Genomic DNA, 60,948 nt, shown 5'->3' on the forward strand with positions numbered 1-60,948 from the left:
TGGGATTAAGTGTTGCACACCTATGCCTTTTGAACCACCCTCTTGTAACAGATATTTCCGGACTAGGGTCTTCAATGCAGCTGGCAATAGAGCCAAATCAGAGAGGTCTGGCAAGTGTGCAAGGTACACCTTGTTGTCTCTTGTTATGATGACCATGTTGAGTGGAGTACTACCACTTGCAATCCAACGAGCCACTTCCTTAGCATCGACCACCTTCAGATCCAGTGTTCCATCTGCATGTAATAGCGGGCTTCTAATTTTAGCTATGAGACCTTTACCCAGCTTGGTACAACCGATAACCGGATGCTCTGTAGATGTCATAGGCCGTAATTCTTCGGTGTTGACAAGAATGATTCGATTTGGTTTCACTCTTTTATTGTGTATAAGAGAGCTGTTATCGTGAAATGTAGGGTGTTTGTTACGTTTTAAGGGTGAAATTGTGGATGCATGAATTTGAATTGGATATTCTTCCATAGCTTATTGTTATGAGAAATGATAGTGACACTAGAATACTGAGAATGTTAGTGTTTGTCATTTGTTTTTATATGCTGAAATGAGGCGGGAATTCTTTCAATGTTTTGGCGCCAAATTAATTTTCCATTTGTTTCTCTGAACTCAGAAATTGAATAATGCTTGGGGCCCGCCTTTACTACTTTACCATGACCAAGTAATATTTCTTATATTTTTAAAACTATGAAACAAGTACGAGATTAACTAATACATGGAAGACATCTAAGCATGAAATTTAATTACATCCTGCTAACAAGAAGACTAATTAAAAGCATCCATTCAGTTGCTGTAATACTAAGTATAATCTCCTCAAACATATGGTTAGTAACACACTTGAGGGTGTTAATACAACTCCAGCTGCACTCATTGCCACTAATCACCTCGTCTGCGTGGTTGCGGATGTAACCTTTAACTAGGCTGCCAACAATGTGTCAATTAATATTAATCGAGGCACACTAGATATATAAAGTAACAGATTTGTTGATTACCAAGACCGTTAATGAGAGGATATTTCCGTAAAGAGTTGCTTGTCGGTGGGTGAAAAACGGTTCAACCCTGTTATCCCAAGCTAATAACACTCCGCCCAAGTTACAATCAGCTCCGAAGGACTCGACTCTGTACAGGCCACCCATTGTGTCCTTGACCCGCTCGATCCAGTTTTCGGCAGTCCTTGCATCAGTCATCATAATGATCATGGGCTCGAAACTTCTACGGAGTCGGTTGAAATTTTCTTCAAAAGAAGGCCTATGCACACATCTAGCATTCCATACAACTACAATAGCCCCCCTTGGAAATTTCTTCATGTTACATTATGTATCTGCAATCTCAGAACTGATATTAACTTTGTAATATCGTGATTTACTTGCCACTGAAATCTGAGATTCAACAAGCAAGGTCGCAACAGACAAGTTTGCTTTGATCTCCAAGACATGAACACCATGTTTATTAGCCCCAAAGAATATATCACGCGGTTGAACGGGCATGGAAAACACAGGTAATTCTTCCGGGTTTATTATTATTTTCATATCGAACACCAGGACCAGTTCTTTAGGGATATACTCAGGACTTGTGTGGCATTGAAGATTACAGAACCACCTCATGAAAACCACTACACCCTTATGCAAGTACGCTTCGCAGTCGGATATGTTTGGCATATAAGCTGGCCTGACATCGTTCGGCCCGGTTTTCATAGCTTTAAATGGAAAAACATACCTAGGCCCGCGATTAGGCCTGCATAGCGAAACGTGCAGTGTGTTTAGATCCATCTTATTTGCAATATCATCCACGTCTGTTTCATGGTAGTAGTATTCAATGTTGTTGAATTTCATTTCAGGCTCCGAAGTTGCTAGGACCGTTTTCAAGTAGGTTGTTGGTTGATTAGGGTGGAATGAAACACGGTTAGGGTTGGAACTTGACAACTGTAGGCTCATCAGCTGTGTGTATATTGAAGAAGGGATTGTATCCATTGTTGCGGTTGTGGGTTAAAATTTTGTCTAACAAGAGGACTGGGTTTAAGTCAAGCTTCCCTCTAATGTCAAAATTGCTTTATAAACAAAATGTATAGGTAGAGTATGTGTAGTTACATCAGCTTCCCACTGTTGGAGCAATTGATTCCCGAACACACAGAGAATCATATATTTTGTACAGTCTGCAAGCAATATCCCACCCCTTTTCTATTATTCAATGGTCATATCCTATTTTCATGCTTGGAATAGTATTTACGGACACGTCATAAGAGTAAGACAAACTATTAATATACCAATTCAAATCAATATGAAATTATATTTTATGCAGACTAATAATTCATCAATCTTCGTACATTTGCTAATTACTCATAATTAACTAGTCAACAATTTTAAAATAATGAGGAAATGTCACGTATTAGTCAAAGTCAACAACTTCATAAACCAACATACTTAACACATGTTCAGCCGCAATGGGAAGTATCCTCCCCAATTAATTACACAACACATACTAATTTAAGGAGTTTGAAATTAACAAAAGCACACAGTACATTAATTGTTCTAGGAAAGGATAGAAAGGTCTAAGTTGATTTAACAACCACTTAACACATTAATCTAAAATATTACATTAGCGCAAATCCTCTAATACACAGCAGCAACTTCGAGTTACCCACTGTTGTTACTCTACCACCACCAACTCCTCAGATACTAAGCGCCCTCCCCCTTATTTTCCTGCCCAGCCTGCATATGCAATAGTTCAATTAATAGTCAATTTTCACTCTGTAAATTTAATTAGAGGAAATTCAAAATATAATAAATAAAACAACTTGCCTTAATTGATGCCATAACACGGAGCGGACAAGTAGGGGTAGCTGATAACATAATTTCCTTGTTGAACGATCGGGTGTTATCCCACATCACAATGGAACCACCCATAAGACCAACACTATCGTCCATGGACCATTCCAGGGGATCTCCTAGCTCAGTCATGTACTTCTTGGAATTTTTTTCAGTCACTCGAACCTCAGTCACAATTACTACCACTGGCTTATGAATTGATATAAGTTTTGCAAAGTTTTTTTCAAAGGATGGTCTAGTCACCCCCCGAGCATTCCAAACTACAAATGTGCTACCTAAATCGAAATTAACCTCCCCCTCAGTGACTTCAGGCATGAGTTGAATCTGAGCATAACGGTCATATGTACTGTCAGTCCTTGCTTGTGCGACAGACAGGTCTAGTGTAGTGAATGGGGTGAACAAGTAAAAAATGGCAAGACCATCGGTGTAACAACCTAGCTCAACTTTTAATTTTTTGTCACGAAGATAGTAAACAGGACCATTAAAATCAAGGACTGGCTCTGGGTCGACTATGTCCTTTAAAAAGTTTGGAATGATTTGTGATACACCTTTGTACTCGAAATTAAAGATGTGCAACTTCATAAAAACTTCATCCAAATTGACCCTCCCAATTATATCAAATAAATTAGGCAAGTAGATTGGTTTTTTAATACCTGCCGGCGAGATCATCACCATTGTTGCAAGCTTCTCCTCCCACGGACTCTCAGGGGACCTGAATATGTCACGGAGCACTTCATCCTTCAACCGCAACAACAGCCCATTTTCCTTTTCCACATAGTACTTGTAAGAGTTGAAATCAAGCTCAGTAATTGTGTTCCAGTTTGGTTCCCAAAAAGTCATTTCATCAGGGGTTGTCGCAAGGTAACAACCACTGGGGAAAATGGGGTTGTTTGGGTCGAAGGAAGCCATTAACAAGAGCTAGATAAAATATTTGGGAAGGAGAGGTTTTTGTTGTGAGAAAGGAGAATGTTTTATGTTGTGAGATTAATGGAATTGCTTTGGTTGGTATTTATAGATAGGAATTTCTTAGATTAATAAATTCATTTCCAACATGTGCGATGGTTTAATTGCAAAAGATTTGTTGAAATAAATTGTTTCCCTAACATAGTCGGGCTACTATTGATTTCGAAGGTCCTAGTGTATTTGGATCCCGGGTAGAGGTGTCAAACTCAAACCGAACTGATTTGAACCGATCTGAGCTCAACCAATCCGAAATTCACCCGAAAAATAACCGGAAATTTGACCAGGCAGTCCTGACCGACCCGACCCGCTTGACACGACCCGACCATAACCCAACCCGAAACGGACTTGACCCGAACAAGACATGATGACCCGTAGTGACCCGACTCGAATGACATGACCCGAACTTGACCCGAAACTTGAATTGACCCGACCCAATTTTAACACGCATTGTTTGACCCGAATCAACCCGACCTGAATTGACCCAAATAATAAGAGAATAGGATGAATTGGTGAACTACTTGTTTTAAGGCTTCTTTATTTTCAAAGTAATAGGTACTCACGATTTTTGTGTTTTTTTTTAAACGATTTTGCTTTATTTTTCCAACCTTTATTTTTTTTAAAAAAGAATTTAGTTTTAACTTGGCCCGAATTGACCTACCCGACCCGAGTTGACTCGACTCGACCCGAGTTGACTCGACCCAACCCGAATATGACCCGGCGACGCGAAATTTACCCAAAAATATTGACCCAACCAGAAAAGACCCGACCCAAACTTAACCCAACCCTAAACTTGACATGACGACCCGAACTTGACCCGGAGTGCTGACCTGCATTTGACTGACCCGGCCCGAGTTGACTCGACCCGAATAGGACCCGACGACAAATTGACCCGAAAATTGTGCTTAAATATTGACCCGACCCGAACTTAACCCCACACTTGATCTGACGACCCGAACTTGACCCGAAGTGTTGTCCTGCATTTGACCCTAAACCTGAGTTTGACCGACTCGACCCGAACCCGACCCGAACATTTGCTGACCCGAACTTTAGCAGACCTGAATTGACTCGACTCGAACCCGTCCCGAATGACCTGTTAGATATTAACCTGACCCGATTTTAACTCGATGTCCTTTAACCCGCTTTGAATTTAACTCCACCTTAATTGATTATTGACGTTTATATTCAAGTTCTAATGCTTAATATTTGATCAAAACTTAATAATATCTGTAGGTTAAAAATAACCTTATTCGGATATGAATTTGATCAGCTTGACCAAAATCCAGCCAAACACAAAAAGGAATTGTATTGAAACTGACCATTTAATGAATCAACGGATAACCTTATCTTAATCAAACCGAACTTAACCGAACCAAAATCATCCGAACAGAAATCAACCCGACCCAAATTTGTCTGAACCGAAAGTTAACCGATCTGGGGTTGACCAAACCCATATCCGACCCGGAGTCGATAGACCATGACCCGATTTTGACCCAACAGACCCGACCCGAACAAACCCGACCATAACTCCATCCGAATATCCGAATTGACATCTCTAATCCCGGGTGAACATATTGTTAGGATTGTGACGGGGCTAATGTTTCTTCGATCCATTTCGTTTGGTGTGTGTCTTTTCTCATGATCAATTTGAAACCTTTAGAAAGATTGGTATATCCATTTTCCACTAAAGACATTCTACATAATTGGTCAAAGTCAATCGTCAATTGTCCCGGGTTACAGGGTAAACTTTTACAAAATAATCTAGTATTTAAAAAACAATGGATCGATGCAGGGGATATTTCATCTACTATGGATAATGTTATCTGCTCTTTTACGGGATTATCAACTGCAGTATTGGATATCGAAATCCACGTGGTGAAAAATCTAAACGACATGTAATTTAGTGGGCTGATCGAACGGCTTAGTTGGACAGATTTACGCGTAAATATATAGTTGTGACCAAAAATCTAAACCACAACCCTGTAGTTAGTACCTCATATTTACTTGCAAAATGGACTTAAACCAAAAAATTGTCACCAAATGCGGACGAATAGACTACATGTTAGAAGGTGGTTTACGTGCCGGTGAAGTCACTGAAATCTTTGGGGAAAGCGGAGTAGGGAAGACCCAAATATGTCTTCAACTACTTTTAACTTGTTCGTTGCTACCTGAGAACGGAGGGTTATATGGCTCATCCATCTACATACAAGCATGCCCCGTGTTCCCGGTTAATAGACTGCATCAGATCTGTGCACACTTAACTGAAAAGTATGTGGTTCAGGAGAATCCACTGAGCTTGGTTCATGTTAGGAAGATAGATAGTCCTAATGAAATTTTTCTAGTACTGAACCAAGTGGAGCTTATGGTCTTGGGATCCCATGAAGGTTGCAGGCACACACGAGTCGTTGTGTTGGATTCAATAGCTTATTTGTTCAGGCATGCCCACGACCAAACTTCTAAGGGGTTCGCTGAACGGAAACGGCTACTCGTTGCAGTTGCTAGGAAAATTAAGCAAATTGCGAATAAGTATAACCTTGCGTTTATTGTGGTCAACGAGGTGGCAGATGTATGTGATATTGCGACCAGATCGGAAAGTCCCAATCTAACCTTTACCTCTGGACGGTTAGTTAGATCATCTTTAGGATTGGTATGGGAAGGTTTGATGCCGAACCGAATGTTTATTTCAAGGCAATTCAATCCAAACTCTGAAACATGGTACCGTGATTGGATGGTGCTTAACAGTACGGACACTAATCTCAATGGCCGTCGTTGTGCTTTCAACATCGCGTCTTCAGGTTTGGTGGATTTATGAAAGTTAGAAGGTGGTTAGTATCTCTCATATATATTCTTGAATTTAATTATTTGGCATAACTCACATATGATAGCGCACATCATGGACTTTTAACAAATTATTGTGATTAATATACCACTATAAATTCTGTGAATTCTGTGCATTATATGTCACCACGATCAATTATTGATTTTAAATTGGCGATAATTGTTGCATAGACTTGCATCAACAATACATTATACATGAACAACCCCCACCCTAACTATGATAGATTAAACAAGTAAGCTAAGATGCTCATATATATTAGAGCTGGCGAAACAAATTTTTGAGTTGGGTACTTGGGTATGTTCTTGGCGTTGCATGTGCCGATTTTGGATAATTTATTACATATATCAAAAAGAAAATATTGACTTGTAACACCACAAATTTCTCAAAAAATAGATTATAACACCACAAAATTTAAAAATTTTATTTTTAACACACCAAAAAAAAAAAAAAAAAAAAAAAAGGAATGTCACCTATTATGTTAGGTTCTATTGTCAAGAGAGATTTGGCACATAAACATAAGAGGCCCAGTTTTCAGCAAATAAAGATAAGAGGCCCATTTTCTGGACACAAAACAATTTATCAAAAGTAATTGGGCCCTAATGATTTGGGCCTCGACAACACAAATATCCTTATAGGTCCATTACGATATATTAATTAATTATAATGTTTAAAACATAAACAGCCAAGCTTAAAAACTAAAGCCTCAATCCGATCACAAAATTTGAGGCTAATACAACAGAAGAAAGAAAACGAACACCTAAACCACTGAAAACTAGTGAACACTTCTGAATAGACAGTGCCCCTCCGCAAAACTAGATCACCCTTTTAAAGAAACTCAGCAAGACAAGACAGTAATATACTAGTACACAGTCAGTACAAGGCTGAACAAGGCTGATACAATCTTAACACACGAGTTAACAACCAAACGAGAATTAAGTACTAAGTCAATTGGTGGCAACACAGATTCGAAAAATATAATTATGGACGGAATACCATTAGAACTCCATAGACTTGCTAAACTCTCCTGTATGAATATGGCCACCTTGTTGCTGCAACTCTAAGTCAAAGGGATCGTCCTTGTCAGCAACATTAGAACGCAAGCACCGTCTTTTGGACTGCAACAACAAACAAAAGTTTGAACCATATCAGTCACATAGTTCACATTAAGGGGTTAAAAGTAATTGTACTTGATACGAAATAGGGTCTTAAAAATCCAAATATCTCCTTACGACGTTTGAACCATTGAATGAGGAAGGGTAGAATGTATCCAATATATACTGAGTGGCAGGCTGTACACAAACCGTATCAATACATATCAGTAACACATAGTTCACATTAAGGATAAAAAAAGAATTGTACTTGGAACTTACATCATTGCGTTTCTGGCCTGGCACGTCCTTCTTGTACCCTTTCTCCGCCAATGTTTTATTGCGGCCACCCTTTGGCCTTCCCCTATGCCTTTTGGGTTTAAGTGGATCAAGAATGGTGCAACTGGCAGCAACAACAGGGTCAGCTTCATCTGTGACCAAGTTAGACAGTGCCTTTGGCGGGCGTCCCCTACGCTTCTGTGTTGGCTTGGCTGGTGCTGGTGTTTCTTCAATAACTAGATTGGGAAACACCGCAGTTATGTCCTTGGACTTTGGAGGTCGCCCTCTACGCTTTTTCACTTCAGGAGAATGTTCTATGGGCAGATCAACCGCTGGGAGATCAACAAGATGGTCTACATCATCATTAGCTGAGAGATCAACTGCGGGCTGACTGTTCTCATCAACCAAGTACTCCATCCCAGCACTTTCCTCTACAGAGGCTTGCTAGTAATCCTGAACTTCATCATTTGGTAAATTTTGAACAGAAGACATAGTCACAGCTGCAGCTACTGACTTGGGTTGGGAAGTATCAGGCCCAGTTGGGAAAGCAACAACTTCTTTAAGTGGATTCAGTTCATCTTTCTTCTGTTTAAGCTTCTTAATTTGACCCTTCAATGTTGCAACCCCCTGTAGAACAAGCTGAACAGCTTCATCATCAACCATTGAGGCCAATTCAGAAACTGGCTCAAAGGCATTAAGCATCTTATTACACCGCTTCACTGTCAAAGACACGGAAGGGTCATGATATGGTACTTTAACCCTGGTGTGCCAACGCAGAACGTCCTTACGCCAACGAGTTAGGATATATTTCTCAGGAACCTCAAACACAAGGTTCTGATCCAGAATACGCATACTGTGCTTACACATTATGCCAAATGTCTCAAACTTACGACAGTCACACTCAACCTCTTTTGTAGTAGTGTCGAAGGTAACACGATAAAACCTTCTCCTGTCAGTAAGAACCTCATGACTATGCCCTGGTGGAACTATCCACACCCGATCCTCAAGCAGGTACTGAACAACAGTATCTGATAACCTCCGTTCATCTCGGCAATAGCAATACATCAGCCTAGATAATTCAGTCTGAACCTCTTGAAATTTTGTGTCAGTATACAACCTTTGAAATACCTTCTCCACCTTAAATCCACTTATCAACCTTCTAAGATATTTGGAGCAGTTATCATCAGCATCAACCTCATCTTTCACGCGCTTCGTCATAGCTCGAGTGTATTGCCTTGGGAACTCAAACAGCTTGGTTTTTCGATTTACAAATCCCTCGAAAAAACTGTTTATACTCTTCACTCTCTGCGCAATTTTCATGCCCGCCCAAAAATGCTCCTTCATGAATGAAGGCACCCACATGTGCCTTTCTTCATACAAACCACACAACCATTCATTGCTTTCTAGATCGTACGGCTTAATTGTAGCAGTCCAGCTCCTTTCAAATTCATCAGTCGTGAAACTCTCATACACAACAGATTTGAGCTTGTTCTTAAACTCGTTGTACCTGTTAAAAATGTAGGCCAAATAATATGTGAAAAAGCAAAACAATAAACCTTAAAGATCACATCATATGCCAAATACATCAAATGCAAAATCAAGCTTCAAGTTTCTACAATAAAAGCAAAGAGGTGAGCACTTCAGGAATATCGTAAGGTATTAAAAAAAAAAAAAAAAGTTAAGCCAAACACTTACAAAGGTAATTTCCCCAATTTGTCTGGAATTTTAGAGAGTATATGCCAAATACACCACCTGTGTCTGGTATTAGGCATCAATTCAGCCAAAGGTTTGCGCATCGCGGCAGCTTGATCAGTTAGAAAACCAGCAGGTGCTTTGCCACCCATGCAAGTCAGCCATTGCCGGAAGACCCAACGAAAAGTTTCAGAATCCTCGTGAGAAACAAGTGCACACCCAAGCAATATAGATTGTCCATGATGGTTCACCCCGACAAAATTAAGAAAGGGCAAATCGTACTCGTTAGTGAGGTAGGTAGCATCGAAACAAACTATATCACCAAAGCACTCGTAGGCAGCCCTACTCCGGGCATCAACCCATAAAACATCTTTCAAACGGCCCTCACCATCAACCTTGTTAACATGGTAAAAATTCTGATTATCGACCATCATAAACTCAAAATAGGCCATCATAGCGGCCAAGTCACCGCCTTGCATCTTAGATTTGCGCTCCTTATATACTTCATGCTGTAAATCTTTCACAGTCATAGTCAAGTTTTCTTCCATTTCAGTCCCAAGACAACCATGAATCTTACCAACTGGAACACCCTCCTCATAATAATTAATTAACTTCTTCCTAACATTCGATGTGTAATTCTTCATTCTGTACTCCTTAACCAATTTAGCTTTACCTGGACTTGTTTTGTGTTTATGTTCTAACGCTACAGTCTTAATCTCCCACAAACCCTCCCCATTCAAACTTGCATAAATCCTAGCCTCACACTCGCACTTCTTAGATTTTCTCTTACAACGGCTTAGCTCATCTTCCCTAATTACACCACCAACAACACCACCAGTACCACAAACTTGCATGTTTTTTGCTCTCTTTTTAGCCTCCCTAACTGCCCTCATATCAGGCCTACCCCAACACTCACAACGCCAAGTCATCGCCCTACGTTCCTTTTCTTTGGTGTATGAACCCTGCACCCTGCTTACCCCAAAACCAATCTGCTCGGCATATTCCTTGTAATAAGCTTCAACATCCTGCCATGTTTTAAATACCATTCCCTCCCAGGGGGGTTCCACATAAGACACAACAGTAACCTTGTTACTGGAAACAACAGTGTGGACAGTCTCAACAGTCCTAACCGGCGTTCTATAACAAACTCGGCTACCATCTACACAACCCCCCCCCCCCAACTACTCCCGGGGAAATAGATGGAACCTCCTCAACACACTGCCCATTAGGAGAGCACTCATCATCATAACCACTGATTCCACTCATAATAACAACTTAATTAAAGTAACAGATCAAATACGGCAACAAACTCAATCGGAGTATCCAGTATCTGAGAATTACAACAGGACACATAAATAACAAACTTTAATATATGTTGTCCAAATGGCCAAATGCGCAAAAATACGTGACATAATCAGAGATCGTATACTACAGCTATAATCAAATTATTCATTCCTTCTAATGAAACAGCAAATTAATCAAATAAATCAACATAATCAAATAAAATTAAGTTACTCATATTAATCAAGGCAAATGAGTTACATTTTAATTGACAATGTGAAAAGGCAAACAACTTCAAAGGTTTGACAATTCGGATTCAAATAACCAAAGACAAACACTAACAAAACCTAATAAGTATAACCAAACAGCTAATTACGGAATAATTAGGCAATTACTGTAAATTGCAACAAACCCTAAAAACCCCAGATAATTGAACTAGATCCCCCATTAACACGACCACACAGCCATGGAATTTAACATACATAAGCAGAAGGAGAGAGAATAAATGACGTACACCTTAATTAAGAAGCGGTCGCCACAGATGGGCAACTCATCACCAGCAGGGTTCTTCAAGAGAATGCGGGGAAACCAGCCACGAGAAATTGAGGAAACGACTGTGAGTTGTGACACAAACAGATCGAATTTCATAAATAAATTCAAAAAAAAATTCTAACCATGGTTAACAAGTACAAATAACGGAAAAAAACGGGCGTCAATTCCAGAACAGGGACCACAATTCCTACTGTGAAGGTCCATTCAGCATTTTCGCACATGTGTCAAAGAAAAGTGGGCCAACAACTACGATATAAACAATATTTGTTTATCCCTGAGATTAATGGGGACAAGCTCCATGTAATTAAGCAAGGCTAAACACTACAAGAAAATAACCTTTTCGTAGCAATTATTTTATGCTTTAGTATCGATTGTAATTGCAACAAAATGCTTTTCCAACAAATAGTCATTCGATACAATATCCCCCGTTGCCTTAGCCTATAGTAGTGGTTTTCAATATCGTTGGGGTTGGCCTCAACAATCGATACAAAAAACTACATCCAATCATGGTGATTATTGTAGCGATTATAATCGCTACAAATGTTGAACTATTTTATTCAAAAAAAAAAAAAAATCATACGTATGATGTTTACAAGATTCAAACATGCAACCTTTAACTCTTATATTAAATGTTTCACCAATAAACTATGACATATTTTATGTATTATTTGTTAAAAAATATTTATATATCTAGTGTAGAAAAGGCTTTTCGTATCGATTTTTGGGATTTAGTGGCGATTGTAAATGATGCGATTTCTCATAATTTTATAAATGTGCAAAAATAGTGTGGATATGTATTATTATGTTTTCCGTATCGATTTTATATGGGAAAACCATAACGATTGTAAAATGATACGATTTCCTTAATTATTTCACAAACATGCTTGCATATTGTAGCGAATGTACAATCACTACAAAATAATCGCTACGAAAAGACAATTTTCTTGTAATGAAAAAAATGAGAATCAATTAATGTAATTTATTACATTATGGAAAGTTCGACTCACATAACATTTAGGTTCTCCAATGCACGTATTATTTTTTTTAATAGTCCAATGCACGTATTTGACTTAATTTTTAATTGGCAAAAGCTAACGAACGCCCCGAAGGCGTTGGATAAGGTAACTAAAAGGAGAAATAATATTAATTAGAAATAAACATTAATTACACTGATCGGCGCGTGATTTTGGCATGTATTCCCAAATTAATAATATATTAGAAAATATTTTTAAAGGTTATCCAACGCCCCCCAGGACGTTCATTAGAAATATCCTTTTTAATTTGGTATGGATGAAAATTGGGCAAAAAAAAAAATTACAATTCACTATCTACTTTGGTAACAAAAATCATTCTCTCAATCTATTATATCTAAAAATGTTTTATTTACATTTTATTTTTCTTAACAAATTCTCTACTTTTGTACTCCAAAACAAAAATTACTCCATTGTATCCATAATTTTTTAAATTTTTAATTTAATTATTTTTCTATAGATAAGGGTGAAGTTAAGAAATTTTTATTTTTTTTACAAAAAATAAAGCCAAGATTAAATTTTTTTATAGTAACATTAACTATTTAATTTGATAATGATTAAATATGAACCAAGGGAAAAAAAAAAAAAAAAAAAAAAAAAAAAAAAAAAAAAAAAAAGCAAATAATATTAGAATGTAGGTTGCATTACTGTTGTTTAGAAACTTAAAAAAAAAAAAAAAAACCTAGCCTCTCTTTCCTCTGTTCTCTCTCTAAAACCCTAGTCTCCATTGTTGAATTTTGAAGGGGCTTCCATCGGATTTACCGGTGGAAAGCCCCAATCGTTGCTTCTTTTGTGCCTTTTCTCTTGCTTTAGGTTTATAATAATTCTTCCTCTTCTAGGAGGAATATTTCTCCCTCGAAAGACAGGGTTTTTCTTCCTCTTTAGGAGGATTTGGCTCCTTTGAAAGACCGAGTTTTTCTTCTTTCTTTTGAGGGAGGATTTGCCTTTTTATTTCATGGATTGCTATAGAGTTGTTTTATGGGTAAAATTTTGTGCGGGATTGAAAAAGAGATTAATATTTCGACAACAATCGAACGAATCAGACGGAAATTTTTTGCACGGCTACAACAGATCGATAGACCCCCTCGCCGAAGAAGGCTGTGAATCACAGCGATATGAAAGAGGGTATGAAGAATGTACGATTTGCAACAACGATCGTAGCTATGCTTACAGAATGTTTTTATTTGATTCAATTATTATGTATTTGTTAGATCTAAATCTCTTTGTAAATGTCGTATGACTTATTTATGAATCAATTTTATTTCAAAAAAAAAAAGGTTGTATTACTTCTCTTGTGAAATTAAATAAATAGAAAAAAATTGTTAATCAAAAATAAAGTAATGGTAAATAAAAAAAATGATTTTATTTTTAATATTAATCAATTAATGGACAATGAAAAGTGAAAAAAATAATAATAAATTTTTGATTGAAACTTCCTTTGTGTTTCTTTTATTCATCCATTAGTTTATCACACATTTCAATATGTTCTTTGATCGGCAAATCTTTAGTCTTAGCACTATCAAAAATTATAAAAATTTAAGGCCAGGTGTTAACATGCTAAATCTTAATTATTGTTTTTCTTGCATATTAATATTAACTAGTCTTCTGGCCCGTGCAATGGGTTATTCATATATAAAATTTTGGAACTTTAATCGAAAAAGGGGCTTAAATAGAAGGTGGAAGGGTTAAAATTAAAGAGAGAATAAGAAAAGGTTTAATTAAAGGGGAGAGATGAAGATGAAGAGATGAAGTGTGTATGAAATATGAAGTATAAGTTTAATGAAAGAATTGAAAAAATGATGTAATAAAAAATTAATAGTGTAAGATGACATGTGGCACTATGGTTAGAGAAGTGTAATAGAATGGATAAGGACATGTATCTTTCATAGTTTCTTGGTTATAGTTTTTAAGTATAGAAGTATAGATTCATGATCAAATTTCAAACACTGTAATCAATATTGGTTGGAATTGAATTTGATTTCAGTTGTTGCCACTTGTTAAATAAAGGGTTTGGGCTGCACCCGCAATAAAGAGACAAATATGTTCAAAGAGGTCATCCCAAAACCATATGACAATAGGATAAATAACGCTTTAGCTTTTCAAATCTTTTTTCAAACTTACACGTTTTTTTTTTTTTATTAAGTTTACACTTCAAGAGCCTACAACGTGACACAAATTTATCAAGTTAAAATCTCACCTACTCCTTGTTTTCAAGTGGAATAGTAAACATCGGGTGTGGAGCAGTTTATACTTCATTCATACTTCAAGCTTAATGACCTCATATGTGTGTGTGTGTGGGGGGGGGGGGGATGATAGAGAATATAAACTAATCTCTAAATTCAACCATTAGTTAAATCTTCTGGTTGATAGGCTTCTTTAACTTGGCATAAGAGACAAATTCATAGTTTGGTACCTTTAATAGTTTGAATATATTGAGTGAGTACATCAGGCTAACTTAATTAGATTTCCAAGTGAGGGGGTGAAAAAATGTGCTCTGGTCCATAAAATATCAAATGTGACAAAATTATAATGACCTTACATTGGTGGGATTATAAATTTAATTATTTATATATGAGCATAATAGATTTCAGCAGAAAATATAACTAAAAAGAACATGACCTTAAAGATCAATAATATTAAATCACAAATAACACAGTAATACACGACAATAAACAATCCATATAAAAATGAAGAGTGCAAAACTAACTTCATTTTTATTACTCTTCATTTTTATTTATGTACCCTAATTTGACATTGGCATTATTTACACACACCGCTCTAACTAATGTTTTTACTTTATAAATAAAATAACTAGTACCTTTGGTTTTTTTTGTTGTGTTTTTTTATTTTATTTTATTTTTATTTTTATTGTATCATGGGGAATTTCACGCTTGTCAATGCACTACTTTAGTTATTAATATTTACAATTATACTTTTGTAAAAACTAAAAAAAAAAATGATATTTGAAAAGTAGATTTCAAGACGAATCTAAATGGTGGTCATCAATGAAGATTAAGTGAATAGTATAAAATTCCTTATGGTGCAAAATAATCATATGGGTACTTGTTATATTCATTTCAATGTATAGTTTTCAAATCTTAAATTTTCGAAACTTGTCTTTGTTGATAATTAAAGATATTAGGAGTCAAATGGTATGCATTAATAAACATATGGATCAAACTAGAACGGTAGGAGTGCACATAGTTTAAGAAAAATATAGGTTAGGGTTGTAAGCTCTAATAAAACAATGCAAGTGGACAATTTTTTTACAATACTACTCCCTCCGTTTTTAATACTTGCTCCACTTTTTTTTTTTTTTTTCTCTTACCTAGGGCTTGTTCACATGAACTGAACTGAGCTGAGCTGAACTGAACTGAGGAGCTGAACTGATCTGAGCTGAAATGAATATTTTATGAGAGAGGGAAATTAAGAGCTGAACTGAACTGAACTGATTGGAGCTGAACTGAAATGAAATTAAGTAAATGTGAACAGACCCTTAGTAAACCCACCATTAATCATATTTTATTAACTCCATGTTCCTCCTTCTCCAATTCTCTCCACTACTTTTGTTTTTTTACAATTTTTTATTTTTCCACTTACCCCACTACCTCCCTATTTTATTACTTACTCCAATTTCTCATAAAACTCCACGCATAGAGAAATGGAGTAAGTATTTATACACGGAGAGAGTAGAATAAAATACAGTATAATTAGTATGATAGAGAAATACTCTCTCCGTTTTAAAATACTTGCTCCACTTTCCTTTTCCGGTCGTTTTTAAATACTTGCCCCATTTCCTTTTATGGAAAGATTTTATAATATTTAATTCATTTCTAACACTTAGTGGACCCAACATAATACTCTCTCTCCTCCTATTCTTCCACTACTTTTGCTTTTTACAATTTTTTATTTTCTCAACTACCCCACTACTTCCATATTTTATTACTTTATCTAATTTCTCCTAAAAACTCCGCGCATTGAGAAATGAAGCAAGTATTTAAAAACAAAGGGAGTAATAATAATAATAATAATAATAATAATAATAATAATAATAATAATAAAAAGTAGCATAAGTGGGGTTGGTAGGAGAAAAAATAATAAAATACTACATCTATTTCATATTATTTAGAACGATTAGACATTTTATATCCAAACTTTATGTTAAATCAATAATTCATTGCATATAATATGAATTAAAGGGTACTATTTGTAAAAGTTGAGTTACTAGGAAAGATAATTAATACAATAAAATAATAGTGTAATTAAAATATTACTTTAAATGATACTTGTATTAATTTAGAAAGCATGACAAAATCACGTGTCGAATGATGTAATTAATGATAAGCGAGCTTTTGCCTTATTATAAAACGACCATAAAAGAAAAGTATTGCAATTATTACGAAGAGTAGAGAATTCCATTTCTAATTTCTTCTTATCTTTTACACTCCCAATTCACTTAATAAAAACTGCATCACTACTACTGTTTGTAATAAAAATTACTCTGAAATTATATCCTAAATTATTTTTGATTTTCCCATTTTCATTTCATTCATTTTCTCTCTCCTCTTGAAAAAGATGGACCTCCATCAACACAACCACCACCATAGCGACCCCACCACCGCACCAACCACCACAACCACCATTCCAAATCCAAATCTGAACCCGAATAGGGCAGAAGCAGAGCGTCTTCTTGGTATAGCTGAGAAGCTCCTTCAGACCCGAGATCTAACCGGGTCACGAGAATTCGCCCTTCTTGCCCAGGAAACCGAACCCCTTCTCGAAGGATCCGACCAGATCTTGGCTATTACCGATGTATTACTTGCGTCGGAACATCGAGTAGTTAACAACCGTCACTACGATTGGTATGGCATCCTTCAAATCAATCGTCAATCTCTTTCATCCGACCCTGATCTTCTCAAGAAGAATTATCGCCGTCTCGCTCTCCTCCTCCACCCCGACAAGAACCGTTACCCTCTTGCGGACTCTGCATTTAAGCTAGTCGCGGATGCGTGGGCTCTTCTTTCGGATCATTCCAGGCGGGGGCTTTACGACCACGAGCTCAACGTCTACGAGAAGGTCGAGCTCCCCCGTGGTGGGGTTGGGGCCGAGAAGGATAAATTGCCCGTTAGAAGGAGCCCACGCGGAGGAGTCGCAGGGGGCGGCGATGAATCAGGATTCAACTCATCCGATCCATCGCCGCCACCTGCCGCCCCGCATACTGCCTCGGGGAAGAAACAAAATCCCCGAGGCAGTACCGTGGGCGCAGGACGGGGTGGGGGAGCAACGGGCAGGACTACCAATTTTTGGACAGCCTGCCCGTATTGCTATGTTCTGTATGAATTTCCGAGAGCTTACGAAGACTGCTGTCTTCGATGCCAGAATTGCGAGCGAGCTTATCATGCCACGGTAATAAATTCACTCCCACCAATGGTGCCCGGAAAAGAGGCGTATTATTGTTGTTGGGGGTTCTTCCCGTTAGGGTTCTCGCTCGAGACTACGACTAAGGGGAAGAAGAAGGTTGGGTCTAATCAAGATGGTTTGAACAATGTGAATGTGAACAATAATGGCAGTAATAATAATGGTAATAATAACAGCAATAATCCGAATTCGGGTTTTCCGAATTGGATGCCTGCAGGCATGTTTACAACGCCTGCCCCGCCTCAAGGAGGCGGGGCAGCTATGAATATGAATGTGCCTGTTGGTGGTATTGATATATCAGATGGCAGTGCTTCTGCTGGTTTGGGTAATAACAATAATGTATCAGCAGGGTTTCCGACTGTGCCACCAGGGATGGGCACTCAGTCAGCCAAGAAGCGCGGCCGCCCCCGGAAGAATCCATTGCCTGCGTAGGATTGTGGTGGTTGGGATTAGTTGTGGAATTTGGGTGGTCAGACAATGTAGGATGATGGCTAATGATTCTATGGAAATTATTTAGATGATTGCGAAAATGCGAAAATTAGCACTTCTAAAGGTGGGATGCATTGATGGGGAAGAAGTGAAGAATTTTGAAGTTGAAGCAGGTGTTATTGTTGGTGTTTTTTTTTTTATCTGGTAGTGTAGATTAAAATTTAGATGTATCAGTAGTTTGTACTTTGTAGAACTAACTCACATAATCACAGTTATTTATGCTGTACCTTTGTAGTGAATATGTAATCTAGGGCTTTCCCCTAGTTTGGGGGGTTGATGTATTTATGTTTATTTACAGCATTTTGTTCCTTCTCAGAAAAAATTGAAAGCTGAAAATAGACATGTTCTTTCTAGTTTTATCCGTTTACATCTTCTGTTATACTCCTGCTCTATAGTGTACTACTCGTATGTAGTACAGTGCATCATTAGTTCATTACTGGTATGTATCTAGGTTGTATTTTTTCCAAAGGAAAGCATTTTGAACTGAATTTTGTTTTCGACGGAAATAATGTGTTAATCAGACTCCATAATTCTTTGTGATCTTTATTGAGAGTTAAATGTCTTAATAAGTTGAGGAAAAGGAGGCGAAGGGATGGAAGATTGGAAGGGAGGAGAGGAAGATTCGGGATAGAGAGGAAATTGTGGCATTTTTATCATGCACAAGACTATATTTTCCAGGTTTAACCTACAGAAATCAACTATATCCTTCAACAAACCAGAAAAAGGAAAATGAGAAAATCAACTTTCTTGCAACTTTGTACTATTCATTTCAATCTCTTTCTCTATTTTTTTTTTTTTTAAAATAAAAATTCAAATCAGTTACAAATCTCACAGGAGCACCAGGTATATCCAAGCAGCATCAACTAATCAATTAGTGTTTGTTATATCAATCAAGTTAGCATCCTCACAGTAGCTTCATCCATCTGCAACCACGGCACCCTCAAAACGTTGCAATGTTAATAATCATACGTAGTAGACTTCAACACACAAATATTCATCAGAGAGGAGGTCATGCATAGAGCGTTTCTCTTGTCTCTAGAAATGCAGACCCATCTTTTATTATTGAGGTAGATTATCCGATCTTGGTTTTGTGTATCCGAGACTCGTTAACTTCTCTAGCAGCTTCTTCTCAGCACCAATCTACAAGTTAAAATTTTCTTTTAAGATCAAACCGTTTAAAATTTAATATTACATCATACAATATAACTTCGTCAACAAAAATGAGGCAGTTAAAAATTAAAATTTAAATGAAGCGCAGGAAACCTCTAGCAATGGGTTACCCTTCGGGAGATTGCAAGCCAATATAATATTCAACCCAGTCCGAAGCACTACAATCCATCATATTAACAAGGTCAGAGAGGCTCATTTATTTATGAATTAACAAAAATTTTAGACATAAAAATACAAAATCAGAGCGAAAAGAGCATAATACCTAACCGACGAGCAATGCCAACACCAGTATTATCAGAAGTGCCCCCAAGTATTGAAGTCACGCTCACGGTATTGTTCTGCATGCCATATTGGAATTCAGATGGCAGCAAAGTCAACAAGGCTATGATGAAAAAAAAGGTGATAAACACGAACAGGAAGGATCCTCATACAAAGACTACCATGTAAGCAAGCTTGCAATATCAAATTTTGTAACAAGAGCTCTTGCTGATGTTTATACATACATACACTCTATGGCGGAACAGAATTAAAAAAAAAAAGAAAGAAAAAAAAAAAAAAAAAGAAAATCATAGATTTAACTCAATGTTTGTTGCTTACCGGTCTTGTCAGGCCAGCGGCATGAAGATGCCCGAGTTTAGCAGAGATGCAGCCAATCCATGCATAAATCTAAATAAAACCATAATGTATTTAGCAAGGCAAACAGTATTTCAAGAGACAATTTAACAATCTGGAGTAGAAGCCTAAGGGCGCTTAACAGGGTTTGCAGATATTTATATCAGCAATGGTTAATCAAACACATGGAAGTAAGTATACCAAACAGCCATGTCAAAGCCCAAATATAGTTTTTATTGGCAAACAGTGTCAAAAATGCATATTGTTTGAATCTACATAGAAAAGAAGATTGAATGTAGATGTCAACACTCAACACAAACCTTAAAAGGTGAAGATGAAAGCCACAACAGAATTTAAAGCAGTTTGGCAACAAAAAGCCTTTTAGTCACGAAGAAAGGATGTACTAAGATCGACTGGCTATAAAAAGTTGTGTTTTTGGATGCCTCAGGGTCAGAAAGATTGGCTAGGTTATACAGCCATATCTCTACAACTGTGATCACAGTACAGACCCTGAGTCCGTGACAAACATAGGGATATCCTATACCCAAGCTTCATATGACTGATAAGAGGCACTCGCCAAAGTTGCCACTTCAATGAAGACCCTGCCTCTTATGGCTTGGAACTCAAGAACATTAAGCAAGACCAGGCCAAACTTACCGTTGAGGCCTCAAAGTCAATGTATTGTAAGTGACTTGTAGTATTAGGAAAGAGACAGTAAAACCTAATACGTGGTAAATATAAACCAATAAAGCACAGAATTACAACTAAACAAATCTAACTACCTGTTTGTTAAAGCGCATTATCTGAAAATGAACAGGTGTCTCATCTACTACATCTGAAAAGCACGTGATTTCCACACCGCTATCTTTGTTAATAGGATCCTGACAAGATGTCTCTACCATTTCTGACCGATCCATCACCACAATTGACAAGTATCTGTAGATGTCATGATACTTAAACTAAACGTTATAATGAATAAGACATCCCAGTATCCCACATCATGTTCTTTTTATTCCTTGAAACCAGACAAATGCAAGAGCACATGAATTGGACAAAAAGTACTTTTAACACCAACCAATAAGTCAATAAAAAAAAGCATTTAAGGCATATAGCAGATTAAGAGATATGTTCTGTGTTCTAAGTTTCTAACTAATGGGAAGCAACTAATGGTCTAATCACTAAGTTTTAGCTCTCAAAGACTTCATCCTAAAAGTAAATGTAAGGAATTGGGGCTCCTAAATTGTGCAATCAACAAGTACAAGAATGCGGAAATAACAGACAGGAACAAGTACAATAAGAGACACAAGTAGATTTTACATGGAAACACAAGAACCAGTGAGAAAATCCACCAAGCTACAACACGACTTCAAATAATGTGTAAGACATGATTAACAAGGCTTGGAGATCTCTCAATCTAAGCTAATCACTCAAGCCGATATGATGATGACTTGCAAGTTACAACGCTCTCAAGATCACCTTTGATCCCACTAACGGACCAAAGTCAACTATTCCCCACACTCACATGTTGTCTATTTTTGGGTTTTCTCCATCATTTACAATGAGTCAATGACATACAACATCTATAAGACTAAAACCTAGTAATATTAGTAAACAAACTCCGATAAAAGCAATAACTTGTATATTTTCTAAGTTATGTCTTATTAATTTAAAATTTATAAGATAACTTCCTAAGCCATGATGTTGCCCAAATTGTAGAGATTTCCTAACAAAATTCCCTTTTTGTCCATGTATCACAGCAAATTTGCTCACTTGCTACTTCTTGTCTCATGGGCTCAATGCAGTGCCACTTGTCATCATTCATCACATGGGCCCAATAAGAGCAAATGATAGCGCGAGAACCTTAACAACTATCATACAATCACGCCACACAAACCTAAAATTATCACCAATCTAACATGAAATTGGTCATGAAAACAACTGCAGTTCATTACCATGTTAGTTTAACAGCGAAACCACCATAGTTGCTAACATCAGCATGAGACTCATTCTTGAAGCAGACAATTGGTACTGCAGCAGAAAATGCCAATAAGGAAAACCCAATAATCGAATATTGAGAAAACCTTAGGTAAAATTAGACGTACTAGGGAAATTGGAGAACAGAGAGAAAGTTTAAAGGCAGAGGATAGTATGAGGAAGACGAGGAGCAGCTATTGTTTGTAATGCTGCAGTGTCCTCTGTCTCCTCACTCTTCAGGATGGTGGAAGGACAGAGACAGGGAGAAGAGAGGGTCAGAGGGAGGTTGTTGCAAGGATTATTTTCTTCTTTTGGTCACATTGGGGCATATTAGCATGTACTTTGCTCCTTACTTCTCCAAATTAACATATGTAGCAATTAACCTGGTTCACAAACAATTGAATTCACTCAAATCTTTGTTTCTTCTCCAATTCTTGTTATACAACACCGATTTCTTGAAGTTTGCTTTTTTTTTTTAATGGGTGGGAATTTGGGAATGGAACATAAGGGAAGAATGTTTTCCAATCAATGCAGAACATTTCTCCTTCCTGCACTCCCAACCCCCACCACCACCCCAAACTTTCACACTGGTTGTACCGTGTAAGACTTGTTAACTTCTAGCTACACAACTCTATAATATCATTACATGCTAATTGCCATACATGAACATGGCCAACCAATAAAGCCAACTATTCTGCCCACAGCTTCAATCTCGACGAATTAAATTCCCATTCTCAACGAGCTATGACCTCGAAAACTTCCCATGTCTTCATCAAGCTTTTTTTAACTAACAACCACTGGACACAAGGAATTACAGCTCGCCCACATCCCTTATCCCAATATAATGAATATCAAACTTTGCATTTTGTTATTTTCACTCAATCGACAGCAAATTCTTTATAAATCACAGATTCAAGTAAATGGTTATGCTACTAATCTAACCACCAGTCCACCACGATAAACAATACAGTATCAATTATAAACTTCCAATCAATAAGCCCTTGCTTTGAAAAACCAATTGAATAACTTGAAACTAAATAACTAATTCCATAAGAAATCCTACATAATTTCATTATCATAAAGCAAATAATTAATACTAATTACCCTTTTCCTAATCTTGCATAATAGTACTAAACCCATCAATAATTACCTAACAAAAAGAAAAATTAGCAATCAATCAATCAAACCTTACAACATAATGACGCTGATGCTTAATCATGCCAAATGTAATGAAAATTGGTCCAAATTGTACAGTCAATTTACTGAGTCTACATTTGAAATTTGAGAAAACTTACAAGCACATAATTGTATGAATTAAAGAGCTAAAAATAGTGGCATATCAATAAAATAAAATAAAATAAACAAAAAAACGGCGATTATTTACCTGATGAGTGAATGAGTTGAATTTCTGGAAAAGTTGAAATGTGACACAAATCAATTTGGGGGAATGAGGAAAAAGGAAGGAGGAAGCGTTAGGAGAAGCACGATTTGGCTGTTTGGTTTGGCACTTGTGTTATGATATGACGCCCTCGAGCCTCGATCAAGGTAATTAAACTGGTATACCAACTCGGACCTTTAAGCGGTTAAGTGAACTATATAGAACTAAAATGAATTGTTTACGAAGAGAACGGAGCTGAATTGAAATTAAGTTGAACAGAGCAGGGCCTATAATACTCGGATATTTTCACTTGAAATCATCTTTTTTTTTCTTTTTTTTTTTTGGAAACAAAAATCTTCTAAATTAGTCGGGCCCTATTCACTCTTCATTACAATAATTTTCAGTAAAAAATAATTTCAATTATGTAAAAATCAATAATTTTAAAGAAGAAATATAAAAAAGAATCAGTAAAAATAATTTTAATTCAGCAAAATTAATTTCATTTCAGTATTAATTTCTTTCAAAAAAAAAATGTAAAGTGAACGGGGCCTAAGTAGGATATACTCCTTCCTTTTTTTAGATACTAAATCCACTTTTCTTTTTCGGCCGTTTTTAAATACTTGCTTCATTTCATTATTTGGAAAGGTTTTACATTATTTAATTCATTACTTTCACCTAGTGGACCCAACATAAATCATATTTTACTAATTTCATATTTTCTCTTCTACAATTCTTTTCACTACTTTTGCTTTTTACAATTTTTTATTCTTCCACCTAACCCACTACCTTTATATTTGGGTTTTTCTAAGCTATACCCCTAAGGTAGTCGAGTTTCTAAGGTATACTCATGCTTTTTCAAGTTTCTAAGCCGTGCCCTTCAACTGTTTATCAATACTAAAATGTACCCTTTTTAGTTGTTTAAAAGTTAATTGATAGTGTGATTTCGTGGCTTCATTTTTCGTTATTAGGGTTGTGGTGTGTAAGATTTCTTTCTCCTATTATTTCCTTTCCTTTTATCATTTTTTTGTTAAACTTATAGTTAACTTTAGGTGACATGGAAGTCCCAAGGAGGGTACCATTCATTAATGGTAGTGAGTTGAGGGGCACAACTTGGAATTTTAAAAAAACGTGGGTACACCTTAGAAACTCGACTACCTTAGGGGCATAACTTAGAAAAATCCTTTATATTTTATTACTTTTTCCAATTTCTCCTAAAATTTCGCGCATAGAGAAATAGAACAAATATTTAAAAACGGAGGGCTTAATACTATAATATGTGTTAATATTTTTTTATTTTATTTTATTTTTAAAGAGTATACAGAGATAAACTAGCTCACAAAATGACCAAAAGACATGGGTAGTCAATTAGTCATTACACGTTGACAGTTGATAATAGTATATTGTACGGAGTAATATATTGTGAACCAGGAGCAACTGAGCAAGATTAGATAGGTGATGAAGAATATTCAAACACAATTGACGAGTGATGCTTGAACAAGATCGATGGTAATGGTAATAACGCTAAACATTCATTCAAATTTTTAACATTTTAAAGCAATTCCTACAATTAGATGATCATCAACTATATCAGTTAATTAAAATATATATATACTCTCTGTGTTCTAAATAATCGGTAGGTCGACACAGATAAACTATAGTCAAAGTTAGATATATGAATAGTAAAAAAAAAAAAAAAAAAATCCAACGTCTTAACTATTTTAGGACGATAGGGGTTGGAGGCGATAGACTAATATTCATTATTCAATGCATGAGATCAGATCAAATCTCATCATCGACATCACTTGCAGTTGTGGTTCTCTTTATACTGAAGGGATGTCTAAAGGCTACAGCAATGAGCAATCCACTAATTATTGCTATTGAGAAAGTGAAATAAACATATCAATATATCATATCAATTATACTATACCCTTCAATATCAATGTTATGATAGAATTGCGTAATAGTGTTTTATGACTACCAATTAATACGTAATATTTAGGGATGGCAATGGGTCGGATTTGGACAGGATCCGACTGGATCCAGATCCAAATCCTTTTTATACCCAAAATCCAGATCCGATCCGGATCCGCCGGGTATGAAAAAGTGGGATCCATATCCATATCCGTTGGATCCTACAACGGATCTTGTACATTTCACTGATTTTAAATAACAAACTAGCGTTTTTTTAAAAAAAATATATAACTAAGTAAGTTAAGTACCAACTAACTTCAACTTATAGTAACAATTATACTGATAAGATAAAAAAAAATGACAAGAAAAAAAAAAAAAAAAAAAAAAAAAAAAAACATGAGAAGAACAGTGAGCAGTAAAGGAGCTCCACTCTTTCTTGAAATTAGTATGAACAATAATGAAACAAAAAGTCTCATTATAACATGTTGTGAGTTAAGGCTACAGTTTTAAAATAAAAAATTATTAAAAACAGGTAAACGGATCTGGATAGGGGTATTTTGGTTAGACCCGTATCCAGATCCGTTTTTAAGGACAGGATCCGGATCCGACCCGGATCCGCCGGGTCTAAATTTTAAAGATCCATGTCCATGAATGGATACACAGATTCGGGTCGGATACGGATCCATTGCCATCCCTAGTAGTATTTTATGCACGGTAACTTGATTACATTTCTCTTTAATTAATTTCCATTACAAATAAAAGGGGCTCACAATTTCTTAATTTCCATTACAAATAAAAGGGGCTCACAATTTCTTACATTTCATTTAAATTTTTGGAAACTTGAAATTACAGAGTATTAAATACTATTTCCTTTCAATTTTTCAATCAATAAATAATAACCAAACTTTAAGAGCTTGATTGACATTTTTTTTTAAAACTATAAATAAAAAACAGGATTCAAGAAAAGATGTTTCCACTTTTTAATTTGTTGTTAGTTTTCAAAATTATCATGATTTGAATATGTTTAAATAATTTTTTATTCATTATGTAACATATATCATATGATTTTAAAAAGCCAAAAAACAAAAAACCACAACGATGCCAAACGAACCCTAAATTATCACTTAATTAATATGGGACTAAGAGCCTGTTTTGATCAAATTAATTTCAGTTCAGTTCAGTTAACCTCTAAAAAGTTCAGTTCAGTTTAGCTCTAATAAGTTCAGTTCAGTTCAACTCAGTTCAGTCAATGAGAATTGAACAAGCCCTAAGGATCAATTCACATTTATGAACTGAACTGATTGGAGCTGAATTGAACTGAACTAAACTAATTGGAGCTGAACTGAGTAAATCGAGCTGAAATGAATATTTTACGAGAGACGGAAATTAGAAGCTGAATTGAACTGATTCAAGCTGAACTGATCGATTAGAGTTGAACTGAACTGAATTGAACTATAATTAAGCTGAAGTGCATGAACAGGCCCTACGCAGTGGCGGAGCCAACAAATTTCAGTAAGGGGGGCAATTATAATAAAACAATATGTTAGTTGCACGATTTGAACCCTTAACATCTTGCCATCTATTTAATGACAAAAATCAACTCCTACACACTTAACTTATGATATTTGTTAGCATAATTTAATTTTATCATGAGCCAAGGGGGAGCCTAAGGCCCCCACCAGCCCCCTTAGGCTCCGTCATTGGGACTAAGTGAGCATTTATTTCTTTCTTTAAAAAAAGTGAGCATTTATTTCGATCTCATTAATAAGGGTCTGCTCCGATTTACTTAAGTAGAAATGAACTAAAATGAATATTTTATGAGAGAAGAAAATTAAGAAATGAACTGAATTGAACTTATTGGAGATGAACTGAACTAAACTAAACTAATCTGAATTGAACTGAACTAAACCAAAAATAAGTTGAAGAGAACATGCGTAAGTTCCATACGAAATACAATAACTTTTACTAGTAAAAAATTTAAATGATCAAACTAATGGGTCTCATACTCTCATTTATCCCATATTGATTAAGCTCGCCCTATTTTTTATGTTTATACTATCATCCATTTTTCCCTACCATTCATACAGGAATATCAATTAGCAAGAAAAGGAAGAAGTAGGGTGATTAGGGGTTTGAAATATTAAACCCTAATGTGTAGTGATTGGAGGAAGAAATCAAGAAAGAGACTTGAGAGTAATGACATGACACACAATAAAGAAATAACGTGTTAGATTGAAAAAGATTTGTAGGCAAAAGAAAAGACGTAAATTCCAAAGATGTGATGGCTTGGCTGTAAACATATATTAGGGGAACAAAAATAAGTGTATTAATATGTCTCTTATCAATAATATATAAGTATAATGTTTTTTTCCCAATTTAGAATAGCATTGAGTTTATTTTGTGATCATAAATTTGAAAAATTACTTGTATCCAATCGAATGTAATTTTACGTACATCCTCTCACATTATCTTTCAATTAGCATATGAAAACTGCAGTCAAAGGAAATTAATTGCCCGTACATATTAGCATGAACACCTTTTTTATTTTTTCAAAAAAAAAAAAAAAAAAAAAAAAAGAGAGAAAAGAAAAAACATAACTTTAAATTGTTGGGGTTAGACATCGAAAGACAGGTAATGAAGAATAGAGAATTGATAGTGATGGTTGATGCGTGGTTATCTGCCAAAACGTACAAGTAGGGTAATTATATCACGCTCGACTCTCTGCCACTTTTGTACGGACTACAGGAACAACTCCTCCTCCACTTATTTCATTTTTTTTTGTTTGGATAATAAAGAATACTTCTTTCGTTCTATTAATATTGTAACAAGGAGGAAATTACGCATCTTTATGCACATTTTATATGCTAAATATCTATAATTGTGTAAGAGTAAAAATTATAAAAAGTTGATATTGTTAAAGTATTTTATGAGACAAGTCTAACAAGATCCCACAAGACTGTATTTTGCTTAAGGTATAAATCATATTATATGGTCAAAATAGAGTGATGAATAGTGTAAAAAGTCCATTGTTGCAATATTAACAGAACGGATGAAATAGTAGTAAATAGACTCATAAGATCAGATAAGTTAAGATAAAGTAAAAAATTAAGTGAATAGAACACACCATTCCTTAACTTCAATTTGACACAAACCTAAATTTCTCACTTTATTTTGGTCACCAATTCTATAGTACGATTCTCTAAATAGTCTTTCTCAATCAACTTAAATTATAAAATGGTTAGTTCGTGCAATCGGGTATCTCTTGGAATATAATCAATCAAAGTAATTCTATGGTCTCATAAATTTGAGGCTTAGCTTAGGGTAGAATACTTGAAAGTGAAAAAGGTTTGGAATCCCTCCTCATTATTCCTTCCCTATCTAGAGAAGCACTTCTCTTCATCACTTCCATGCATTCCCACGTATTAAACGTGTTGTTAAAGAGCTTATGATGTCCTTGAGAATCATACGTAGTATTTAATTTCCAACCACTCACCCATGTACGAAAGGTTTTTTTTTTGTTTTTTTTTTTGGTTTTTTTTTTGTGATTGGTAAGGAGAAGGGCTTTATCAGCCCGGAATCTCTCACAAATCCTTCCGGCCAATTTTAATCTTCAATCATGTTAATTTTTTTTCACTCAAATCAATATACTTTTAAACAGACTATATGTGACCCACTTTTGGTTTCTATAATTTTATAATACGGGCATGTTTTATTAAGTTGAACTGAACTAAAATGAATATTTTATAAGAGAAGGAAATTAGGAGCTGAAGTGAACTAAAAATAAACGTATGAGAACAGGCCCTACCTCAAAACCCCTAATTAGGAATGTCACGCAACCTCTGTCCTGCTACTGCCTCTCGGACATGCTAGCCACCCCGCCCTCCTTCTTCGAGACCCAAAGTCTTCGATTCCGAACATTACATTGACAATCAAAGACTGCCGGGTGTAGGGCTGAGCAAAACTACCTGAAAAAACGAAAACCCGATTCGTAACCGTTCCGAAAATTAGGGTACCGATCCGACAACCATAATGGTTCGGGTACCCGTTCCGATAATTTGTTATCGCGTATGGTTATGGGTATCATTTTAAAATTAACGGTTACTCGATCCGATCCGATTAGCATTTTTTTTTGCTTTTTTTCCCTACTTAAAATCTATTAATATAAATCTAAACTTTTACTTTACTTCATAATCACTTTATAATATCAATGACTGGTAATATTATTAAAAATTTGGTTAAGATCATATGGTATTGTTTTTAATTAGTTGTAAATTATATCATAATAACTACATAATTAAGTTTAATTATCATTATAGGATATCTTATTGGGTACCCAATAACCGATCCGAAAATCTGGGTACGGGTATCTCTTTTAGTGATTTTGGTTATCGGGTACCCGAACCGTTAGTACTAACGGTACGGGTACCCGTCCCATGCTCACCCCTAGCCGGGGGTGGTACACCCCTATGACGACCCACTGGTCATCGACACTTTGGGAGTAGGAGGAAAAGCATACGAAGTATATATTAGTAGGAATTAGGGCCCGTTCTCATACGTTTATTTTCAGTTCAGTTCAGTTCAGCTCCTAATTTCCTTCTCTTATAAAATATTCAATATTCAGTTCAGTTCAGTTCAGCTTAGTTCAGTCAATGAGAACATACCCTTAATGTTTTTTTTATTTATTTATTTTTTTTTTTACTTAAACACATTTGTACTTAGTTAACAAAAAAAGTATTAACACAGTATAATAGGTGTTGATATGCTTGCGTGTTTGTATCATTTAAAATATTTTTCATGAGTCGAGCTCAACACTGACCTCTACTTAGCACGACTTGAGAAGTTAGTAAAAAAGGCGAGTGTCATGAACTAGTTAGGCAACCCAAAGCTTAATCTTGATTCTTGACTAGACCAGAGGCTCCAACACATCACACATGTAATCTATTATGCTTTTCATGAGTAACATTACACCGTACTATAAGAGTATAAGCCTATAATAGTACTTATTTAAAAGAGTGAAAAAATGGTCACCAGAATTTAGCCATAATAATACAAGTATAACAGCCCTTCTTTAAGTCCTCATATAGACTCATCATAGTACTTAAAACACACAGTACAAGGATTCAAGGACCACAATTAATATAGCTTTACAACTTTCATCCCTCTCTTTTTAAGTATAAACCTACTTTGCATTTGGCTTTTAGTCTCTTATTAGTTATTATACAACAAATTCTTGTATAGCCACACCGTGCAAGGACCACAATTAATTGATACTTTCTTCGTTTGTTTCAAAATAAATACTTGTTAAACACCTAAATTTACATTATTATTTTTTTTTGAAAGAACCCAAATTTAAACATTGATATCTCTAATTATCTACTAGTAACAAATTATGAAAAATTAATATGTTGAAAATATTCAATAAGATGAACCTAAATTATAAAACATAAGTATGTTAATATCTCTATTGTCTACTATTAGTAAGTAAGGATGAAGTAATATTTATAATCAAAGTCATTGAGCAGTGCAAAAAGTCAAATGATACATGGAATTTATTATTTATATCTCTATTTAAAAGATTATGAATGAGGAGATTTGAACACTCAATTCAACCTCTTAGAAAAAACATCGTTGTTTAACCAGATATAGGTTAATTGTCAATTATACTCTACAAATTAAATTAATATTATATACTTTAAAAGTATTGAAAACAGATAGGGTACAAATTATTAAATGCCTTTAATAATTAGCAGTTGCTCAACTACAAAAGTGGTAATTTGAAACCCGGGTTACTATCTAGTAATTGTTTTTATGGAGTAATTAATTACCCATTTCAATTCAAATCATTCTATTAAGGCTGAAATATGTTTTATTCACTTTATTTTCACTTATTTCAAGCGTAATAACTTCATACTCCGTATAAGTTCAATTGAGGTAAAATAAATTATGACAAGGGCTACCAAGTTCTAATAATAATAGTTTTATGATAAAATAAGTGAAAAATCAGGTAAATAACACGGTCCTAAATTTAAAAGAATACTTCGTAGGTAGGTCCACACGCAAGTCCGATTCCCTTGCTAATTGGCTGCCTTTTCTTGTCTAGTACTCGTACTCCCTAATTACATTTTTTTTTATATGAAGATATTGACAAGTTTCTCCACGAAACTGTATACCTGCCCAGAATAGTTAGCATTGCTTCATTGACTCAGGTATGAAAAGTCTGCCCGCTCTCTCTTTCTTTCTCTCTCCTCTGCAAAAAAATATTCATATTCATTCATGGAAGAAAAAAGAAACCAAATCTCAAGAAAAATACTTACTGTTTATAGATATATTTATTTTATTTATGTTCTCTTTCTTGCTAATAAACATGTTAATCTACTATTATTGGTTGTTCCATTTTTTTTACTTCTGGGTTTTTCTGATCTAGGGTTTCCTTTTTTTCTTTACTAATTTTAGTAATATTACTTTATATAGTTTTTGTACTAACTCTTCTTATATTTTCTCTCTTTTCATCACTCTTTTTTATTCTTCTATAATCTTAATTTAATTTAATTTATTGCATTGGTATTTGTAGATCTAGAATATTGCATAATTTCATGTCTTAAAAAAAAAACTCCATAACATAATATAATGTTCAATATTTTGTTACCCATATATTTATACAAAGAGTATAATCTACATTATTATTTGGATTAGTTTTATAATTTACTGATAATTGAGCTTGAGAGGGGTAAAAATGGCAGGAAGATCATCATCGTCGTCGTCGATGGCAAGGGAGAAGATAAAGATAAAGAAGATAGACAATATAACAGCAAGACAAGTTACCTTCTCTAAGAGAAGAAGAGGGATCTTTAAGAAAGCTGAGGAACTTTCAGTTCTTTGCGATGCCGATATTGCCCTCATCATCTTCTCTGCTACTGGCAAATTGTTTGATTTCTCCAACTCCAGGTAAATCTAGATTACTAGCTTAGCAATCCAGTTATTTTTGGAAAGATTTATGTTATTATTCATATACTACCTCTGTCTCATAATGTTCTTCTAATCGTGTTTTGACTTTTTGACTAAGACAATAATGGTAGCCTTTCATGTAGGAATTTCTTTTCAAATGAAGGGAATACTTACAATCTTTCATAATTAGTATGAAAAAGCTTTTTGAAAAGAAAGAATGAGGAAATAATTTTGTTTTTAAAAGAAATTAGGTAATAGTGAAGTTTAGTTTATTCTTTGATCTGTAAAATAATTAAAGTTATTTGCAAGTGAAAGATTATTATTGATTTTCTGAGTTGAATTATTCTTTTTATGGTCCTTTTTTTTTTGTTTAAATGATTCTTGCTGATAAAATATGAGCATGTTAATGGAAATAAATTTATGGGGATGAAGGAAAAGAGTAGATAGATGATAGTGAGATTACTGTTGACAAGTACAAAACTCACAACTCCCTAGAATTATGTATGATGGTATCAAACGCTCCCCCAAAATAATTATAATCAACAGTAACATAAAATAATTATTCACTAACAGTGGATTATAGAGTGTTATATATTTGATCAATGTAAATCTTATGAGTAGTAATGTGACAATTAAAACGAGATGATTTAACTTCATATATGGTTTTTGTTCATCAATATAATTCATGTTCTTAGAAGTGTCATTTGAATAAATAATAACAACTATAAATACTTGTACCTAGGGATTAGTAGCTCATATCTACCTCATTTGTTGGTAATAAATGATGGTTGTGATAATGAATTTTTAGGTAACGATTGATGAATATAATGATCATTAAGGTATTTTGTAAAGATGACCATAATAGAGAGAAAATATTGTAGAAAAAAGTGGGAATTGAAATCATCATAAAAATTTAGAGAAGGCAACATAATTATCCTTCCTTTACTCTAGAAGAAAGTTGAATTACTAGAAAATAATTTCAATAATGTCATACATTTATAATTTCAATAATGTCATACAAAATATATATTGATCTAAAGTCATATTATTATACATATTTATGAATTTTAGTGAAGCATAACTATATGTAAATGCGATGTACTATATATGAAAGTATAACAATTTTGGAATCATAAGCATGATTAATAAAACTAAACATTGTAAAAGTATCATATTAGTCATGAATAGCACTTCATCTTATACGTTATCTTTAAGTTCTATGCGATCCGTGGAGCATTTTGGTCCTTAATTGAGTAACAACATTATTGGCCACATGCACGTCCCAATCTATTAAAAAATCTTTGTCTCAAGGTATTTATTCAATTTATTCTAGTTATACTATACTTAAAATGTATACTCCTATTGTGTATTTGCGTCTATTATGTTTTGCTAATAATTAAGCTTGTGCCTATTGAAAAAGAAATTGTTAATTATTGTGTTGGTAACTTTTTTAGAATGTAGTATTGGCATTTTAACTGACTAGTAGTAATTTCTTTATATATAGTAAGACATGTAGTATTATTCAGTTTAATCATACAATCGGTGGCTATTTTTTTATTTGATGATTAAATGAGCAATCAAAATGCATTTAATCAACAAAATGAGGAATTTTTTTTTTTTTGAATCAAAGGGTGTATATATCAACCTTTGAATTTTTGCCTCAATTAACCAAAAGGCTATCACACTATTTGTCAAATAGGGCAATTAGTAAAATGGGACTAAGTTTGATACTTGAATTTATACTTCATGTATGTATTATTACAATAAAATTATAAATCTTATTTTATCATAAAATTACTTGTAAAGCAATTTGCTATTTAGTTGTACACAAACTTTTAAAAAAAGCGGATGTACAATAATTAATGTATATCTATTATAAAGATAGCCTAAAGTGATCAAAAGTTACCCCTGAAATAAATAAAAGTTATTATCCCAATATGTATAAAAGTAACCTAATATAAATTAAAATTATCTATGTTTTATTAGTAAAAAAAAAATCACATTTTAAATGACTAAAAATCAATTATTAGTGATTGAATGTAATTAAATTACCTTTATAAAACTTTTCTTGTTGTCTATTTATATAAAAAAATTTATTATGTTTAAAGTTACCCCAAAAAGGCAAAAAGTTACCTTAAAATTAGCTAAAAGTTTCCCTTATAATGCTCGATCGATGTACACTAATATTAGTGTAAACCGGGTTGATACAAAAGTTTTTCTTAGTTGTATACCTCAATTATACTTTTGGCAAGAAAAAGCTTATCAATTACAACATAACCTAAACCTCTCATGTATGTTTTCTTAAGGCAAGTGATTATAAATGGTACTCCCTCCGTTTCAATTTGTTAGTCCCATATACTATTTTGTGCGTTTAAAAAGATCTATCTATATTGAATATATTCCACTTTTAACTTAGTTTTTATTTCCTATTTTATACATATTAAATTCTAATTGGTTAAATTAATTGATTGTTAATTGATGATAAGACTCTAAGAAATTATTTCCTTGAATTATGCAATTTTGTTTGACAGTTTCCTAAAATAAATAAATAAGGCAAAACTATTTATTTATTGTTTTTGACTTTAATGTTAGATTCCAATTTTTTTTTTTTTCTTCTTTTTATTTTATGTAATTGATTTCATATAGGACTATCATATTGAAACGAATGGAGTACTTGTTATGAAGATGAATCTTAGATCAATACGAGTTTGTAAAAAAATATGATCAATGTATATATTCTCATCCTAATAATGTTTATTCGCTAATTATTTGTTTTATCATCTGGAAAACTCTTTTTGTTTGGCCTTATGTCACAACAGAGTTTGTTTAGTATCATTAAAGTATTCTGTTTTTTGGTTTTCAAATTCATATAATATATGTCATATAATGAATCAAAATTTGGCCAATTTTATTAAAATCATAATAATTTTGAAAACTGTTTTTTTTCCTTATTTTATTTTTGTGGTCGTTTGTTATTAAAAAAATAATAATAAGAATATTGAAAACAAAAAATGATGTCATTAATGGGCTGTGGGAAAATGTATGAACAAATACTTTTAGGAGCATAAATATTTACACACTAATCTCTAGAGTTCAAAAAAGATATAATAAACATTAATGAAAGCAAATACTACCTCCGTTTTTTATTAGTTGAAATATTTTGACTTTAGCACTATTCACACACTCCCGTTGACTATGTTTTGTTATTTACATATAAAGAAAAATATTCTGAGATTAAAAAAACATATAAAGAAAAATATAGTCAAGTGAGATCTTGTTAGATTCGTCACAATGTATATTTTCAAAATATCAACTTTATATAATTTTTGTTCATGAGTAATCAAGGATATTAATGAATGGTCTTTTATAAAGTTTGAGATAGCACTATTTACCACCAAATTAGAGGGTGGTAGTATATCAATAAGTCTATTGTGCACCCTAGTCCATCTAGGATAGCTAGACCACAGGCGATTGTTTAGATTTTATTACCAAATGTTCAAAAGTATGGACGTGGTGCAGTGTTCGGATTTTTTTACAAACAGTTCAAAATTTGCAATTGTTCAGTTTTTTTACGAAATGTTTAAAAGTATAGGCATACATTGAGATTGTTCAGATATTTTTACTAAATGTTCAAAATTTGCGAGATTTAGATTTTTTTACTTAATGTTCAAATTTTGCAATTGTCCAGATTTTTTTACTAAATGTTCAAAAGTATAGGCGTGGTCATTACGATTGTTCAAACAGTTTTACTAAATGTTCAAAATTCGCAATGTTCGGATTTTTTTACTAAATGTTCAAAATTTGCAATTGTTTAGATCTTTTTACTGAATGTTCAACAGTATAGGCGTGATACATTGCGATTTTTCAAATATTTTCACTAAATGTTCAGAAAAATTTAATGTTCAGAATTTTTTTTACAAAAATAAAATGTTCAAAATTTGCAATTGTTCAGATTAATTGATCATAATAGATACGTATTGATCCATCGAATTAACTTCAACAAATTCAATTGATATTAGAACAATGATTTCATGTACAAATTCATCTCAAAATCAAAAAAATACATACAAATTAATGAGAACGGTAAAAACAATCAGGTAATCGATTACGAATTGAAATCAATCAATACGAATTGAAATCAATCAAATTAGCTTTCACAAATTCAATTGATAGTAAAAAACTTATTTCACCCACAAATTTATCTCAAAATCAAAAAATAATTTATCACAACTGGAAAAAAAAAATCAAAGAACAAAGGAGAGAGAAAATAAGAATTTGAAAAAATAAAATAAAAAATGAAGTAAATTCAATAAAGAAATAAAAAGAGATTAGATGGTAGGAGAGAGAGAGAGAGAGAGAGAGTGTGTGTGTGTGTGTTTCTATAAAAAAAAATAAAAAAGAGATTAGATGGTAGGAGAGAGAGAGAGAGAGAGTGTGTGTGTGTGTTTCTATAAAAAAAAAAAATAAAAAAAAATAAAAAGGAAACAAAATTTTGTAAAGATGGTGGGAAGAAGAAGAAGACAATGAAGTTGTGTTTCATTTATATAAGGTTGTGTTTTATAGGGGTCTAGCTATTTTAGATGGAATAGGATCTATAAAAGAATTTGCAGGTAGTATATATTTAGGAAAAAAAAAAAACAAGTTTGGGAATGATATCGCATCGCTTGTAGACATTAGGATTGATGTAACTTTGCATTGGAGACCATTTAAATATTTAATAAAAAGTCTAGACCATAATTAACGAACATTGCCATTTTGGCCCACGGTGCCCCATCCTGTTGCTTGTACGTTAGGACTTTTACGAGGTGTAGCATATATTAGCATAATTGTAATTACAATCCTTAATAATACTCGTCTAATTATATCATATACTTGGATGTTAGATCTGTTTTTTTCCATTGTTAATGTATATGACAACTTGACAAGCTTTCTATTATTGTTTGTTTGTTTGTTAAGATATGTCCTTTCCCTTTGTTATGATCACCGTATTGCCAATTGGTTACATAGCTAGCTAGCAATGCTAACCGGATTCGTAGAAAGTGAAAGTCTTCTCTGATATGGGTATACGTCTATAGTCTATAGTTCTATACGACTCTGTATATGAACCAATCTTTACATCATTTATGTATAGGAACGAAGTCACTTTTGATATATACATCTATAGTGATCTAGGTATGAACCCTACACTTGATTGACACAAAACGAAAGGTGAAGACATAGAAAGGGATGGACCTACTACACTCACTTCAAAGATTTACAGCTAATTGTTGCATGCTTGCTTGCTTGCTTGTCATTGGACTTTTGTAGAGAAATTTAAAGATGATGATTGATGCAAATATATATAGCTATATATGGACATTATACAAGATCAAAACTTTACAATTAACGTTGATTGATAGGAAATTTAAACATATGTTTGCTTTGATTTTGTGAATGTGGTGGCTTGCATTTTTCAACATTGTAAAGTTACTGTTTTTAGTAGGATGAAAAACTCGTCATTTCATTTAGAGCTTGATAGCTACTTTTTTTGACATACATATTCAATTCTAGACTAAGAGTATAATTTACCTTATAATTTAGCTTATATAATCACATTAATATACTATGGAATAGTGGTGTACACAATAAAGTCGTAATTCAAAAACAATTTTTTTTTTTTTTTTAATTTTATTATTATAATTTTTTTTTACTTTTTTTTATTATTATTATGTATTATTTACTTATCTTGTGTATGTAACTCACACTATTTAGCCATTATAACAAGGATTAGTAACGATATAAGGTATGATCCAATGAGGAATTGACCTAAGTGTTATATTGACTTGTTTTATAACGACAATATTGTTGTTTTGTCTAATATGATCTTGTAATATGAGATTTGTTGCATAATTATTAAATTAAAGTTAATAACCTTGATCGATCTTTATGAAGAATGAAGGATATCTTGGCACGATACAGTGCACATGCGAATTATGAGAAGAAGGAAGAAGAACCATTCCTTGAATTGCAGGTATCTTCGTTCACACATACTATTCATGTGTTTGTACGTAGTTGAAAATTTTGACTTTCTTTGACCATAAATTTATTTGGAAATTCAATTTTAAATCCATACTTCGTATAAACTAAAGATATTAATGGTTAAAGATGTACACTGCATGAGCGTAAATTGTCATGTATATGGAACATATAAGTTCAAGCCATTTGTTTACTCGAGTTCATACAAGTTCATGCATCTATTTACAATGTTACATGCAGTTATATATAAACAAGAACAATATGTTGAGTAATTCGATTATCTTATGGTTCTTTATGGCAGCTAGAGAACAGCAATCTTGCTAAACTCAACAGTGAGGTTGCAGATAAAAACCAGGAACTAAGGTAGTACGTACATACTATGTTTAAGCAAGGTTAATTAGTTGTAATTATAACTACTCGTTCATCTCTACGAGATCTGTTTATCTAAGTAAGTGACGATAATTCCCTTTCGATTCGTGTAGAAAGTTGCGAGGAGAGGATCTTCAAGGTGTGGATTTGGAGGAATTACTACAGCTTGAAAGGATCCTTGAGGGTAGTTTATCCCGGGTTCTTGAAACTAAGGTTTGGATTAATTTAATGAAAGCTTTGTTAATTAGTAATTTGTGGGAATGATTATACTACCGCTCCTTCCATTCTAAAATAATTGTCACTCACTCACTCGTACATTGTTCTAGTCGTTTTAAATTTAACATTTTGACCTAATTTAACTATAAAAAAATGTATTGTACGTAGTTGGCTATTATTGGACCATTTGCATGTATTCTATATGAGTATTGAGTACTACATACTAAATATATATATACTTCATAAAAATTGTAATATTTTGGCCGAAAAATTCCCACATTTTTAATTAAAGTGTTAATGTGTTTGAAATGGAGGAAGTATGTTTTTTGTAAATTAAATATTGGGATAAATGGAGAGATTTGTTGAGCGGAGCTGAACTGAACAGGCCCTAATGTTATTGCTCGATTTAGTGTTTATATTTACATTTGTGTAATTGTATGATCAAATTTCTTTTTAATAATTTTGGCATATTTACAGGGAAAACGTATAAAGCATGAGATCGAGACTCTCCAAAAACAGGTAAGAAAATTTATTTCCTAATTCTTCAATGATTAATCAACAAATTAAAGAGATGATATGAGTATATATTTCCTTAACAGTATAGATAGAGATACATGCAATTTTATTTAATGAGACAAATTTGCAGCTGTTAATGCAAGCTTATTAACTAAATTGCAAGTGCAGGGTGATTTATTAATGGAAGAAAATCAAAAGCTGAAACAAAAAGTAAGTCACCCTTTAATTTGACATTTTTATGACTTGTAAATTTGTAATATAAGTAGCTTAATTTTGTAGTTGGCATGGAATCATGGATCATTCTTGGTTGCAGATGATTGAATTATCACAAGGAAGAAAGCCTGCTCTTCTTCTGGATCAGTCTGATACGTCGACCATCCACGAAGAAGGTCAGTACTCGTCGGAGTCCATCACAAATGGCGGTCCTCCTCTCACCGAAGATGATAGCTCGGACACTTCTCTTAAACTAGGGTGAGTTATGTGCATGCATATGCATGGATAGTATTATTTGCTTACGTGTATCACTAGCTTATTTGTCTGGAATTAATTGTCACATTATCATAATCTCACATACATGAAATGCCTAAGGGTAGCTAAATTGAACTGAACTGAACTAATCTAAGCTTAAATTAATATTTTATAAGAGGAGGAAATTAAGAGCTAAACTGAACTGAAATTAAGCTGAAGTGAACATGCCCTAAATAGATGATAGAAGTTCATTTAAAATATTATTACCGGGTCCTGTATTATCTTTTAGTAAATGTGACGATTATAATTGGACATACATACTAAGCTAGAGATCTTTTTCAATCAGCACGACAGACTAATCATTGTTAATAGAAAACTAAGCTTAATGGTGATTTTCTCTTGCAGGCTATGCCTATTTTGAAGAGCTGCTCGAGAACCTAAGTGGCTAAGTGAAAGGTCAAAGTTTGCACTAATATTATTAGACCCAAATAAGCAGTGTTTGGCTTGGTGTATTTTATAGCTAGTTTCTGCAATTTGCATGCCTATGTTAATGTGTGGAGATAGATTAAATGTACTTAATTGTACTGTGTAATTAAGGTAATATTTTATGACTATTAGAAATTCTGAAACCAATTAATTTCATCCATTTTGAACCTTAGCATGCTTACTAATGATCATGCATTATTATTCCAAAGAGTTTGGGCCTTATTACGTTGGGTGTCTGATCTTATAGAAAATACTGTACACTAAGTCAATGTATTAGGTTCTCTCCAAATATAAAAATGTATTAGGTCGGTTTTCTAGATTTATAAGAGGTGTATATTTGTGATCCTTGAAGTTCTGGATTTTTTTGTTATTGTAAGTTTGTAACCTTTATGAACATATATATATATAAGGACTTGTTCTTGTGGTTCAATTTATCATTTCAATTTACTCTTTTTCAATTATATTCAGTTTAATCAATATTATTAGATTCATTCGATCTAAAAAGGGATTAAGATTATGATTATCTAACAATACAGAGTTATGGACTATTTTGCTCAATGTATTGAATTATTACTTTGATGGAACTTGTATTTCTCTATGGTGTAGCATGATATGCTCATATGCCTCAATGGCCTTACCCAACTTCTCACCCAAAAAGGTTTTTTTTTTTTTTTTTAAATGTACATATGTATATTGTGTATGAAGTGTTTGTTTGTGCTCTCACTCATCATGTTCTATAATTTATGAGTTCCAACCAATGCAAGAGCAATTTTTATTTCTCATAAACCCTGGTAAAAATATGTTTGTAAACTCCTCAAAACTTCTTTAGAAACACTATCTAGAAAAGACTTTTGAAATACAAAAACTATTTTTCAGGAATGCACCCATAGCATATACAACCTTGTACGTTATAGTTACCCTTTTAACTCTTTGTTTTTCCTTTAATTGGCTTAGCTTATAGCCCCCTACATCTAATTTAGGCGCAATTACTACGCAATATGTATAAATAATCAAGAATTAATGGTTGAAATCTAATAATATATTAGGGCATTTCTAAGTTTGAGGTATTTGATTTGGATAACGAATTAGGAAGGAAGAAAGGAAATAGCTAGAGGAAAAGGAGGGGAAGGGATGAAGTATCTTTCATTTGGATAACGAATTAGGAAGGAAGGGAATTGGAGAAGAGACAAATGGGTCGGGGAATTCAATGGTAAGAAATCGATCTATTCATCAACAATAAAGAGATTTGGCTAACATAATCATGGGACCGGATTCTTACAAGATTGTGACCTAATTTATCAAGGAGTAAAAAAAAAAAAAAACTTGTTGACCATAAAAGGGGTCGATATCTAGATGAATCGGAATAGAGTATCCAATAAATGAGGCAACATAATCTGGAGCCCGATTTCCTTCCCAAAAAATATGTTGAGATTTGAAATCCCGAAAAGATTCCATAATAGTCTCAATATCCGCCAACAGGACGTGAAGTTTCCAAGTACAACTAAAGTGGGATGGCCTTGCAAAATATTAATGACAAATAGATTATCCCCTTCAATGAGAATATTTATGAGAGATGTTATGGTCTTTGGCCAAAAGATCGAAGACCATTATGGAGGGCAATAGCCTCAGCAAGAAAAACTGGCAAAAACCCTAGTTGTAAGAACGACTAGCTATATGATTACTTAAATGATCCTTGCGCTACTCTAGCTAAGGCTGAATTATGTGTAGCAGAACCATCAAAATTAAGTTTACAATATCTAATCGGACGGAAAGGGAGTGGGGGACTAAGTAACGGTGGTGGAAGTTGGATGCAGAGGTTGTGAGTGGAACAGATCATTAGGTTGGTGAAAAGAGTCTAAAAAAGAATGAGCTTATGCCATTCCTTAAAAGGAGAGAATGCATGAATATAGACAAGACGACGAGTTCTTATAAATAATTGCATTACGACATTTTCAAATGCTCCAAAGAAAGATAGAACCTTAAGGAGATCGAAGATGGGAAGAGTGACCTCTGATTTTACGAAGGGGGGGGGGGTTTGACCCAAATCCAATGATGCATCGAAGGAGAAGTCTAGAGCGCAAAAGCAAAATGTCAATGAAAGAATAGACTCAGGGTGAGCATTAAAAAAGCACAAAGGGAAGGAATTTCAATATTCCTGGAGGCTAGAGTGTGTCTAGTAGAAAGACTATTATAGAAGAGTTGCCATAAAAAAAATCTTTATCTTGGGCAGGATATCTAAATTCCATAACTAGTGAAACTCCCATTTAGGGGAAGTAGTTAGATTGTGAGTCAACCATAATGTAGCAGATAGGGATGTCAATGGGGCGGGGCGGGACGGATGTTGGCCTTCCCATCCCCATCCCCACCTAATATTTCATCCCCATCCCCATCCCCATTCCCGCGGCGGGTCCAATTTTCATCCCCATCCCCGCCCCACCGGATACAACTCCAAAACCATCCCCGCCCCACCCCCACTTGGATATCCATCCCCACCTAATCCCCACCAAAGACCCGCCTAATCCCCACCTAAGATCCACCTAATATCCGTATCTCAAATACACAATCTTACATAATTAATACGAATTATAAAATAAAACATTCTATTAACATTTTTGTGTTATAATATAAGTGTCGTACAAAGTATTATAATTAATATTGTATTTCATGTAATTATTTTATAAATAGAATAAAAGCATGTAACTTTGCTTTAAAAGATATATAAATATGAGTATAAGGTAGGGATGGGGCGGGTACGAAGTGGGGCGGGCGGGGCGGGGCGGGTACAACTGAAAATCCACCCCCGCCCCATCACCCATGACGGGTATGGTTTTTATCCCCATCCCCGCCCCACCACCCACCAAACCGAGAAATGGGGCGGGGATCCTACTTGACCCGCCCCACTGACATCCCTAGTAGCAGATTTAACATAAATCAACCATGTTTAGAGACCCCAACAAGTTTCATCAGGTATAGGGTAAGAAGGACATAACGAAGAAGAAGATCATCCCAAGAATAATCATCTCGAATAAAACATATCCATAGTAATATCAATATTCGAGATCAGTTCAAGATTCAAATTTAACATAACATTAAGGTCGGTAGCAGCACACCAAATATCAACCCAATAGAGGATAGAAGAGTCATTACCAAACTTTCAACGACGACCTCTAATTAGGAGAGGACGAAACTGAAGGATATTTTCCAAATCCAAGAATCGTCGAATGAAGGAGATACATATACATTTTCAAAACTACGCACAAATTATAGGGCGTGATTGGCAAAAACTTTAGAGTGGTTTGAATCAATAGAATATTGGAGCGTCTGGTATGATAATGGTAGCCGTTGAAATATAAAAGCAGTTGTTGACAGTTTGTTAAACATTTATACTATAAATATCTATTTTCACAGGTTCACAATTTACAGTTTGTTGATAGTTAACCGTTACTTAAGCCGTTTACCGCTACATTCACAACTATATTTTAGCGACCATGTCTATTGTTGAAGATGTTGGTGTTTAAAAACAGAGGTAGTACTCGGTAACACTTTAAGCTACTCATACTCCGTAAACCAAATCGGCAAATTAATGCTTCCTTTAGAAGGGTAGATGAGATAGAATTTAACTTAATTAATTTAAATTTATTTTGCAATATTTTTACTTCACTCCACCTATAAATACCCAAACGAAACGTTTCGTGCAAATGATCGTCTTTTCGCAAATCCAGACAACCGTAGTCAACTCATTCTTCTCTCTCCTCGCTAAACCTCTCAACTTCGTCGTCAATTAGGGTTCCTGAATCCTGCAAATTTCTATGCAAATATGACGGAAAGAGATTTGAGCATCTATGATTTCAAGGAAGAAGACGAATTGCCCGAAACTCTTAATCATTGGTCTAAACTCTCAAACCCTAAATTCGATGTTGATGGTGATGCGATGACTAAGTATCAATTCCTCCAACACGGTAATTTTCATCACCTTTTCTTTCTAATTCGGTTCCTAATCTTTCCTTTTTGATTTGTTTAGTCTTAATTTATGTTAATTTTAAGCTGGTATGAATTTTTGGGTGTTTAAATTTGTTCAATTATTTGCAAGTTTGTTGTTTGGTTGGAGAAATAAGCTGTAGTTATTGGCATTTGATTTGTTTTTGGTATTGAGGTTTCTATGTGAGGGATTAATGTAGACGGGATTCGATCCGAGGTTTTAGGTAGTATAGGTCTTGCTTTCCTATAATTTCATCAATTAAGTTAAGGTTATTAGCATTGTGTTAAGTATAGTTTGTTTTGATTGGGTGCTTTGTGGGGCTTGGTATTGAAAATGCTCCTAAAGAATTTGGATGTGAGGTATGGCTGTTCTAGTTTGGAGATGTGAGTGATCACTTGGGCAGACATGGTCATCCCAAAATTGTATTTTGTTTATACTTTCAGTATCCATGTCGGGTTCTAGCACGCAATGTGATGCAACATGCTTTTGTTTGGGTTGGTGAGAGGAAGGAAAACGATAAAAAATTGTTTTTTTTTTTTAATTTTTTTAATTTTTTTAATTTTTTTATTGGATGTAGATGGCGTTGTAGGTGCAATTGGGAGAATATGTGGAAGGGTGATTGGCCTGATAGCCCTTATTTTTACTATAACGTATAAAGCCCCTTGGTTTTGATGCCTTTCTTCTGGGAAAAGAGTTTTGTGGTCCTTGTGGAGATGCTTTGTAGGCTTGCAGTTGTGATAGGATTTCTAACAATGTTGGGATCAGGATTGTTTACAAGTTGGGTAATGTAGGTTTTTTGAAGGTTAATGTTGATGTAAATGAGGAGGTTACTGTTGTATGCTGGGTGATGGACTGATAGTTTTCAAGGAATGTCTTGTGTTTATGTGACAAGTAGATTCCATTTCAGATCAAGTTTAACAACATAAATGTGGACGTTTAGGGCTACTCTGCTTTGTGGTTTAGGGTTTTCTCCAAGCAAGATATATTTGATAGTGCCAAATATAATGAAGCATTACAAAGAGTAGTAATTGAAAAATAAGTGGGTATTAAACCCTATAGAATTTGAGGCACAAAAAGTGAGGGGTTTAGATGTGTTGTTTACAATAAAAGGAGGCATCTTGATAAAGATTAGGAGGAAAATTGAGGAATTGGAGAAGAAAAATAGGTAACCATTAGACTTTTAACCATCTAAATCTCATGAAGGCATATGACTAATAAGAAGCTTTGTCACTTCAAGATTTGTGAGGAGGGCTCTTTGACTGTGTTCATTTGTGAATTTATTTTTAGCCGTATTTTATTTCTTTGCTTTAGCCTCCTTATTAGTATATTTGTTTTATAATTATTATTGTCATTCAATTTGATATTAGTATTTTTTATTTTTTTTAAAAAATTGAAACTCCCTCTGTCGCTTACTATATTTCAGAGTTGGTTTTGGCACAAATCGCACAATTACTAAGGTTATTTCTTAAATGTGAAAATGAATAATCTGATAGTGGATTGAGAGGAAAAGAAAAGTGAGAATCTCGAGGATTTGGATGGAGCACAAATCAGAAGGAATATATGGTGTGTAAGCTTAGTGGAGTTAGAAGTTGAAAGGCATGAGGAGTTGGATGGAGATATGACATATAGATACAAAGCAGGATAGCTAAATAAGAATAGGGCTACAAGGCTGAATTAAATTGAAGGGAAACCTTTGAAGTATGAATTGGGTAATGAAGTATTGTCATGGTTATAAGATGAATGTGACGGAGTTGCGTAAGCTGCGTTGGATGTGTGGTTATGAAGAATTTGGGGGGTTACGTATACTGAAAACAAGATGAGGGAGAATAGCATAAGGTGGTATGGTCATGTAACATGGAGATTTTGTGATGCACCAGTTAGGAGGCTTGAAAAGTGACAAAGTGATGGTATTGGAAAGGGCTAGGGGTCGACCTAAGAAAACTTGGAAGAGGGTGATTGGGATTTTTGAGTCTTTGAGGGAATTAGGAAATTATGGCTTTGGAGGGAAAAAAATCTACTTAGTGGACACAATATAACTATAACTATATAACTATAACTCATTGTGTTTGCAAATTCTTAAGGTTTTCTCAAACCTATGCTATGATTTTTGTCACATGTTTTTTCTCTTTATCTTCTCTTTGCCCTATTTTTTAAGGCTTCCTCAAATTATTTTTGTATGTCCTCGTTTTTGGGTTTCCACTTTAACCTCCTTTGTTATCTAACTTGGAAGAGGGTGATTGGGATTTTTGAGTCTACGAGGGAATTAGGAAATTATGGCTTTGGAGGGAAAAAAGTCTACTTAATGGACATAATATAACTCTCTCTCTCTCTCTCTCTCTCTCTCTCTCTCTGTATATATATATATATATATATATATATATATATATATATATATATATATATATATATATATATATATATATATATATATCTTTAACTCATTGTGTTTGCAAATTCTTAAGGTTTTCACAAACCTATGATATGATTTTTGTCACATGTTTTTTCTCTTTATCTTCTCTTTGCCCCATTTTTTAAGGCTTCCTCAAATTATTTTTGTATGTCCTCATTTTTGGGTTTCCACTTTAACCTCCTTTGTTATCTTGCTCATTATGTTTCTCTCGTTTTCCGGCACTTTCATCTAATCACTTTTCTTTGTTTACCTTTATTGTTTCACTTTTTGCGTACACTTCCTCGTCATGATTTATTTTAGCCAACCTCAAATCATTTTTGGACCAAGCTTTGTTGTTGTTGTTGTTGTACATGTTTACTATGTAGCACAAAACCCTCGTTTTTTTGGAAACAAGAATGCTGCGCTGTTTCTGGGTTTCATTAGCAGTGTAGCACAAATACAAGATACCTCAGGTCCCAACAACTTCCATTCTTCCTTGCCTGTTTAAACTTAATCAGAGTGAAGTGTATCATTGTGATTTGTGACAGTATGAGTTTTACTGCATGCCAGGAGTAAATTGAAAAAATTTATGTTAAGATAAGTTGGATCTTGTTGAACAAAGGCTTATGGCATCAGCTTTAGTATTTTCTTGACTCATTTTTTTTTTTAACTTCGAGTTTGTGTTCAATCTCCATTCACAAAATCTCATATGCTTATGTTGCATTTTGATGCCCTTTCTCATCATGTTTTTGCAAGAGGACTAGCTAAATTTTCTTGTAAATGTTCAGGCCTGTATTCAGTAAGATAATTGATGAATTTGACTGCCTTCTTTGTCATTAGCTTCTTCTGGGTCCATTGCTCAGATGAAAGAAATTCGCAGCATGAAAGAAATTCGTAATGTGAAACAAATTCATGTTGTTGCAATTGATGACGATGATCGTGGTCTTGTCAATGATGTTTCTGTTCGCCCTGAAAGTGAATCGGATAAAGCTGCTTCTCCACAAGCTGAGGTTTTCGGTGCTGTATCAGACAGAATCTTGCAAAAGCACTGTCATTTTACTGGAGATAGTGTAAAACCCGAATGTTCGTCTTTGGACATGGAGATAAGGATCTCCTGTCCTGCCGGACTTCCATCTGGAAATGGTCATATCAGTGATTCCATCCCAGATTCACCATGCAGTGTATGCTGTTATTTTCCTTGTATCATTTTTTTTATTTAATGTTTTTGGTTTGAGCACAATTTCACTTTGCATGGGAATTTCGCAGAATGGTTCAGCTGATGCCGAGGCATCAGAAACTTGTGATAGTATTCAAGAGAGCTGTCCTTCCACTTCTGGTTATGAGCAGGAAGAGGATTATGGTATAACTTTCTTTCTTTCTTTTTTTTTTTTTTTTTGTGTGTGTGTGTGTGTGTGTGTGTTTGTGTTTAGCTTCCCTCCTCTCTCCCAAATTTGATTGCTGGCAAAGCTGGACTTATCAAATAAAACTCATTACTCTCTCTCTCTCTCTTTTTTTTCTCAGTAGATGGACCAGCTGAGGATCAATTAGATAGTGGTTGGTATATGGTAATTACTCTACTGTTCTTTTTATAATTTTTTTTCAGGCGTGTCCTTGTAGACATAAGCCTTCTTTAAATTTATTTGTGTATTTGACTTATTATTAGTGGTGTTATCGAGAAGAAAATGTCTGCTACACAATGTTTATGCTGACAATAATGTGCATATATTTCAGGGGGATATGGATATGGATATGGATATGGATATGGGAGCTGTTTATACCGATTATGTCTCCTACGGTGATAAATATTTTCCTGGCTGCCATTTATTGTTTTCCAAAACCTCAATCAAAATTGAGATGTCAACCTTAGAAGAGGAATCTGAGGCATCTAGGTCCGAATGGAGACTGGATGAGATTTTAAAAATTGAGTCACAGTGGAGTAACGTTGTATGTCAATTATCTCTTTTGTCTTTTTCTATTATGAATTTATTGTTAACATTTGCCTGTCATGCGATTGTCATGTAGCTCACATGTATGGTATTTATTTCAGGCTTGTACTGCTAAAGTGAAAGTCTACCTTTTCACAAGGGATGCAGTAGAAGCAGAAAATGCACATGGCATGACAGGTTTGTTTTGAATTTTAAAGGCTGTTTGATGACATGTCTTTTGGTTATAACCCTTATGGCCTTATTATTGCCAAATGTTACCTCTTCCTACTTCACCTCTCATAGTGATGATCAACAATTATTATTCGTCGCCATTCTGTCTTCATCGTGGTCATAGGCACTCTCTGCCACGATGCCCCTATTTGGTAACAGGGATTTGATTAATCAAATCTACTTATGGTTGATTTTGAACTCAGTTATTTCTTACCACCAAAGCAGTGCTTCTAGCATCTCATTGTAGAAGCTGTAGATGCTCAATTTGTTACTTTCTTTGTGGTTATTATGGTGGTTGAGGATGGTTGTTTTGGTAGAACTACCTTTCTATGGTTGATTTTTGGCCGATCTACTGCCTCTGGCTTGGATCAGTACTGTCAGCGTTGCCCAAATCTCAAAGTGCCACTGCCACCTATGGCTGTTGAAGTATGGCGAGTGATCCCATAAACAGTATAATGATTGGGGTAGTTCAATGGTTATTACGATGGTTAGTGAATTGGTGTTGGGAAAGGAGTGATGGCCTTGAGGATGATGCTTTTGCTCGATTGCTGTTTTATTTATCTTTTGCTTTGACTTTTCCGTTTGATAAGATTTGCTTTTACATAATTGTGTTGTTGTACTTGTATCTTTTGTTGCTTTATCAAACAAGGGAATTCAATTTCCTAAGTAGGGCTGGGGTGTCTGACAAAGAAACGTCAGGGTAATATTATCCTAGGTTTGGGGAAATAGAATTGATTTTTTGTAGAACAACCCCCCCCCCCCCCCCCCAAAAAAAAAAAAAAAAAAAAAAAAAAAAGGTTTTCTAAATTTAACATTTTTGTATGAACCTTTTTTTTTTTTGGAAACATAATTGAATTGAAACTCATTTTCAGGATGAATATAACATGGCAAGTCTCTTTAAGATGTTACATGGTTTATTATTTATTCATTTTGTTCCCAAATGTTTAACTCACTTTTTGTTTTGAATGTTTCATAATATCCTACTCAACCCCATATTACTAGGAATGACAACGGATCGGATTAGGGTTGGATACGGCTAAATCTGAATTTGATCCGTTTAGTAAACGGACCTTGTAATCGGATACGAATCCGAAAAGTCTGAGTTTGATCCGACTTGTATTTTATAGGAGCCGAATCCAATCCTTTTATTCGGACTTTCGAATGATCCGAATACCTTTTTTTTTATTTTATTTTATTATTATTATTTTTTTTATATGTATATATGTATGATATACCTGTAATTGCTAGGGTTTTCCTTAACAAACTTTAATATAATATTGTTGTGTAAAAAATTAGAAAAAACTTTGGGTATAAAGTCTAAACATAACATATTTAAATTATGAATTAAGTTACATAACAAAAATTTTCCACAAAAAAGCATGCAATTGTCCCGAATTATAAAGCATATCCTCATACTCGGACTCGGTCGGACTTTGCGTAGGGTCCAAGTCCGATCCGCCTCATATACTATTTGGATTCGGACTATTATTAAACAGATTTGGATCGGAATTTTTTCTTCGGATCGGTCAGATTCGAATTGAACTCGAATGGAATTGCTCTTACTACATATTACCATCCTTTTTCACGACACCACAATTTTGGCAGTTTGGCACCTTTCCCCTCACTCTCTGTTACTTTATCCAGCTTTTTGTATACTCACCTTTTTCAAACTTTCATAGGAATAGGAGTCTACATTAACCAATTAGAATATTTTGGAAGAGAAGGAATTTTTTTTTTTATCCAGGATATATGTGAAACTTATGTTTTGTAACTCTTGTACGATGTGCAGGCATTGAAGTATTGGAATTCTTGGTTCATGATCCTGAATGGCTCCAGAGACAAGAGTGGATCATGACACTTGATACTAGGTACCAGGCTCTCTGGAACCTTGGGCCGAAGTGAGTATCTGATTTGATTTATGGGAACCATCTGTCTGTAGTAAAGTTATATGTTGTCTAATTGCTTTAGAAGGGTTGGATAGAATCTTTGGATAGGTGAAGGTAGAAGGCTGAGTGGCACTCTGCTATTTCTTTCTTTTATTCTCATACACTGAGATACCATTTTGCTTAGGTTTCTTAAAATAGTCTGCTCATTTGTGCTGCCCTCTGTTGGTTGTTTGTTTGGTCCAATTTTAGCTGGCTGGGTCGAACAGATACCATTCTAACCAGTTTTTTAAGTAGGTTGACTGCAATGATATAACAGGAGATATAGGGGTAAAGTTTTGTTTGCATTGTCTCGTATCTGTTTTAATTTGAATCCTTTTAATACTGGACATCTCAAGGCTGTGAAAGTCATATTGGCTTACACTGGTCATGGATTTTGAACCTTGGTACTCCTTTTTTTTTTTTTTTTGTTAAAAAAAAAAAAAAATTATTTTTGATGTACCTACTTCTGCATTAATCTATATGTGGAAAACTCATATTGCTACCATAGCCCCCTTCACAATATTTACACCCTTTTCACCCACCCACTTTATTCACATTTTTCCTTAACACCTATGAGCTACCCACCTTTTTTATTTTATTTTTCTTACTTTGTCCACCTTTTTCTTAAACCCACTCCTCTTTCCTAGGAACAAGAGTCTACACTAAAAGGGAAGTAAAAGAGGGAGTATGCCGATCTAATTATTGCGTAGTACAAGTTAGTGTTTTGAATTATGCTATGCGATTATGATCTTTATATCTTTGCTGATTCTATTGGCTGCATTTTGCTCTGTTATCTATGTCCTTTGATGTTTAAATGGTTTTGTATATAGTGGCAAAATTTGCGAAGGAGGTACAAATCCTTTAGAGAACTGTGAGTCTTCTTCTGATTCGTATCTTCCCAAGTAAGTGAAATTGTTGAAAAGGGTTGATATAGATTATCTGTCCTTTTTTCGAGGCACATTATAAAATTAATTTTTATTTATGTTTTTAAATTTATTACAGTTTCGAGGAGCCTTTTGAAGAGGTTGTGTACCCCAAAGGTGCTGTAGATGCGGTTGTAATCAGTAAAAGAGATGTGGATTTATTGGAGCCTGATACTTTCCTTAATGATACAATAATTGATTTCTATATTAAGTAAGTATGCTCCATGGATATTGTGTTGTATATTTTATTTTTTAAGGTTAGAGTTGGTGATTGACCTCTAAATTCTTCACTCCCTTCAAAACTTTCTTAAATTTTATTATTGATACTCTTTTAAATCTCTCTTAAATTTTACTTGGATGATCTTTCTTTTTCTCACTTTACTTACCTTTTTTTTTTCCAAACTACTGCAACTGGTTATCTTGTTATGTCTTTTTTTCTTTGTCTGGCGGTTTCTTATGACAATTCATGTTAGTCGACCCTAAATCATTTTGGGACTAAGGTTTTTGTTGTAATATTTGAGTTGGTAATTGTACCTCTAAATTCTTCTAAACTCTATAAAGTCAATTTGATTTTGCTTTTAGGATTTTGAATCATTAACGCTCTTAAGTGCTCTATACTCATAGAAGTCATAACTACTCCTAACTAAAAGTTACAAACTACCTCTTAGCCCATAAATGTATAGTCAATGCCACCCCTCTCTATTATCTAAACAATTACTCATTTATTATTCATTTTTCAACACTAGACTTCTCAATTGGACTCAATTTTGTAAACGAGATACTTGCTTTTCCTTACAATGCTAAACAAACCATCGACACCTCAATCATGAGTCTCATCCCAACTACCCAGTGACAATAACCCCCATAAAGGAAGAACTCCCCTTTGTATTAAGATGCTTTGCGGATAAGTTCTTCCTTGTTGGTTATTTTCATAGAAGAACGAGATGGTATTTGAATGAGCTTTGAAATCCCCCTTAACTAAATTTTCATCATGCAGTAGTACCTTTTTAATTGAATGGATTTAATTTATCTTGAAGGCCTTGAACCTGAATTGAAGTTCCATTATAGGGGAAATATACCTAATTAGTACTTGTTGACTTATGAAAATACCATCATCATACAATGGCCTAAAAGAAGATACGGCCAAGACAGGGTGTATTATATTAATACATGTAACAAGTATTTTGATTTGTTCTATTATGGTCTAAATAAGGTTAGTGTAAACTAAAGATCCTTTGATGCTTATTTGGATAAATTATGGTGGAGGGTGTTGTGAGAATGCATTTAAGCCTTGAAGGGTGGTGTACCTTTTTTTTTCTTAGTTCATGTCGGTTATGGGAATTGATCACTTACTTAGGGGTGATTTATTTCAGCCTTGAAGGGTGGTGTACCTTTTTTTTTCTTAGTTCATGTCGGTTATGGGAATTGATCACTTACTTAGGGGTGATTTATTTCAATATTTGCATCCTTTTTTTGAATAGGTTGGCTTATTTCTTTGAGTTGTCACTATTGAAGGATTTAACTTTTTTTTTTTTTATTATTTTTTTTAGGATAATTGCTTCTTATCTTGGCTTTTAGTTGGTGTTTGTAAGTTTTGGAGATTTTGTGTGTCTTGTTGTGGCTGATAATGGATTGAGTTTCTGAAATTAGCATTATTATATTCATATCCAGTCTTAACAACTTTGAAATAATATGATATTCAAAAGTGTTTGATAATGACTATCTGACTTTTTATGTAACTTATATAAAATATTACTGTCAATATTTATCTGTATTATTTTTTTCAAAAATAAAATATTAATATAAAAGATGATCATATGTATGGATTACATATTTAGCATACTTGTCTGCCTCTTTAAAGTATTTCAAGTTAGTCTCGTCGGCTCTTTGCTTGCTTGCTGTGGAGAGACAAGAGCTATGGAGATGGTTTGCTCAAAGCTACTTTCAAATGCTCAATTTTTTTTCTTTACCTATAATTTTAAAACAGAGAAAAAACAGAAAAGAAATTTCTTTACCTAAACTGTTGTATAAATTGAATTAATTGAGCTGTTTAAAAATATGGCTTTTAGAAAAAATGGCGTTTTTGCCAATTTTTTTTATCTGTTTGCTAAAGTATTATCTATTATGCATAATGGTAGCACTTGTAGCAGGCAATATCTAGTTATTCTGATCATCTGATGTAATCTCAGACTCTTCATTTAAGGATTATTAGGTTTTCTTTCATTTTGTACATTTGCTCACAATTTTTTGCCCTTGAACAGGTATTTAGAGAATGAAATTCCTTCCACAGAAAGAGGCAGATTTCACTTTTTTAATTGCTTCTTTTTCCGCAAGCTGGCTGATCCAGACAAAAACCCATCAGGTGTTTTTGATGGCAAGGCTGGTTATCAACGTGTTCGGAAATGGACAAGGAAAGTGAACATATTTGAGAAGGATTACATTTTTATTCCGGTTAATTATAAGTAAGAAATCAGCTTTGTATGCTTTAAGTTCATTTATGGAATTATGGTTACGTGATGTGTGTGGACACTTACTTTTCTGTTTGTTTGTAACATCAGTCTTCACTGGAGTTTGATTGTTGTATGCCATCCTGGTGAAGTTGCTAACTTCAATGGTAGGTGCTCTTTTTATGGTACTTCATTTTCAAGAGAAAAAAAATAATAATTAAGAGTTTTTTTTTGTAGCTGTCACCTGTCAGACTTCAGTTTCTGCATGAGTAATTTAAGTAGGACTATTTTAAATTTATCATAGAAGCTGTAACTTATGCTTTTTTATATCTTCGTGCCAAAAACTAAAACTGACATTGATACCGTAAGGTCCCTTGATTTCAGATGAGAATGTTGATGAATCTGTGAAGGTTCCTTGTATATTGCATATGGACTCTATCAGAGGAAGTCATGCAGGGTTAAAGGATCTCATTCAAAGGTATGTCCTTCTATTAGGATCATCAACATATTTTCTTTGAAACAGTACACTGATGGTCCTTCAGGCAGGCTTACTATAGTGATCTGCTCTCTGCCCACTGTAGTGCTGAAAGTTGTGTGCTCCTGTGTACTTGAATTTTTTCATCCTTGCCTTGCTCCCTTCCCACTATGTTGGTGTCTGTTGTGCTATTTTGGCAAAGTGGTGAAAGTATGTTTCATAGAACCTGTGTCTTGGTGGGAAGAGCTTGTTAGCTGCTTTGGTGTATCATTATGGTTGCTATTGAATATTTTTTTTTTTTTTTATTTTTCTTTTATTAATTAATTGGGTTTCAAACTTTATTTTTGTTGAAATGGCAGCTACCTCTCAGAAGAGTGGAAAGAGAAGCAAAAAGAGACTTCTGAAGATGTAGTTTCGAAATTTTTAAATCTTCGATTTCTGTCACTTGAGGTATATTTCTTAGGAAAATTTGTTAAAAAAATCTTTTAAATGCACCATTTTGCGAAAAAAAAAACCTTTAAAAAGCTTTTTGGCTAGAAATTGTTTTATACACCCGGGTGCACGGTGCACCCAAAAGTATTTTTTTGCTCATTTTGATGATTATTGCTCATTTTATCGTCAAATGAACAAACAAATACCCTTGGGTGTACCGTGCACCCGGGTGTATATAACAATCTCTCAAAAAGGAAACCGGACTTTTAACATTTTGGCAAAAGAAAACCCGATTGTGAAATTTTTTGTTTAATACAACCTAATGCCTTTAATTAGCTTAATTAACACCTAATTTCTTCTAATTAAACTCTAACTCTCACTTAACAATTTAATAATTAAATAAATTTATAAATAAAAACAGAAAAACAAAAACCACCACCCCTATCACCGGCTAGCCACCCCCTCCCTTTCTCCATGACTCCATCCCTTGGCAGCGCTCGAACGGACTGCATCGGCAATGGCAGCAGCCTTCTTATCCTTAAGAAGAACACAAGCAGCAGAAAGGGCGGCAGCAGCACGATTAATAACCTGCATCCTCTGAACTCTATCTCTCTCCTCTTTAGAAATTTCCATAATCTTCTGGAACTCACTACTCTTCCTCTCCAAAACATCTGGGGTTTCCTCAACAGGGGGCAAATTCTGGGCAATCATATTAAACTCAATCTGCTTTTTCTCCCGATTAACAGCTTTCTTTCACATTAAGGTAAGAATCGCCATTGTTACTCCCATCAGAAGCTCGAATTCGGAAACCCTTAACATAAATGGTTGTTGTTTGGGTTTTGAGGAAGATCTTGGAATGAAGAAGTGGGTGATTTGAATGTTTGAGGGGTATTGCAATGGTGGGATGAAGCAAGTAAGAAGACGCCATTGTAGAAATGAGGAGAGAGAAAGTGAAGAGAAAGAGGAGAGAGAAAATGTTGATGGAAGCTTATTGGACACTATTGTTAAGTGTTTTTGAGGTCTCTGGTTTTTGGGATGTGGCAGTCTCAGCCGGCGGTAAAGGTGAGTCTCCGGGGTGAGGGGTTCAAGGCGGCGCGGCTCAGTCAAGGGAGGGGGGCTGCAGTCAGGGGAGGGGGAAAGGGAGAGGCGGTTGGCTGGTGGTTGAGGTGGTGGTTTTTGCTTTTTTTTTTTTTATAAAAAAAATACTACCTCCGTCTCATATTAGTTGCAACTTTGGAATATTTATATCTCACAAATAATACCCCAAAGTTGCAACTAATACGAGACGGATGTAGTAAATTAATTTAATTATGATATGGTTAAGTGAGAGTTAAAGGCTAATTAGAAGAAATTAGAATTAATTAAGTGAATTGAGGTACAGGTTGTGTTGAACAAAAAAAATAAAAACTTCGGGTTTTCTTTTACGATAAAGCTTTTAAAAGGTTTTTTTTTTTTTCTTCCGCAAAATGCAAAATAGTGCATTTGAAAGGTTTTTTTTTGACAAATTTTCCTATTTCTTACGCATACTGACTAGATACTAGTTCTTGTATTTTTGTAGGCTGGATATCCAGTTTACTATATAGTTTGTTGTTTATGTTGTAATATTTGCTTGAATTTTCTTTTAATATTAAAACTATTGACCAAGTTAGGTTAGATTATGTCATGTAAAATCTATCATGGTGCCTTAATAGGCTCAGGCAACAAAACTGGAATCATAGTTTTAGTGGGCATACAATTTCATTTATATAGGTCTAGGCTGCTTATATATAGTTTATGGTTGGCACTGGCAATTAATTGTAAGATGATCGATTTCAGTAGCATGGGTTTCATACTGCTCCTTTCGACATCCATGGGTAGCATGGATTTCAGAGCTGTATGTTGCAACATGATATCCTTTATCTTGATTGTTTATGGATGAAGGTCTTCCCAAGTCATCATGATACAACAGATATATTTTTTTATTGTAGAGGGTTGGTGATTTATTATCTTTATTGTTTAGGTGCATCATGTAAGAATATATGAAATGCTTTAAGCTTATTGGTTTTGAATTGAAGTATTGCAGTAAATTATCGTGTAATTTATTCCTCTTTCATACAGTTATCGATATTATACAAGTTGATGTCCTGCTTTGAAAAAATTATTATTAAATTTACCTTTTACCCACTCTTTTCTTATGGATGGAATGTATGAACTGTTCATTCTTGCCTTGAGTCTCCGTCTTTTTGATGGATAACATTGTCTAGAAAATGAAATTTTTATTTCCTGCTGCTTAGTTTGTAAAGGGTGGAAAATAATTTTCCTGAGAGTGGAAAACATATTCCTTATGAAAGGAAGCGAAGGGACGCCTTATTTTCCTCCCCACTTCTCTCCTCCCTTAAACTGCCCTTTCCTCTTCCTCGATAAGTTTTCTTGTAGGAAACAAAGGAAAACTATTATATACATTAAATGAAGCCTGACTTTTCTCCTTTCCATGGCAGCTTCCACAGCAGGAAAACTGTTCTGATTGCGGCCTTTTCCTGCTTCATTATGCAGAACTCTTTATAGCCGAAGCACCTCATAATTTCAGTCCTTTCCAGATCAATAAGTTTGAGAATTTTGTGAGTACTCTGTTTCTACAGATCTTACCTTCTATTTTGTAATTTGTGATCAGATTCAGTAGATGCAGGTATTTGATAGTAGAGTTTGTGTTTGCTATCATATGGCTTCTCTTGTGATGAAATGTATTGATATCTGCTATGTGCTTGTTCTCCAGTACTCCTCTTACAAGTATTCGTAGTGTCCAGTTTCTCATTGAAAATAGAATCGGTGGCATGGCACTTGTTTCTTGTGAACAATTGTAGCTAAGAATCTTGTGACTTGCTACTCTTTTCAGTGCTTGGTTTTTAATTACAGCTTAATGATTGTATATTTCCTGTTACCTGATAAATACTTCATTTTGTTTTATCTCTCCTGAATTACGAGCTTATGCCTCATGGACCTCTTTTTTTTTTTTTTTTTTTTTTTTGAGGGACCTTATGGACATGAATTTAAAATGTGTTGCATTGTTATTTTAATTGTACTAGTACATATTTCATTTTAAAAAAATTATACTTCCTCCAAGCTTTTTTAATCTCAATGTTTGAGTTGTCATGCTTGCTCGTGCGCATTTTATATCACTAATATGTTTAATTATATTTTTGTAAAAAATAAAAATTAATATTTTTAAAGTATATTTCGAGATGAATCTAACAAGGTGGTCAAGATCCCATATGACTGTTTTCCTATGTATAAATCACTAAAGACAGACAAAGGAGTGTGTAATAGTGTAAAATCTCCAAGTTGTGATTAAAAAACAACGGAGGAAGATTACTATGTTACATTGAACTCAAAGCAGTAGACAAATAAGATCTCGTATAGGGTATAGTTGCTGCGTTGGCTGGCTTTTATAATGCAGCCTCATAAATAAACAGGTAATGATTGGATGTTTATTTTTGCATATTTGAATTTTGATGAATAGCATGCTTAAACTTTGCAGCTTAAGCCGGATTGGTTTATGCCTGCTGAAGCTTCTCTTAAGCGTGTTCGTATCCAGAAATTGATCCATGAACTCCTTGAAGTTCGGCCGTTGGACAATGCTACAACTTGTAATCATGACTCCCAAGGGTCACAACCCACAGCATTACCAGAAAATAAGGAGAATGACAATGGCATAGAGTTTATTTCAGAGAGGAGCCCATTGAAACCTGTGAATTCTTTGCACTCCCAACCTGTTCTGGGGATGGAAATGGGTCTGCTGGATATGCCCTCGCTATATAGGACTCCTGAGTGCAGCGATGCCTCAAGCATAGCCCGTATAGGTATGAGAGAGCTTTTTGAACAGTGTCATTATGATCAAGGAGCTTCATTTGGGCGGCCTGGATGTCCAATGCCAACAATCAAGGTGAGTCATTGTAGGTTGCATGTAACTAGGTCATCTATGGTTTAAAATATGTTTTTATAGAGAGAGGAGCAGCATATGGGAATCTCAATACTGAGGGCCTCTTGCCTCAATGTCATTTTCCCCTACCATAAAGTTGGCTAATTTTTGTTATTCGGTTGACTTCTTGTGGGGCCCATACCCTATCAACCTGAAATGTTTAAATTGTTACACCTCTTGAAGTTTCTATTTCAATGTGTGATCCAAGCTTGTTGCATTTGTTTCCTCTTTTCCTTCCTCTTGTCTTTTATGTAATTGATGCAGTTCTCTATATGCCAAATACCACAAGGTCCCATTATAGTCCTCTTTTGGAATAAGAGAGCTTTTCTCCTTGGGTTAAATTATGATTTTTCTGGAATTAATTTTGTGTGCTCTTTTTCAGGAGGAAGTAGGAGATGTTGAGCATCTTGACCCCTCCACTTTGGGCCAAACTGAACTTCCACAAATGAATGAAATGACTTCTGATGCTTGTGACATTGGTTATACACCCACAGATTTTAATAGTGGGTTTCAATGGAACTTGAGAATGTCAAATCAAGGGGAGCCTGAGGATAACTCACCACCTTCTTCGAATTGTTCTGATGACTCTGAGGATATGATGATCATTGAATCTGAGCAAGAATTCCAAGACGTTCTTGGTCAAAATCAAAATTTTGATCAACTGAAAGAAAATATAGACAGTTTGACAGAAAGCTATGCCTCTGCTTCTAGTGATATGATGGAGACCCCAGCTGAGGATTCTCAGGAGTTGGCTAAAATTTACGGGGACAATGATATGGAGGATTCACGTGTATATCAAGTAGAGGTTGAGAAATTTTCAAAGAATGATCTGGAGGAATTACATACTACTAATCGAGAAGAGGCAAAGGAAATGCCAAACAGTGATCTGGAAGAATCACATACTCCGAATCAAGAAGAGACAAAGGAATTATTAAACAAAGATCTGGAAGAAACCCAAACTCCGAATCATGAAGAGGCTAAGGAAGAAACCCAAACTCCGAATCATGAAGAGGCTAAGGAAGAAACCCAAACTCCGAATCACGAAGAGGCTATGGAAGAAACACAAACTCCAAATCATGAAGAAGCTAAGGAAGAAACTCAAACTCTGAATCATGAAGAGGGTAAGGAGCAATCTCATCAAGAATTCCAGAATATTGGAGATGAAGGAGAAACTGCAGGCATTAATGAGATGGTTGAAGATTCAGCTTCAGACTCAGATGAGGTGCGACTGGCAAAGAGAATTCGGCTTACACCTTCAGGTGAAGGCGAAACAGAAATTGTAAGAAGCTTGTCTAAGGAACTGGAGGTATGAGGCCCCCAATTTATAGAAATGTAAATGTCCTTTAATCTTTTTCTATCTAGGATCTTTGGGTTTGCCATGGGGTGTGAATATCTTCAGTGTTGTAACATGGCGATTTGGCAATGCTAACAGTCTGAATTATTTGTTTGGGTCCATATTTTTGGGTCCAAGAAACTCTAAATGTTCTATACTTCTAGTTATTATTAAGAATCAGGCATTTTAGTATTACCTTCTGTTCTGGGCTTCTGGCATATGCTGCAGTATAGTTTAGTTGTCAAATTTTTCATTCTTGATCATAAATATCTGAAAATATGTATTGAGTTCTAACGAGAAATTTATTACTATTGATCGGAAATTTTTGAAAATATGTATTGAGCTCTAACGTGAGATTTATAATTATTATACTCATTTTAGTAGTTTTTGAAATCATTGAAAATTACTTCAGAA

General features: G+C 34.5%; 6 protein-coding genes across 9 annotated transcripts; 4 read left to right on the forward strand and 2 right to left on the reverse strand.

Annotated features, from left to right (window-relative positions):
- The first annotated feature begins 5,802 nt into the window (after nt 1–5,802).
- On the forward strand, nt 5,803–6,603 carry LOC145640586 (DNA repair protein XRCC3 homolog). Its single transcript, XM_081691838.1, has one exon. The coding sequence runs from the start codon at nt 5,803–5,805 to the stop codon at nt 6,601–6,603; it is 801 nt and encodes a 266-aa protein (XP_081547964.1).
- A 1,838-nt stretch (nt 6,604–8,441) lies between these two features.
- LOC145640587 (protein FAR-RED IMPAIRED RESPONSE 1-like) lies at nt 8,442–10,735 on the reverse strand. The gene is made up of 2 exons (XM_081691839.1): nt 9,750–10,735; nt 8,442–9,504 (listed from the first exon to the last, which is right to left on the reverse strand). Exons 1-2 carry the CDS (start codon nt 10,733–10,735, stop codon nt 8,442–8,444), a joined length of 2,049 nt encoding a protein of 682 aa, XP_081547965.1.
- Nucleotides 10,736–17,026: 6,291 nt separating this feature from the next.
- On the forward strand, nt 17,027–18,819 carry LOC145638236 (uncharacterized). Its single transcript, XM_081689202.1, has one exon. It carries the CDS (start codon nt 17,129–17,131, stop codon nt 18,401–18,403), a length of 1,275 nt encoding a protein of 424 aa, XP_081545328.1. The 5' UTR covers nt 17,027–17,128; the 3' UTR covers nt 18,404–18,819.
- Nucleotides 18,820–19,184: 365 nt separating this feature from the next.
- Nucleotides 19,185–23,802, reverse strand: LOC145638237 (uncharacterized). Of its 2 annotated transcripts, XM_081689203.1 has the most exons (6): nt 23,601–23,796; nt 21,025–21,178; nt 20,228–20,296; nt 19,893–19,968; nt 19,724–19,788; nt 19,185–19,600 (listed from the first exon to the last, which is right to left on the reverse strand). In XM_081689203.1, the coding sequence occupies exons 2-6, from the start codon at nt 21,157–21,159 to the stop codon at nt 19,520–19,522; spliced, it is 426 nt and encodes a 141-aa protein (XP_081545329.1). In that variant the 5' UTR covers nt 21,160–21,178; nt 23,601–23,796; the 3' UTR covers nt 19,185–19,519. The 2 variants fall into 2 exon arrangements, with proteins under 2 accessions (XP_081545329.1, XP_081545330.1); XM_081689204.1 differs by lacking the exon at nt 20,228–20,296 and having other exon boundaries at nt 23,601–23,802.
- Nucleotides 23,803–31,561: 7,759 nt separating this feature from the next.
- Nucleotides 31,562–40,957, forward strand: LOC145639306 (MADS-box protein AGL24-like). Its single transcript, XM_081690514.1, has 9 exons — nt 31,562–31,711; nt 32,246–32,450; nt 38,382–38,460; nt 38,767–38,828; nt 38,948–39,047; nt 39,528–39,569; nt 39,735–39,776; nt 39,880–40,037; nt 40,440–40,957. The coding sequence occupies exons 2-9, from the start codon at nt 32,269–32,271 to the stop codon at nt 40,453–40,455; spliced, it is 681 nt and encodes a 226-aa protein (XP_081546640.1). The 5' UTR covers nt 31,562–31,711; nt 32,246–32,268; the 3' UTR covers nt 40,456–40,957.
- Nucleotides 40,958–44,230: 3,273 nt separating this feature from the next.
- On the forward strand, nt 44,231–60,729 carry LOC145639307 (putative ubiquitin-like-specific protease 2B). Of its 3 annotated transcripts, none has more exons than XM_081690515.1 (16): nt 44,231–44,479; nt 47,729–48,069; nt 48,155–48,248; nt 48,410–48,453; nt 48,620–48,832; nt 48,936–49,011; nt 50,834–50,942; nt 51,800–51,871; nt 51,972–52,103; nt 54,154–54,354; nt 54,451–54,506; nt 54,709–54,817; nt 55,174–55,264; nt 57,724–57,843; nt 58,761–59,165; nt 59,584–60,729. In XM_081690515.1, the coding sequence occupies exons 1-16, from the start codon at nt 44,338–44,340 to the stop codon at nt 60,511–60,513; spliced, it is 3,135 nt and encodes a 1,044-aa protein (XP_081546641.1). In that variant the 5' UTR covers nt 44,231–44,337; the 3' UTR covers nt 60,514–60,729. The 3 variants fall into 3 exon arrangements, with proteins under 3 accessions (XP_081546641.1, XP_081546643.1, XP_081546642.1); XM_081690517.1 differs by having other exon boundaries at nt 54,724–54,817; XM_081690516.1 differs by having other exon boundaries at nt 48,413–48,453.
- Nucleotides 60,730–60,948: the final 219 nt, after the last annotated feature.

Source organism: Chenopodium album, chromosome 7 (assembly GCF_948465745.1).
Source record: "Chenopodium album chromosome 7, dcCheAlbu1.1, whole genome shotgun sequence".
In the NCBI taxonomy this organism is placed as follows: Eukaryota; Viridiplantae; Streptophyta; class Magnoliopsida; order Caryophyllales; family Amaranthaceae; genus Chenopodium; species Chenopodium album.

Coding starts and splice junctions, on each gene's coding strand:
- LOC145640586 (XM_081691838.1), top strand. CDS start 5,803: ATGGACTTAAACCAAAAAATTGTCACCAAATGCGGACGAATAGACTAC.
- LOC145638237 (XM_081689203.1), bottom strand. CDS start 21,159: ATGGATCGGTCAGAAATGGTAGAGACATCTTGTCAGGATCCTATTAAC. Junction 20,297..21,024: donor TAATGCGCTTTAACAAACAG/GTAGTTAGATTT, acceptor GGTTTTATTTAG/ATTTATGCATGGATTGGCTG. Junction 19,601..19,723: donor AGGGTAACCCATTGCTAGAG/GTTTCCTGCGCT, acceptor TTTAACTTGTAG/ATTGGTGCTGAGAAGAAGCT.
- LOC145639306 (XM_081690514.1), top strand. CDS start 32,269: ATGGCAAGGGAGAAGATAAAGATAAAGAAGATAGACAATATAACAGCA. Junction 32,451..38,381: donor TTTGATTTCTCCAACTCCAG/GTAAATCTAGAT, acceptor ATCTTTATGAAG/AATGAAGGATATCTTGGCAC. Junction 39,048..39,527: donor CCCGGGTTCTTGAAACTAAG/GTTTGGATTAAT, acceptor GCATATTTACAG/GGAAAACGTATAAAGCATGA.
- LOC145639307 (XM_081690515.1), top strand. CDS start 44,338: ATGACGGAAAGAGATTTGAGCATCTATGATTTCAAGGAAGAAGACGAA. Junction 54,507..54,708: donor TGAAGTTGCTAACTTCAATG/GTAGGTGCTCTT, acceptor TGATACCGTAAG/GTCCCTTGATTTCAGATGAG. Junction 57,844..58,760: donor TCAATAAGTTTGAGAATTTT/GTGAGTACTCTG, acceptor TAAACTTTGCAG/CTTAAGCCGGATTGGTTTAT.
- LOC145640587 (XM_081691839.1), bottom strand. CDS start 10,735: ATGGTATTTAAAACATGGCAGGATGTTGAAGCTTATTACAAGGAATAT. Junction 9,505..9,749: donor ATGCCTAATACCAGACACAG/GTGGTGTATTTG, acceptor CATTTTTAACAG/GTACAACGAGTTTAAGAACA.
- LOC145638236 (XM_081689202.1), top strand. CDS start 17,129: ATGGACCTCCATCAACACAACCACCACCATAGCGACCCCACCACCGCA.